Source organism: Carassius auratus, chromosome 36, assembly GCF_003368295.1.
Source record: "Carassius auratus strain Wakin chromosome 36, ASM336829v1, whole genome shotgun sequence".
NCBI lineage: Eukaryota > Metazoa > Chordata > Actinopteri > Cypriniformes > Cyprinidae > Carassius > Carassius auratus.
Genome location: NC_039278.1, coordinates 9,949,881 through 10,021,969, shown reverse-complemented (window position 1 = coordinate 10,021,969; position 72,089 = coordinate 9,949,881). Strand labels below are relative to the sequence as shown.

At 36.6% G+C, this 72,089-nt stretch overlaps 1 protein-coding gene across 2 annotated transcripts; it reads right to left on the bottom strand.

Annotated features, from left to right (window-relative positions):
* Window positions 1-43,609: 43,609 nt before the first annotated feature.
* Window positions 43,610-47,861, bottom strand: LOC113055205 (transcription factor SOX-11-like). Of its 2 annotated transcripts, none has more exons than XM_026221261.1 (2): window positions 47,607-47,861; window positions 43,610-47,276 (listed from the first exon to the last, which is right to left on the bottom strand). In XM_026221261.1, exon 2 carries the CDS (start codon window positions 47,222-47,224, stop codon window positions 46,115-46,117), a length of 1,110 nt encoding a protein of 369 aa, XP_026077046.1. In that variant the 5' UTR covers window positions 47,225-47,276; window positions 47,607-47,861; the 3' UTR covers window positions 43,610-46,114. The 2 variants fall into 2 exon arrangements, with proteins under 2 accessions (XP_026077046.1, XP_026077047.1); XM_026221262.1 differs by having other exon boundaries at window positions 47,636-47,861.
* Window positions 47,862-72,089: the final 24,228 nt, after the last annotated feature.

Here is a 72,089-nt window from a genome sequence, read left to right as displayed (position 1 = left end):
GCTATATTATGCAAATATATATACGTAGAGTTTACAGTTTGGCCTGATTCCCTGATTGGTGGAGATTTCTCTGCAGAATCATTGGTATTGTAGTTTTTCTCCAGGAATTCCACTTTTAAACACAGATTTTAACTTTGTAACTTACAGTAGGTCTGTCTATAAGATATTGTTAAAGATGAATACCCCTGTGGATAAAATTATTTTATAATTATTTTTTTTTTTTTTTACTGCGAGAACGTGAGTGTTGCACGCTGTAATAGTGAATGGGAGGGTAAAGAAGATATGATTTTTATGTTAACATTTGCTCCAATAAGCAAATAGGATGATAGCATTATCATGACTTTCTAAAACAGGAACAAATTAAGAGCTTAAATTGTGTAGAAGTCAAAGGAGTCTTGATTAATTGCATACATTTTTATTGCATAATGGAAAAAAAAAACCAATCATACCACTATTAACGTGTTAAACCGGCAACATTACATAAGGGTTTCATAGTTATGTAAAGTACAATGAGGGACACCGTTAAACCCAGATGTCAGAAAAGCCCTGCGATCAAGATGAGCTGTTTCAAAAGCATTCAGAGATCAAGATAATTGGTGTGTGGTAAATGCGGTGAGGTTTTCCTTGAAATCACAAACCCTCTTGCCAGAGGCACCTCCATGTTTCTGTTTCTTGTAGAATGCGAGACATGAACTCAACACAGGGTTGAAAAATCTAACAATGTGTTCTCTCTTTCATCAAATAGAACAGCTAGCACATGACTGTTAAGAAACTGCTCCTTTGCAGAGGACAGGCGTGGGTTATTCTCGTCGTCAGACTCTTGGATGAGTCAGCCACAGTTTCTTATTTTCTCTCCTACAAGGCATTTTAAAAGTCTATACTTTTCAATTCAATACATAACAAGTACAGAACCGCAAGATTGTTTTATGAAGCTGCTGGCCTCGTGAAAGAATGATCTTTTCATTGTGATTCCAGTGTAATACTTCCAGCTTCATATGGAATCAGATGACTTGTTTTACTCTGGATAAAACAGGCTTTCAGCCCTACAAATGCATTCATTCCTGCAAAACTGGTCTTGTTTTTATCATATTCGGCCAGTTTCACAGTTTGCCATTGCTTTAAGGCTATATTGAGTGAGACACATTGAAAATTCCATCCCACTTCCAGACACATAAGCAGCTTTTATGAGTCAGCTCCATTTCTTTCTGAATCACATGCCTTTCAAAATATACGTGATGAAACAAGGGCCCAAATGGAATGAGTAAAATATTGCTTGACATTAAAGTGGATAGAGAGAGATAGAGACGACAAAACAAGGTGAAGAAAGAAGGAAAGTTAAAAAGTTTATGCTCAGCAATCCCATCCTCAATAATTGCTATTGTCCTTCGACACTTTCTCTCGTGCTTCCCCCGCCTGTGCTTTTGCTTCCTCGTGCAGATGGAAAATATAAAAAAATAAAAATGAAAGTGCAGCCTTTTCCTCATTATGAAATGAATTGTTGACATGTTTGAAGTTTATTTTGGAGGATTTAAACATTACCACATTTACCAAATGTTCTTTAGCCAATGCCAGCTGTAGGATGACTTTTATGTTTTTCTGACTGAACTTCGGATTGAATTCCAGTCTTTGGGACCGCAAAGGTTTAGTAGAACATAGCTCATGTGATTTACTCTTCATGTCCCGGTGACCAGCATTAATGGAGAGAAAGACGCAAGACGCGGAAGGTGTGGCTCAGCAGTTACTGTCATGAAAGCCGGAAATCTTTTGTGGTGACATTACAAATTAGGGAAATTGTTCTTGCTTAGACAGCAGTCTACATTGGGAGTCCCTAAAAAATCCTGTTTGTTTTTGTAGAAAGTGGGATGTTGTATGCAAAAAATATAAATGCAGCATGTGTGTCTTTTATTGGCATATTAACTTTGGTTGTGTTCTATTAAAGTGTTTACATACTAGATTTATTGGTAACACTTTACAATAAGGTCATGCTAGTTTACATTATCAGCAAATAATTAGTTACGGTTAGTCAGTAAAAACACAACTGTTCATTGATAGTTTAAGTAAGCTTAGGTCCATCAAAAAAACAGATTTAAATTTTAATGTTAATTTTTAACTTACCTAAAATTAATAAATGCTTTAGTATTTTTCATTGTAAGTTCACGTTAACTAATGTTCAACAATATGGCACTCAAATATTATTAATAAAATGTTAATAAAAGAGCGTTAAGAGTGTTTAAATATTTTGTATGTAGAACAAATGCTAAAGTGCAGTGTCAACATGTTTCTATTCATTTGGTCTCTTTCCCATCATTAAACATGATAACCAGTGATGCTTGGAAATTAAAAGAGAAGTGTAAAAACAAGGAACGGACTTTGCAGCTTTTCCGTTTGCTTCTCACTTATTTTCTGGGTGGTTTGGTTTTTCAAATGTAGGGAAACCACGGCTTCCGCTGTGTGAATTTAAACATCTGACACTGATGCGCCCTTGAGAGGGATTTTTTTTCTGGTTGTTCATGTTCTGTTTCTGGACATATTAATTTGTACATGTAGCATTGCGAAATAAATTCTGTTGTATTGCTGAGCTAATCCACAGCTTTAATCCAAAGTTTCCATTTATTGTGTTGCTGATGTTGCTTGTGTAGCCTTATTTGGAGATTCCCCTGTGAGCTTGCATTTTATTAGTACAGTTATCTCATCTATTAGCCTTTGCTACCTACCATATGGTACAACTAAGCTTATATCAGCTGCAGACGAATGTTTGGGAAGTGACCAGATCTTATCGAAAGGAACCCAGGAGATAGAGCTGGGACAGCAGTCAGGACTCAGGATACAATTATCAGGCTTTCCAGTTCAGACAGGCCCGTCCTATAGAGCAAGGATTTCCTCTAGGGCCACACTTTCACAGGCATTAGTGGGAAACAGGAAGCAAGGCCCCAGCTAACAAAAAATGTGTTCTTAGAATGTTTCGGGATGATGTCAGTGTCATTGTAGTTTGTGCTCTGCATTTAACCCATCCGAGTGCACACGCACAGTAGTGACACAATACACACAATACAGCGGCACCTAGGGAGCAGTCGGGGTTCGGTGTCCCTGCCGGGCCTGAGACTCGAATCCATGGCTCTCTAACCATTAGGCCACGACTGCCCCATTTTGCTGGGTTTTCACAGACAGGGTCACATATACAACATGGAGTCATTGTTTATTCCTTATGCATGTCTTCTGACTTGATGTTCTCTTCAGTACTCTTTAATGATCAAACAAGTAGTAACATTTAAAATATGTTAGATGGACGTCCAATTAAACCATTCCAAAAAATATGTTCCATGAATGATGTATAAACAACATTTTTACTGAAATTTTTAAAGACCAGAAAACTTTCAACAAACATTCTATTAATATTACCAGAAGAACGTTTGTTCATAACTTTGAGAGAACTTTGCCAGAATGTTAGCTAATGTTCTTAGAGTTTTCCCTGTTAGCTGGGTATCTGCTAAATGTGACTATAAGGCATGAAGATTCTAAGATATTATAAACATTCTAACATCGTGTTTTTCTGTAAAGCTGCTTTGAAACAATGTGTACTGTGAAAAGAACTATACTCAAGAAACTGACTTAGACATTTTATTACAATTGTTTTCTCAATATTTTAAGCAAACATTCCAAAAACATTCTTCTAATGTTAATAACATCATAAAGATGCGAGAAGAAAACATTATTCTAAGAATGTTTTTTCTTTAAATTATTAGAATATTTAATTAACGTACAATTACAATGTACAGTTAACGTCATGGGGTGTTCCAAGAACGTTGTTCTAAGAACGTTTTCTCTCAACATTACAAAAATTAACTAAGTAAGATCTCTATATAAGAATATTCGATAAACATTATTCTAAGACTGTTTTATCCTAACGTTTACATATCTTTCAAAGAAGGATAGTGATGAGAACGTTGCCTGCTAGTTGAGGAGCCAGGGAGTCCTTTAACTCCTTTAGGCCTATATACATTCACTCCTCTTTCTCTCACTTTTTTTTTATCTGATATATCAGAACTAAATGTTAAAAAGTTATCGTTAACCCGAACAACTGAACCACAACCAAAGCAATATACAATTAAGTGTGACAGGCATGTAGATTCTCTCTTTCCTGGAAAAGCAGAAAATCATGCCTGAGTGCTTCTTTAATCACACCATGTACAATGAAAAAAATGTGAAGATAACTTTCAGGCTTTGCCCCTACATTTTGCTGAAATCTTAGTCAGTGATTGATAAATATTTATTTGATAATCATCATGAAAGGTTACGTGGGGACTTTCCAACTCAGAAAGTTTCAGTTTCAAAAACAGTAGTTGCTTGAAATATGTGTCTTCGTTTTAATTGCAATTGGAAACAAGCTAAAGTAACAATTTAACATGTGTGTTTGTGTGTAACTCACTTCCTCTATAGCAGCATGTCTTTGTAAGTTGTGGCACTCTTCTCTTGTTTATTCTGGTGTCTGTGGAATGTCTTCCTATCATGACATTTCAGTGTGATCCTGTCGGCCAATCGAGAGGAAGGAGGGGAAGGATGTTGTTTGTGCTTACATCTGTATGCGAGATAGACAAATGAAACACAGCACAGATATCTCAGACTAACATTGGATTATCTAACACGCATCCTAATGTCTAGGAGCATGTCAGATGTTTCTGATATCAACATGGTTTCATTCTTGATAACAAATGAAATGTATTTTTTTAATTATTATTATTATATTAGTATTATTATATTTTAATATTGTTTTATTTAATTTTATTCATTCATTTAATCAATCAATCATTTACATTAATAATTTAACAATATTTAACATAATAATTGCTTGTTAAGTATATATATATATATTTTTTTTGGATGTTGTTTGGATTATCTTTTTTTATGAAACACAAAAGGGGAAATTTATAGCTGAATATACAGGATGTATACAGCACTATAGCCAACATATATACATAAAACATATTGTGTATATATTTTATGCTTAATTGATCACAAAAATAAATGATTTTAAATCAATAAATAAAATTATTACAAAAATAAATTAACAAAAATAATACTACATTATAGGCTAATAAAAATAAAAATATATGTTGTATTTGATGTCAAGAACATTTGACATGCTCTTTTAGCACATCAGATTTCATGTTCCTTTGATTATGGATTACTTTGATATTCTATGGTGCCTTTTTTTGTCCTTTTAGGATCTTGTCGGCCCTTTGTCTCTGTCCACTTTCATTATTCGAGAAGAGAGCAGCTTAGACTTTGACTGCTAAAGTCCTCATTCTGTCTTTTATTGTGTAAAAAAGAAACAATTTAGAATGACACGAGGGCGCGTAAATGATGACAGAAATATTATTTTTGGAAGATCTATTGCTTTAAAGAGGACACAAGAGTTTTGAGAGTTTTCACATTCATAAATAATTTGTTTACTAAATGCTAGTCTATGCCCTCTGGCTAAGAAGACGCTTGTTATGATTTATGTTATTTTGCATCACCTCTCAACTCTATTATAGTATTACAGAAGTCTTTTATCATCCTTTCTCCAAATGTAACAGAAGCTCAGCAGCATCCAAAGACAGCTTGTTAGCTCAGGGTTGTGGCAGCAGGCTACATTGTATCTATCTCTGATGAAACTCTCTGTAATGCTTCACGGTGGTATTTATAATACTGAAGGTCTTACTCTCCCATTCTGTCCTTTGCCATCTCTCTTTCTTTCTAATCTTTCTGTACTGCAACTTTCTTTCTTACACTCTCTGTCACTCACTGAATGATTCTGCTTTCCCATTGCAGCTCATCAAAATTGCATGCTTGTGACATCTGAGCGGGTTCATGCTCTCAAAGACGTACTTTTTCCAGTGCCGAGCTCCAGCTGGGGAAAAAACAGCGCATGCCTTGTATGATGCAATCCAAATATCATCATATCAGATAGATTAAAATGATAGAGGCGATCAAAAAAATATTAAAGGGATATGCATTTCTTTGCCATTAGCAGGGAAGGTTATTTTCCAAAAAATGTGATGCCTTTAAAAAAGTTCACTCACAATTATATTACATTCAAAAATAATTGTTGAAATCTTCATGGAAATACCACACCGTTTTGATGGTGCAAATATGAGTGCTGTGCAGAATCCTGTTTCCAGGATATTGTCTTCCTAGTAATTTCCTCATTTCAACTAGAGTGGTTTCACAATGAGCTGTCAACACACATAAACAGAGGTGGATGTGAAGGTCTAACATGTTTATAACAAAACTGGTGCAACTGCCTCATGCAACTTTTGATCTAGAGAAAATTTACCTGACACTGACCCACAGCTGACTAAACACCTTGTACCACCATGACAAAGCAACTAATTAGGTATTATACATGACCAGTTCACCCAAAAATAACAGTTCTGTCTGTTTGCTCACCCTCATGTTGATCCAGATTCAACTTATTTGTTGTTTTTTTTGTTTTTGTTTTTTGTATGTGGAGCACAAAATCAAAATGTTTAATAATATACTAGTCGCTTTTGTATTGCAGTTACAGTACATGGGAATTGGATTCAACTTAAAAAATATGCAGATGTTCAATTTGTAGACATTCATGAATTGTGTGTTTTTTTAACAGCTTAAATTTGCATCTTTTTTTCTAAACAAAGCTATTCCAAAGCGTATATATGATATATAGTCATATGGAATACTTTTAGGACATTTTATTGTGCTTTTGCATAATTTTTAAAACCTGTAATTTTAGGATCATATTTTTATAGTGTTTATTAATATTTTTAAGTCTTTTTTTATTTGTGTTTATTTTCATTTTTTATTTTCATTTTAGTTTTTTAGTTTAAGGTACAATTATTTTATGTTTTTTTATGCCATTTTTAATACTTCTAACTTTCATTTATTTTTATTTGAGTTTTAGTAATTTTAGAATTTCTGCTTAAACTTATTTTATTTCAGACTTTTCATATGTATATATTTAATAATAAGGTCCCACTTTATATTAGGTGGCCTTAACTACTATGTACTTACATAAAAAAATAAGTTCAATGTACTTATTGTGTTCATATTGTATTGTAAAACACTTTTGCTGCTATTGAGATGGGATAGGGGTAAGGTTAGGGAGAGGGTTGGAGGTATGGGTTAGTTAAAGGGTGGGTTAAGGTGTAAAGTATGGGTCAACAGTGTAATTATAAATGTAATTACAGAAATTAAATACAGAATGTGTAATATGACACATTTGCTTTGAACTATTTTTATTGCAATATCAGTTTATTATTTTGATGGTAACCTTTAGAAAGTTTGTGATACATAACTCTGCAACTACATATCAACTAGCGGTCATTGGAGTATTAGTATGTCTGCTACTGTAAATACATGCTAACACTTTAATATGATGGTCAACCAACATATACACTTACTATAAGTGTCTTTGCAAGTACGTTAACTACCATTTTTGAGCATATTAATACTCTAATGAGAGTTAGTTGGAAAGTGGCTTACAGTCGATTGATTAAGGGGACCATCAAAATAAAATGTAATCATATAAAACATTGCATTTATTTCAGTTGCTGTATTAAGCTCACATCAGTTAATTAACATAAGCCCCACAGGAAACACTCAAATAACACTCAACATCTAACCACTCACGCGCTGTAGTAAGATACTGTGCAGATCTTAAATAATCAATGTCAAGATATGATACAGTCCATTATACTGTAAATGAAGTAGATTTAATAGGAGTTAATTGTGTGTTATAAATAAACATACTCTTAAACTTATCACCACAAATACATAAGTATTGTGATGAATTATAATCGTTGTTATGATTGTTCATGAATTGATATAACATATTATACGTTGTATAATGCATTATGCATTCATTATAATGCCTTAAGTGTATTATAAATACTATTATAAATATCTTTATTGTAATTTAGCTAAATCTGATGCTGATTGCTGAATATATTACTGACCCCAAACTTTTCAATAATAATGCAAGTCTTTAAGATAATAAGACTTTTAATTAAGTTTATTAGATATGTTTCTAGTCATATACATAATTTCACTAGAATTAGTAGTATTTATGATTAGAAAAACACTTTATTATTGTGGTATGAAAAATAAGATTTTGTTTAAATAGAAGTACAATGTAAAAACATGTATCTACACAATAAAATACATTGTACTAAATTATTAATTAAAATGTAAGTACATAGTAGTTAAGGCCACTTAATATAAAGTGGGTCCAATAATAATAATAATAATCATCATCATCATTATAATAATACATTTATTTTATATAGTCCCTTTAAAAGTTGGCCAGCTGTACATGAAAGTTTACATAAAGGAAAATACAACAATATAAGATAATACACTGTAAATTTAACAATACAATACAAACAATACAATAAAAAATAATCAAATAAAAGCATCCCTGAAAAAGAATGTTTTTAGAAAAGTTTTAAAAACAGCTAAAGAATTGTAGTTTTGGAGCATTCGTTGAAAAGGCCCTGTCACCACTGGATCGCAACCGTGTTTTGGGAACAAAGTTACAAAGCTCAAAGTTCACTTCAAAAGGAGATATTTAATTTAACAGTAATAACTTTTCAAAAACTACAATGAACGACTCGTTTGGAGTACAACGGATATATTTTCTGGGATTTGTGATATCACAAATATTGCAGAATGGGAAGAGACCTGGTTGAGCTGCAGTAGAGAAGGCGACAAGTGATATCACTATGTCAGAGACACGCTAGCTTTCCCGAGGCAGATGAACTTAACGGTGGTTACAATCATCCAGGTTTAAATCGAGCTCAAATTGATTTGTTTTTGACACAATTTTTAAACTGAAGCTAGCAGGCAGCTTTGTTAGGAGGCATGAGATTACCCGACCATATGCCGAGTGTGCCAATCACAACACACACTAGCCCAGCTAACCAATCACAGCACATTTCATATTTCAGAAGGCGGGCCTTCATTTGATACAGGAACTATTTGAGCCGTTCGTGCCAGACTGGGGAGAGAGGTGTTGTAATAATGTAAAATATGTGAAAAATATGTGGTTTCTCTAACAACCTAGTATGAGAGCCTGTTCTAGTACACCCCCAAAACAAAACCAAGACTTTGTGAAAGAGCGTAATAGGACCCCTTTAATGATTTTTGTTCTTTAGTTCTAGAGTCTTGTCTGGAATCTCTAGTTCCCATTCATTGTCATTCTGTGAAAATACAGTGACCAGGAAATTCCTAAAAACATCACCTTTTGTGTTTCACAGAAGGAACCTCATAATGGGTGAACAATTCCTTTAAAGGAATAACAATCATTTGCTCCCATCAGAGTTTGTAATATTTGATGGCAGGTTTGTGTACTGATAGTCGCCATAGTCACCTCTCAACCGAGCTTTGTTTATCCCAGCCTGATGTGTCGACATAGTTCCTGTAGGCAGTGAGAAGGTTGAGCAATCCCAGGGCCATTGCGTAACCCTGCCCTTCTCCCTCTCAGGTGCGGTCTCCCTCCCTCTCTCTTTCAGTTCGTGCCTGTAAGTCAAGCTCTTCTAGACACGCGAGACATGCGGCTAGCGGAGGTGAGGTAATGCTGTGTACATACAGTGTATCCAGTCCTCGGGGACTTGGCAGGGGAAAGGGAAGGCTTACACAACCAATGGTCTGAAGCGGTTCTGTGGATCTCAGAAGCTTCTGCTCAGGAGGTCACAGTAATGCCCTGACTGTAAACAGAGGGCAATTCTTGATTTAGGCGAATGAGTTGCTAGTCATGGAATTAGACAATCAGAGAGAAAAAGGCATAAAGGAAAGCTTGAGGCTGAGAAAAAGAACAAAGAAAAGATTAATGACATTATTATAAATAGCTATATACATGCTATTATTTGTGAAATGTAATTTTGCACCATGCTGGAATGCCCTACTTTCAAATAGCAGTGTGACATTTTAAAAAGCCAAAAGTACTAGCAAATGCCTTGCTGTACAGTATGTCAAACTAAAAAGACCTCAGAGTGCTTTGAGTGACAAAATGTGTGTGCACTAAATCCGTCTGATGACACAACAGGCAGATATCACTGTACAATATGTGATCATATGCAATTCCAGGCAATAGCACTGTCTCTCAATGCAATAAAAGCAGGCCTGTCTTTAACCATGCCGTAATGATCTGCAATCACTGTGCAACGATGACCAACAGTGAAATGCTCACGTCAATCCGCATACACTCATGTAAAGTGAGCCAACTCGGATGAATGAAGGAGGGTCAGTCATGTGGTTAACGTAACAGCAGGGAGAAAAAGCACTTTTTAAGTGATTGCATGGGAGTTACAGAATGTGAGTCATGTGAGATTGATGTTGACACTGTTAGCACCAGATGCCGACGTGAAGTCAAAATGGGTGTATTATTTACATAATATGTATAGTTGAGAAAAGCTGCTTTTAGATCATTGAATTAGTTCACAAACTCCCTGGGAATCAAACACTAATTCCTCCTTAGCACTATGCTGTAAAGAATAAACTTTAAAGTTTAATACATTTAATAAAAAATTATAATATAAACTGATTATATTTTAATATTAATTAGATATTTTCATAATATAATAATATTTTTGATAACTGCAAAGTTACTGTTTTTAATGACATGAGCTCCATTCAAAAACCTAGTGAGCCAACTACAGGGAACATAATAACCATTTTGGAATGTCCAGTTTTTTTTTTTGTTTGTTTGTTTGTTATTCTTATTACTTTAATTTGTTTACTGTTTTTTTTATAATCAAATTTTTTTTTTTTCACTGTGTACCATCTTGATTATTATAATTTTTTTAAACAAGTTTTTGGCTAAATTAGTTAATTTTGTGTTTTTTAAAGCACCTATTTTGTTGCATAGCTGCATAATGCTGCAGCTCACTAGGTTTTAGAAGAGAACAGTTGTTTACTTAGCTTTTGTAGGAAAGTGAAGCAATACCAGGAGGTAATTTAGACAGTAATTCACAGAGCACAAGGTACATAGGAAGCGCACCTCAGGCTAAAGTGGAAGTCTCTTTCTGTTTTTTATGGTCCTTTTCAGTCGCTCCTGTGGTTTACAGAATAAGGAAGTGTAAAGAAACATTCAGGGTTTCCCTTCTTCTCATGAGCAATGCCTGAACAAGGTTTAAGAGTGAAGCCTTTACAGTGATTGGTATTCCCCTATCAAGACTGACATGTCTAAATCTGGCCTGCTTAGTTTTAGTGGTTACATTCACTGGAAAAAAGTTGCATAGGAGCTTTATGTGGGCTGCTGTTTGAACCTGTCAGAAAGCATTAGTCATTCCATGAGTTGCAGTATCTTAATAGTGGATGAATAATCATAACCTTTGGTTTCTCTTTGGCTTTTTCATGATCCTAGTTGACCTCTATTGCAATTTGTGGCTATTTTATTGACTTATTTCCTGGATAATCTCTAAAATTACACTTTAACTGCAACTCTTTTGGCTCTGGTTTTGCATTCATAAGTGAGTGAGTTAAAATTCAAATCACAGACACTGTTTGCAACAGTCTCGTGCTTTGATTTATTGCCTTGTTTTGTTTTTAAGATTGTGCTTTCCTTGATGGAGATGGCAGCTTGCAATTTGTACAGAATTGCTTAAATAGTCATTCTAGAAGCAATCACGGAGACCTGGCTCTTGCTGTATGAACAATCTGTGGAGCACTAAAGGCTTCAAAATGTCATATTAGTGTAGAATGTAGCACTGCTGTGTTCAACAAACACACTCTTGATTTCAGATGAGACAGTACACACATACCGCCCTAAGGGCTTTTTCTGTCACTAGGTGTATGCTGCATACAAACATGCAAAGACACAAACACTGCCACTCCATGTGACTCAAGTTGAAACTGACATAGGATAGACTTTGTGTAGAAACACAGATTAAATCAGCTTATCTCACTTTTACATAGCTTTTTACATAGCTTTTGATTCCATACAGGGAAACACGTCAAACACCTACCAATTTACAAATCATAGCCTCAATAAAAATAAAATAGAATACTTACAATCTTTCTTTGATTTTTTTTTCTTTTTTAATCAGCAAAATATTTAAATAATCTCAAGAATCTTTTTCAACTATAAAGAACATCTCAGCTATGTATAAAACCCTCATTCATTGAAGGAGGGAATGGAGACGTTACGTCGACACTGACATTAGGGGATCTCCTCTGAGCATTATGAGAAATGACCAATTACAATTGGCGAGTGAAATTTGCATGCCAAGCCACTCCCTGTACATACAGGTATTTAAGATGGCAGCATGCATCCACTTAGAGAAGGCATCCTGGCATTCAGCACAGTTCACAGTTGTGTCATGAGGGACATAATGTCTCTGTTCTCTCCTTCAGGAAACGAGGGTTAACTGTCATGACCCCAATTTAGGGGAAGACAACAAAATTACTCCTATGTATATATGTATGTATTTGTATATGATAGGTGCCCGGGACACGGCTCACACTCTCCCCCCCTAAGCGTCGTCCTGGTTCCTCGGGCGAGTGGGGAGATGGGGGCTGGGGGAGGAAGAATACCTGACAGACCTGCGAAAACTGTCCACAGGCGGGAGAGTCCATCTGCATTGGCGGTTCCAGCTCGATGTCGCACATCAAAGTGGAAGTCCTGGAGCGCCAAGAACCACCGTGTCACCCGGGCATTGGTGTCCTTAGCCCGGGCCATCCATTGTAACGGGGTGTGATCGGTGACGAGGGTGAATTTCCGTCCCAGTAGGTAGTATTTCAGCTCCAGGACTGCCCAATTGACGGCCAGCGCCTCCTTCTCTACTGCCGCGTACCGTTGTTCTGTTGTGGACAGCTTTCGGCTGATGTAGACCACCAGGTGCTCCTCACCGTCTTGTACTTGGGATAGTACGGCTCCCAACCCGGTGTCGGATGCGTCCATCTGCAATAAGAAGGGACAGTTAATGTTGGGAGCGCGCATCACTGGCTCAGACGTGAGCACCGCTTTTATCCTTCTGAACGCTTCTTCTTCCTGGGTTCCCCACCTCACCTTCTCTGGCTGTCCCTTCTTAGTGAGGTCTATCAGGGCTGTCGCTAGGGAGGAGAAGTTAGGTATAAATAATCTGTAGTAACCAGCCAACCCTAAAAAGGCCCTTACCTGTTTCTTGAAGGAGGGCCTCGGGGCCGAGAGAATGGCTGCCACTTTTCCCTTTTGCGGACGGATCAGGCCCCAGCCCACCTGTAAACCGAGGTATTTTGCTTCAAGTAGGGCAAGGTGGTATTTCTTGGGGTTGGCGGTGAGCCCCACCTGCTGCAGTTCGAGAAGCACCCTCCGGAGCCGCTCCATATGGTCCTCCCAGGTCTCAGAGTGGATGATGACATCATCGATGTAGGCTGCTGCATAAGCTTGATGGGGTCTCAGCACGATGTCCATCATCCGTTGGAAGGTAGCCGGAGCTCCATGCAGTCCGAAGGGGAGAACCCGGTACTGCCAGTGGCCACTGGGGGTGGAGAAGGCGGTCTTCGGTTTGGCGGCTTCCGTTAATGGCACCTGCCAGTAGCCTTTGGTGAGATCGAGAGTGGATATGAACCGGGCCCTCCCCAGCCGCTTCAGCAGCTCATCGACACGGGGCATCGGGTATCCATCGATGTCATCTTCGGGCACAGCTTTTATAGTCTTCTCCTCATCCGCTTCAGTTGGGACCAATCAGCCCGCGGTGATTGCGTGCAGGTGAATCTCCTTCGTTGCCAGGGCGAATCTCCTGATAGGTGCCCGGGACACGGCTCACAATATATATACATAGAACAGGTGACAATATCAAGAAACGAGGCACAATATTTGAGGTAGATTTTATGCAAAAATAGGGATGTGCAAAGTGTGCAGATGGGTTGAAACTGTCGAGGCCCTGGCCCTGCTTTTAAAAAAAATAATTTAGTCATGCTAGCTATCTCAATTCTGAGTTTCGAGGAGTAATCCTACAGGTCAAATGTCTTCAGAATCACAAAAACTGCAAATAATTACTTATACAAGAAAATATTCTTTGAGAAGTCAGTGCAAACACATTATTGTTTGTGATGTTGTGATTATCGGGTCCTTGTGAATTGGTTTTCAGAGAGCATTTGAAATCATTCTATCACTAAATAATCTTTTCCCAAAGGGTCATTTGTCAATAAAGCAATGGTCTGCTTCCAGGAAAGATTTTCCTCCCAGTGACCTTGAAGAGCCTCCAGTAAATGCACTGATGCCTCATTGACTGCTCGGCCTATTGAGGGTAATGGATCTTTATGGATGTCTGTCCATTTAGGGTATCAGATTTCCTGTGTGGACATTACTGGTGAAATAGTGTGCTTAGCTGGAAATAAGACAAAGGATATCATCTAATGCCAAGCACATACTACAAGTTTTAAGTTGGCTCCCTGTTCACATTTAAAGATGCATTTGTTACGTCATGTTGTGCCCTTTACTAAACTAATCACTGACTAGGTGATGCAGATGCAGTTACTCTATGATTCTGAAATTCTTTCTCACACAAACATATATATTAAGGGATAGTTGATGGGTTGACTGTTCTTTCATTTTTTGTATATTATTAATACATTCATATTAATATTTATATAATAATTTGTTTTTATATAATGATTATTTAAAATACAATGATTAGAATAAACCTCTATGATTCATTCTGGAAAACAAAGACATACAGCAGTTTATTCTGCTTTGGCTTTTTTAAATATTTTCATTTGTTGAAAAAATACAGAAGAAGTAAGCAGGAGTAATAACAACTAAAATGAAAATAATGCAGTATTGACTTCCTTTTTAATATATATATATTTTATACTTATATTTTTAGTAGGACAAAAATAAAGATAACATTGTGTACTGAAATCATTATTAAAAAAATTGTGTGTGTGTATATATTTATACCTTTAAGCAAATAAAAACATCTAAATAATCCAACATATGATAAAAAGTCTGTCTTCTAAATACCTCCTATAGGCAAGAGTAAGAGCTATAAACTATAGCCTATATAAACTATATACAAACTATTCCTGTTATTTATTAACCATGTTATGTTCTGTATTCACCACAATGTAGATGATTTTATGGACTGGATTTTGTACTCACACACAGTGTGAAGGGGCCAGTGTTTACACATTCCGGTCCAGGCTATTAATAAAGAAGCTTTGTGTTTCCCATAGTGGGAACTGAGCAGTCTACACTCTCACTGTGTCATAGAAGATTGAATGTGTGCAGTACGTCAAACTTTGACCCCATGGATGTGTTGGACTTCCTAGTTCCCAGAGCTCAACAGAGACTTACCCAATCCATTTAACACCCATTGAGACTTTGTAAACATCTCACAAAAAAGTGCATAAAAAGGTAGCTGACCTGAATAATCTATCATCAGATTGCGAAGCAATGGCTGACATCAATTGCAATTCCCAATGCATTTTTAAATTCTTTGACGAAGTTCCTTTGATTGTGTTAAACATTCCAGGCATGATTTTGGGTTGTGATAATACTGCAATCACTGGGGCAATATGATGACAGGATTGCAACAACTCAGCATGTGACCTATCATTAGACAAGAGAATCATTTGGTAATGTCTGTCTGCTATATTTTCATCACAGACACATCTGTGGTGCAGTACAGAGATAGTAACTCACTGTGCTTTTCCGATCCATCACTAGCTATGTTTACATGCACCCAAATAATCAATTTATTTTCAGACTGATTACTTAGTTGGACTGAAATGCCTTCATGAAATGCCTTCAGTTGATTCAGTGTAGCTTGATGTATCTTTCATCTTTCATGCTGTGGTTTGTATGTTTACCTGCACATCATACAAAAGTGTGCATGTTTAGTTAATGCTACAAACTGATCAGTGGATGACAGAATATGTACCAAATATTTGACTAATAAAAAAAAAAAAAAAAAAAGCTCTTCTGAAATAAATTTCAGCTTAGATACAGGAAGTCATCAAAGAAAAACAGTTATTATACTTGTGGTAGCTCTGCTGATATTATCACTATGGATTTCTCTGTTTCTGAACGTGGCAATACACTGGAAAAAAATTGGTATAGAAACCATTTTTTAGTCTGAAATTTCTAGTAAATTTTACAATGCATTACAAATAAAAAACAAGTAACACAGAATTAAAGGCTATGTTAACTCATTTTTAACTAGTATGGTTACATTGTTAGTAGTATTTAACAATGTTGTAAACAGAAGTAGTAAAAAATTAGCAATTGTTTTTTTTCTTTCTGTGTTACCTGCACCAAGATATTCCCATTTATTTCAGCAAAAAATTATGTTGTGCTGTGGACTTTTTACAACCCAACGTCTCTTGTGGAAACTACATATTGTACTTCCTAATTTCTGTATTCTTGCTCATGGATAATCTGATCAATCAGTGCATTATGGGTGTTTTCGTTTTCCTACTTTTTCTTGCCACAGCTTTTTTATCTGCTTTCTCTAGCTCTGTAGCAGAGATGCACTTATTCTACACTGACGGCAAATTTGTTTAAACCCATCTCTTCAGCATTCATTTAAACCTATTAAATGTGAAATTGTGAAGTAGAAAATTTTTTTATTTTCTTGTAAAAATGTACAATGATCTTTGAAAAATCACTTTAACTGTGTACGTTTAGGGTTCATAAAAAGAACTTTCAAAATCTGAAATCGAATATTATTTGTTCTGATTGACAAAATATTAGTGCATGTAAAACATACCTGCTATTACCATTGCAGGAAGGCACCTGTTGTTCAAGACAAGATTTATTTATTTGCCTTTGCTGGCTTCATGTACCCTTCATCAGGCTATTATCTCAGTTAGTGTACACAGTACGTTCTTCACAGAGTGTTCCCTTTGAAGGACTATCTTTAGGTTGCTGTTTGTTCTGGAGATAAACACAATTTAATTTCCTTGTTCCTCTGACAAAGACAGGGAAAATGATGAAGAGCGGCTTTCACTGGAGCTATTGTTGAAAATTTGCAAATGTGAGGTGGTTGGGGGAAGATGGAGGGGTGCGATTGGGGGAAACAGGTTGGGCGGTGTCTGATGACAAGGAGATGGAGTCTTAAGTTGGTTTAGGCGGGGTGCTTTAGTCTCCATGGTGTCCCCTGTAACCTGAACATCACCTCAGTTCTGCTTCAGACCACATGCGCCCTCCGTAGTGTTCGCACAATACGTGAGTGTCCTGCATGCTCACAAAGCCATCTTTGTCATGGCCCATTGAGTCAGGATTGCCTAAGACTCTGTCCTCCCTGCTGGGGTTTGTGTCCCATGGGTTAAGACTACACAATGCCTGACTGTTCAATCATGTCACATTTCCCTGTCGCTATCATGCTGTTGTGTCCTTTTCATTTGATGTTCTTCCTCCCAAGTTCCTCTGGTGTTTGTGGATCTAGCCTTTGTCTGCACTCATTCAACTGCCTGACATTATCCATAATGCATGATTTATTAAGTTTTAAACTTTCAGTTTTAACAAACGTGACTGTATTCTCCTGTTCAGTGTCCTAGGGCTGTATTAAGCATTCATCCTGCAATTTTGAGAGGCAAAACAACATTATTATATGCTTGCTTCAATGTATATAGCATTTGGGGAATAACTGGTGGGTGAGGTCATGATTTGTATTTCCTTCTTCAGTGTGGGACCATGCCAGAAGTGTTAAGTCTCTCACTGAGAAACAATCAGCAAACTATTTGTGGTCAACCGAAACACAACCCCTTGGCCTGCTGGAGAAATTTCCACATGCACAAACATTATTGTGTAATGTGCTCATACTGCAGCTTTGTAGACAGGCTCTCATTTATTCCATAGAAAATAAACAGCACTTATAAAGAGCTGCAGGTAATGAAACCTAATCTGTAATCATGTGATTTAATACTAATTTCTAAAATACTAATTTCTAAACATGTTTATGGAATGCACATAGTGGAAAGGTCACTTGTTTCACTCTAAGATTACTAAATGATTTTGTATTGTAATTTTTTTACATTGAAAATGTATGCATATGTACAGTGTGTGTGTGTGTGTGTGTGTGTGTGTGTGTGTGTAGTGCTTTTGTGCAAGTTAATTTTGATATTTTTAAACAACCTTTGCATTTCTGACTCCAGTTCCTCCTTCACTGTAACTTGATGGGATGTGTGTGTGTGTGTGTGTGTGTGTGTGTGTGTGTGTGTGTGTGTGTGTGTGTGTGTGTGTGTGTGTGTGTGTGTGTGTGTGTGTGTGTTATCCCCTCCCATGGGTAAATTGCAAATCATGTTGCTTAGAAAAATTATTACACATCACTCCTCATAATTTGAAGTGTCTTTCATGTCTGGGGCATAAATGGTGAACGATGATTTATGCCTTTCTTAGTGTTGGGGTTAGTTTTGATTCTTAAGCATGAGCAATAGTAATGCTTACTTTAGCATGCACGGCTAATAATTACAAAACAATATTTTAGTAAAAATGGTTCAAATACACTGAAAGAAGTGCATATGCCTTGTAATTAGACTAAAGAAAATTTTTTACCTGTTCCAATTTAAATAATTTACTTTTCTGTCTTGTCATTGAGCTAACATAAATTTAATAAAATTTATACTGTTGTTACTTAAGGTATTGATCTCAGACATTTACTACAATTAAATCCAATTATTTTTCTCAAAATCTCTCACAACAGGAAAAACAGGCATTTTGGAGAAGGTGATAAATAGAAATGCATTAATGTATTGGCGTATAATCGCTTAAAATCACTTTAATGAGCTTCTGTCTAAAAATTAATTCATGTTAATTTAGCTGTTTGATTCTATTATTTTAAAATGTTAATTTGTGAAATGAACATTATTTGGACATATTTGTTTCTTTCTACAGATGGACAGAAGCTTTAAGAGTTAGCTAAGTCAAAACCCATAAGACTTTGGCTCATCTTTGAAAAACAAATTAAGATATTTTTAATGAAACCTGAGTGATGTCCATCCATTGAAAGTTCAGATAACCAAAACTTTCATAATATTTTTAAACCAAAGAGTAATGTTGAAAAATGTAATGAACTCTATAAAGACTTTATTATGTTGACCTTGCATTTTAATGTATATTTCAAATTTGTTCAAATGTTGGAAGTTGTCTTTTTTTTTTTTTTAAAGTTAATCTGAAATATTAGTGGCTTTTTCAATGACACATGGACATTACATTTATTGGATAAAAGTTATATTCTGGAATGTTATGCTTTTATTAAGCCATGCAGTTTTAAAGCAGTTTTTCTATTAAATGTTGTAAGTCCTCCCTCAAATTTCTATGCAATGCTAATTATGTCAATATGTTTTCTCCAAACAATAATTCAGTGACATTTAACACAGTAAAATCACATTCTGAAGGGGAAGAAATTACTTAATATGTAACATTTAGATTTGTATTTATCTGGATATGTGATTAAAAAATTAAATTAAAAAAGTTATTCCAAATATAAATTTAATGATAATTTGTGATATAATCATTTGGTTGAAAGTTAATTTTTAGTTTTAATTGATTATTAAAATGAAAAAGTGTTTGTTTTGTTTTTTTTCAGTTGAGAAAAAGTAAACCAATTGTAACAAGTGGAAGCAATTTTTATTATTTGATCCAACTTTTAAAAAAATTCAGTGCCAGTTTAGATTTAATATTGTGTGTTATACCTCGGGACCCCCTTGATATGAGGTGACTGGTGAGTCAGCATAATGCATGTGTGTGTGTGAGGGCTGGTGTGAGACAGGATGCCTTCAGCTGGGAGGGCCGTTTGTTGCTCATGGAAAATAGTCTTGGAAGGTGTGTATTCAAGGCAATGTCCAGATGTTATTTTTTATGAATTTATTAATTAATAAATCTTTTTTTTTTCATGTTCATATGAAAGGGCTAGTGGACATACATGTTTCCATATGTTCTTTTTGCTGCATATGTGCATTCCACAGGTGCTTTTGATCTTGTGAATGTGAATAGATGTGTATTTATACTGTACCTCTGCAGAGCCTGCTGATTGCTCAACATCCTCTCAGGTCATGTGAAATGTGAGCAGAACAGAGCACAGGATGTACAGCTCTGGCCCTCAGTGTGAAGTCAGAGCACACACTCACTCACTCACTCCCTCACTCCCTCACTCGCTCATTTTTGTTTCCACCATCCCTCCCACTCTCTCCTCGCTTCTGCCTGCGCCACTGCACTGCTACACATAATATAATGGGCCTATTATTGTGCCTTTTTGTGAAGTGTGACTTCAGCACATTCAGCCCTGACACAGAGAGTGTTTGTGTTGGGACATCATTTTAAAATTGTTTCTGTACACACCTGTATGAGGAAGAGAGTGATAAAGAAGGTATTTCCTGTTATGCAGTACCTGCTTTACACAAAGGTGACCTACTCATCGGTCCAGCCACAAAATTAAGTTCATCTTGATATTTTTTTAAATTACCTTTGAGTGATCTCTGAAAGTCAATATATATATATATATATATATATATATATATATATATATATATATATATGTCTGTGTGTGTGTGTGACTGTGTTGTTTTTAAAAAATAAAAAAAATCACTTTAAAATACTTCTTAATTTAATATTTTATCCAATATATTAATATGTCTATCATGAGGAAGTATTATGACAAATGACCATGTGGGCTTTGAAGTAGTCAATGCCCTGATGCAGCAGTTTACTGCGGAGTAGAAGAGTAATCTCAGACCAGCGGAAACAAACTCATCGTGATTACAGGGTGATGATACACTGAGTTCCATAGATACACAATAGCCTCCCTCCTTTACCCTAGAGAGACTCAACCCTCATCCACAGGACCTTTTTTGCTTATTAGTGAGCTACTTCCTGACAGGAGCGGTCGGGCTTCAGCAGGATGCAGGATGTGGTGGGGCCGTGGTAAATGGTGTGTGTTCATTGTTGTGTGTGTGTGTGTGTGTGTGTGTGTGTGTGTGTGTGTGTTTGTGTGTTATTATAAGAAGCAGCTCTGAGGCTTCTCTGTTCACATGGGAAGTCAGTGGGGAAAATGAGCATCCACAGTTCAACTCAATACTGACCCCTTCAAATGAATCACTGTCATGTCCCTCTCATTACAATAGTCATCAGCAGATCCTCAGGATCGGGGGTATGTGCAGAGCAAACACTTTCTAGTGCCCCCCCCCCCCCCCCAAAAAAGCAGTTATATTAATAAAAAAGCACCTTATATTTTATAAAATATATAAAAGCCTTTAAATGTGTCCTGTTAATCCTGAATTTTAATGGATTTTATGGTGGGCATGTAACCCACATCACCTACAACCTTTTGCATTAAATTATTTGTTTATGAAAATATGTTGGGGATTGACATGCAGGTCAAGATTTTAGTTCAGCTTCTTTGTTATCATGCATTTACTGCCATCTTGTGGTTGAAAAGATGGTCTTCCGTCCCTGCAGTAGCCAATGGACACGTATACAATAGAGATTTTTATTTATTTTCTTGTCAAATCATATATATATATTTTTTTTAATTAAAGTTTAAAGTAAAAGTTGAAAAATTATAATGGCTTAAATCTCAATGCAGTTGGAAAGTTATTGTTCTTTATTAATTTATTATTTTAAATCGTTTAATTAATCATTTTTTAATGGTCTGTAAGACCCTTGGTAGCATATGCTTTTAGGTTTAATATGGTAGCCTATTTGACAATTTCACAAACTATTGATTAATACTTTGCAAACTATATTTTATATCCAAGTCTATATGACACAAACACCCCGCAGCCATTAATGCTATTTAAAAGCATCAAATATCTAAACTTTTCCATTGTCAATCCTTCACCCTTCCCAAACATATAATGTCCAATTTATCAGGACATTTATTTGATAAGATTAAGTATTAAGTATTTTAAATATACATGGACTTTTAATTGCCAATATTATTTCTTAGATTACTGCGTTATTTAGTGATTAGTTAAATGTAGATAATATTGTAGGCTTTAATCTGTTGTTGTTTGAATCCTCAAGAAAAAAATTTACACAGTCCCAACGTAAAATGTACCGGCGCTATATTCTTAGCTCTTCTCGTATCACTCCGCCTCCACGTGAAATTGGCGCCGCTTGGAACTGTTGTTACCGACTGTTAAAATTTATTTTTTTAATAAATTAATTTTATGGTGAGCAGCATAAACATTTTGATGAATGACTACAGTTTTAAGAGTCCCCATTTAAAGCAAGAAAACTAAAATATTGGTCTTAACCGACGACAAACAGCAAGAAAAGAGAGGAATGGAGGAAGACATGTTATATTGTAGTTGACTGCAAGGTACATTGTCTTTTTTTAAATATATATGTCCTTTTATAAATCGTATAAAAATAAAAATTATTTACAAACCAGCTATGCATATATTACAGTCCTCATGATGGCACTATTCCCACAGCAGTCTGGGATGTCTGGCATCCATCCGCACATATGCTCCTCATACTCTATCTACGTTTGCATCTGCAGTCCACAGGCACGAATCAAATAGAATTAAACAGAATCTATACAAGTTCAGGTAAGGATCACAAATATAAGCTACTTGTATATAATGACCAGTCATGCAGTTCAATACACGGTGTAACTCGACAGAAAGCCACAAGTTAACTTGACAATATGAAACCATCAGTGAAATGACATGTTCACTGGTGAGGGAACCAGTGGAGTTTTCTGAGGGGTCACTGATGAGGACATAGCATGGTTCATCTAAGGAAAGATGTCACCGATTAGATTGTTGCTGAGATCTCAATTCTGGTCACTAATAGCTGTTTAATGACTGCCTTGATTGGATTTACAATTGGATTTTGCCTGCTGTTCCAAGGGTAATGGATGAAGTAATTGATGTCTCTGCAAAGACAACTGATAAGTTCACCTGTAGTTCACTAATGGCTGCACCAAGTGGTAAATGAACGAATAAATAAGCCCTGTTGAGGTTGTCTGTGAAATCCCCAAAGAAGTTTTAATAGCTCAGTCGTGCAGTAATCACGATTGTCAATGATATAACGAGGGTGCTTCGGATGCTTTTTGGCAGCAAAGTGGAGTCTATCAATGACTTTCACCTCTGAAATTTCCTCTTGAGTTGTTTGTGGGGTCATCACAAATAAGATTGGTGATATAGCCAAGACTCATTGATGTTGTCTAAACTTAAGTTATCATTTTAATGCAATTTCTGCTGACCAATTGGGGCATTAGTTAATTTTTACTTACTAAAAAAAAGTTTTTACAGACCCTACCACAAGAGCATGATAAATTAAACTTTTAACTGTGTATTTATATAGAAATAATATTTACTATAATAGTATTTTATAATAATCCACTGCACTGCTGGTGCAATCCACTGACTAGTGTAAAAGAAAGCTAAAAGAGAGCTTTTGAGCCTTCCTGCATGGATCACCCTTTCAAATGGCAACTAATAACCTTACCACAAGACCATTGTGTTTTACTTTATAAAATCCATTTGGATCATGCATACTTTTTAAGTATATTACAATGCATGGCATTTTGCTTTTTTGTAGCAGATGTTTTAGTGTTAATATCTATCACCAGACTGTGTATCAGATGACTTACTGAAGCTTTGGTGAGTTTGTGTTGGCTTTAATAGCTCATTTTGTTGGATTCAACTCTCAACTGTCTTTCCAGACCAGTATTCATTTAGTCGAGTGCCTCAGACGTGAAGTAATGGCTTTAAATAATGGAGCATGCTTTTCAGCAGCAGCATGGGAGGCAGAGCAGCTCAGGCACAGGCTCATTAAAGCTTAAACTGTATCTGAAATCCACTTGGGCTTCAGGGATGTGTTGGAGTGATCAAACCCAGCCGGTCCCCAAACAGCCCTGCTGGAAAACTCGCAGTGAAACCTCAAACACTGGGGTGACAAAAGCTTGGGATTTTGAATATTAAGAAGTCAAATGCTTTGCATATGTGCACCCTTTGCCTAGTTGTACATCCTCACATTCATAAACTTCCCTTTATGAACACAAGCTGAACTGTCTCCTCATATTTTTAAAGGGGGGGTGAAATGCTCGTTTTCACTCAATATCCTGTTAATCTTGAGTACCTATAGAGTAGTACTGCATCCTTCATAACTCCAAAAAGTCTTTAGTTTTATTATATTCATAAGAGAAAGATAGTCTGTACCGATTTTTCCCGGAAAAACACGACCGACTGGAGGCATGACGTGTGGGCTGAGCTAAAGAATCACGAGCGCGAGTAGGCTTTTGTGTTGAGAGCGTTTGGAAGCTGTGACACCGTGAGGAAAAAACCAAAAACAAACCATGGCTAACAGTCAGATTCAGCCGTTTATTTATGATCCAGAATCAGATCCCGAGGCTGAAACTGAACGAGAGCAGCAGCAGCAACGACTCGCTCCGAGCGGGGCTCGAACCCGGGTCTCCGGCATGGGAGGGGACGCACTAACATGGAGGCAGAGATATTTTAAGCAGTTTTACTCACCGCCTGCGGTTCCAACACACGATCGTGGCCCTTTTTCGTTGGGATTGCATCATCCTTAAAAAATAAACGATACGCAAATCCGTCGTCAAACTAGGCCATGTTTGTAAAACAAGCATCTTCGAAATGCAGGGAACAAACACAAACACTTGCACAACTCCGTTGATGCTCTGTAAAAATAAACTCCATCCACTTGTCCCTTAATGTTGTTTTTTTTTGTAATCTGTGCAGGGTTGTCTTGCCCTGGCAACCAAAAATACACTTCTTTTGTGACATTTCGCGACGCTCTCGCTCTGATCAGTGAATGCCTCTGCTCTCAGTGCTCTGCTATACGGGAACGCGCGCTCTTCCGGCAGAAGTGCCCTTAGCACCCATGTAAGGAAATTCCGCTCCATCTAACGTCACACAGAGACATACTCGAAAAAAACTTTCCGAAACTTGTGACAAACCGGAAAGAGTATTTTGGGAACAGAAATACTCCTTCAAACGTACAACTTAATTTTTGAAACTTTGTCCATGTTTAGCATGGGAATCCAACTCTTTAACAGTGTAAAAAACTCAGTATGCATGAAATAGCATTTCACCCCCCCTTTAATAATTTAACACACATCCAAAGTTTATATTCTTGTGTGTTTTGTTATGACATAAGGTTATTGATAAAGTTATTTCTATTTTCTGATGAATGTAAGAGATACTGAAGTTAGTTTTCACACATTTTACTCGAATGAAACTCATTGGAATAAAGTAATTTTCTGTATAGGCTTATAATTGTGATTCTCAACTGGGGGCCAGGGTCCACTAAGACTTTCAAGAGAGCCTTAAGATGATTTAAAATGGCAAATCAATAGGGCTGTGAATCTTTGGGTAGGCAGCAATTCGATTCGATTCAATTCAATTCAATTCAATTCAATCATGATTCATAGGTTTTCGAATTGGAATTCATAGGTTTTCGATTTAATTCAAGAACGATTTTTGCAAATGTAGAACGATTCAATTTGATTATAACGATTCGATTCTGCAGTCTTTATGTGCATTCACAGGATTATTTAAATGCTTCCCGTTAATTCTTTAAATGCTTAGTCAGGGGAAAAATTACACAGCAGCATTTATGGTTAGAGAACAAAGATGCTAGTTTAATGATGCTATGGCATGACATGGCATACGTAAAAAATGCATGTAAGCCAAGATTTAGAGCTTTAAAAGTATTATGTATAAGCTAACATTTTATCAGGGGCATAGCCATCATTTCTGAAGTGACAGAAATGTCAAATACAATCATCCTTATCCTTAATCCAGTAAATCACAAAGAAGTCATTGAGCCTTCAAATGTTGTTTTATTTACAACTTTAAAACGTCATTTTTTTACATTGTAGGCCTATAATGTTTATTTCGACATTTGTGCTTTGGCCAGTGTCTATTTAATTAGCAAAAACAGTACAGAGTATTTTGCGGTTTTTGAGTTTGAGTGTCAGATGTTGGGGTTGTGTGTGGTGGATGGCGCTGTATCAGTCAAACTGTGACAGACTCGATCCAGACTTGCTCCATCTAGCACATCAGACTGACACAGACATCAGCTCCAATCTGACGCTTCACTGGTAGTGAACAATGCAAACAAAGAATGAGAGAATACATTCTTATTCATTTCAAAGCAGTCTACATGGCACTGGCAGAAAGGAGAGAAAAAAAAGTTCAAATTAAATGTAATTGCACTAGTATTAATAAAATAGAATATACTAAATATTCACCACAATTTGACATGGGAATGCCATCTTTAAATATTGGCTTTTGATTTCTTTCTTTTTTTTATCTTGCCTTATGCACATGCTTCCAAGCTAAGCTTTTTATGCAGGAGAATGGGAGGAGATCTCTGTGAAGCCTTCCAGCTTGCATGTCTGGTTGTCATGGTAACATTCAGTGACCTTGTCCAATTCCTTCTGTCAGTATGCACATTTGGGAGATGGGGGAAGCCTAATCAGGGTGTATATGGGCGAGCGCGGCTCTGAGACGGCCTAGTCTGTCTGATGTCTGGTGACACTAGATAAAGCCCCAAGGAATATTTAGACACATGACAGCACTTGCGCACACACAAACACAAGCACACATGCATGCAGAATGAATGCTAGAAACAGCACTCGGTTTGACAGGAACGCTGATTTATATGAATGATTATTTCAGTATATTTGAACTTTTTTTATTTGTTTGTGTTTCTTTCTTTAAAAAAAAATATTAACAGTAACGTGCTTATGAGTGTTTTTTTGTAATAGTCTTTAAACATATGCTTACAGCCTCATTTTTATCAACAGAGCTGCTTGATGCTGATGTAATATGTGTTTGAATTATATACAGCCTGTGTTGGATAGGGATTTTAATCTTAAATTTAGATTAATCTGTGGGTACTGCACTGTAAAAAGTGCAATTGTTACCTTTTTTACTCAATTTAACTCTTAATATACTATACTATTCACTAGTGTAGCTTAATATTGTTAGGTTGAGATAATTCAGGAGTATTTTTTTAAAGGTTTTTTTGTAACATTATTAAAATCTTTGATGTTACTTTTGATGAAAATGTTAATTCCATGGAAATGTAAGGATCATCATTAGACTGACATACTATATGGTTTTATCAAATTTTGATGATAGTTACAAAGTAGTTCTCAAAAGGTAATTTGACACATTAAAGTATAACATTTCCCTGTGACCACATTCCAAAATTCATTATACATTATTTCCACTGATGAATTGCGTGTGAGCACATCTAATGGTAAAAGCTCACCACATGAGAGCATGGACAGCATGTTAAGATGTGACAAGAAACAACTTGAGCAAACACCTAATGCCTAAACATAATTCATAACACATCACATGATGTGAAAGTGATGTGCAGTCCAGCAGTTCATTTGTCAGTGTGACCTTGCTTCACTTCCATCAAAGTTCTGGAAAGGTACCATGCCTCCCCTGGTGGCGCTTAGCAATTATGATAACATAAAATAAATATCTGGAGATAACTCAAAACCCATGTCCATTATCACCAAATTTGGCGCCTTCATTACCAAGACCAAGAAATTTGTTCCACATAAGAGAACCCATTTATGCATTCAATAGTTGTGTCAGGCAAAATTACCTTGGCATGAGGTAAGAAGAGGATGGTCTGTAGACGAACAAAGGCAAGCCAGAGAAGTCAAACTGTTAGTTAATTAGTTAAGCAGTTTCACATTAACCTTTGACGTTACCTGTGTTAATGCTGATGAGGGTTCATGTGCCCTCAGTGCAGATGATGGACAAACATTGGTGGTATACGTGTAATATCACTTATTCAAGGACACTCTCATTATTATGATATAAAGAGTCATAACTCTTTGTTAATGAGGCTGTGTTTAATGATTGTGTTATTTAATTATTGCCTCCAAGCTGCTGTCTTAGAAATCATGTTGTTTTCCTTGTACCTCAATGAATCTTTTATCTCTAGGCTTAATTAAGAAATGTGATATACAACAGCTTTTATACTGTACATTGTACAACATGAAAACTATACGGTATTTGAAAACATTGGCCTGAGGCCACAATTTACCCTTAAATTGGTCCTAAATTTCACTCTTCGGGTCCAAGAATTTAAGCATGTATTCTACTTGTAGAATGGATTTTTTTGTTTCTTAGGTGTTGCAGTGTGGTTGCTAGGGTGTTCTTGATAACTACTTACTGGCCTAAAAGCCTGTGCAAAACAAGACAGATAATTATAACTATAACATTAACAATAAGTGTCAAAACCAACACAATGTAATGTTCTATTTCCTCTTACATGCTAGTTCTATCAAGTTTGGGTTAAATCCCCAAGTATGAGCAATAGCAATAGAGATGCTTGCCTTAGAAAGCACTGCTAATAACCAATGTCATAGCAGAAGTATAGTACTCTTTACAGGCAGCCATTCCATTCCACTTACGAAGTACAGTATATACTGAGTGCACATTGTATCACCCCATGCTTTTTATCCCTTTATCTCCTCAACTGAAGTTAGCATTCTGACCTTTAGAGGATGCTGTTGTCATTAGGACAAGGCCTATTTGTGCCCAAACTCTCATTCTCATTATTTCTCTTCATTTCACTGGATCCCTTCACCTGCATGGAGTGGTTTTCCATTAGTGAGGAGCATAAGCAGTTCGAAAAGAGAGGGATTGAGCACATATTTATAATGCCACACCAAATGGTTCCCTGACACAGGGAAGCGTGACTGTGAAAATGGATTATTGTACAAAATCCAGCCAAATACTGTCAAGAGTGTGCTGCACTGATGCTGACGTTCAACAACTTATAATCACAACATGAACTGGACCTTTTTTTTTCACTGCCAGGCAGTCAGCTTCATTTTTCTGAGTTGTAATTTTTCTGAGTTGTAAAAGTAAGCATTTGCTGAATAACTGCCTTTTTTTGGTCCTTTCTTCGGGATATACTTTTTAGGAGCAAGATATCTTTTACTAAAGGATTTTAAAGGAACTAATTAAAAGTAAATGGAAATTCTGAATTGATCTGGCTGACCGATCCTAAGTGTGGTTTGATTAAAGCTGTCTTCTACATCCAATCAGATAAATCAATGTTGTTTGATCGATTGTGTTTCCTAAGCGGACTTTAAAGCAGTGCCATAACTGCTAAAGGGTTAGTCCACAAAAATAAATAAATAAATAAATAGTTTCCTCATTTACTCACCCACATGTTGTTTCAAAGCTGTATGACTTGGAAAAAAAATAACTGTTTGTGTTCAAAGAATTGAAGTTAATGGGGACTTTACAAGAAAAAAAAACATTTGTGTGTGTTCTTCAGAAGGAAGTCAGTCATTTGGATTGGATTTGGAACAAGTAAATGATTAAAGATACAAAATTGTATGAGTTTTTTTTTTTTTTTTTAGCTTAAAAGATGATATTTTGAAGAATGCTGGTAACCAAGCAGTTAATTGTAGCCAATTACTTCCATAGTATGGAAAAAGAATACTATGGACCTCAATGGCTGCTGTTAACTGTTTGGTTACCAGCATTCTTCAAAATATCATCTTTTGCATTTCGTAGCTGTTTAGAACAAGTCAGTAAATGGTGACCAGATTTTTGGAAGAGCTATCCCTTTAAGGGTGCCACAATTTTGAATACATTGGTACATTTTTGCAGAAATCTGTGCCAAATGGTAACATATAATGGAGCTTTATATTTAGAAACCGAGTTGCATTTTAATCCCCTTCAGTAGTGGACAGCACAAAAAAAAAAAATAGTGTAAATTGTAAAACTAGAGATCTGTGACCTGACTGATATCTGCATTTGGCCTCTTGCTGTTATCCAGATCATCCCCACATGCTCCTAACCATGAACACATTGCAAGGTGAGGTCTTTTTAAACAACTAGATTCGGTAATTCATTACCTGTCATGACAACACCTCTCAACTACAACCCTCCCCCTGTGATTGATTAAAGGGGGATTTCAAGGGGAATGACTTGGCAACTGTGCTCAACTCTCCTAATTGTAGGTTTGTCTTCTATTCCCCCATCCATGTGTATTTTAAATGCAAGTTTGTTTGCCCTTTGAATCAACCTTCACAGTGTGCCTTTGTACATTTTAGCATATGTCTTGCATTTATCTTTTTACAGATCATCTAAAACTGACTGTCCGAAATGATCTGACGACCTTGTGCATTCAATGTGAGTCTCAAAAGAGTTCATTCTGCAGCTGTTCAGATTTCAGTGCAGTGTTATAGGAAATAGACGCCCATTAGTTGTTAGCTGTTTTTATTTTTTATAAATAAATAAAACAGGCAGTAAATGAAGGGTGGGCTCTGTAGAGGAAGCTCATTTCATGGCTCAGTGTGTGTGTGTGTGTGTGTGTGCTGGATAATATGTAGTGCTGGGATTTAAGGGGTGTGATTGGAGCAGATTGCCTGTAGGCTCCCCATTGTGTTGCTGCAGCTGCTAAACAGGAGAGGAGAGAAGAGAGGAGATTTAACCTCGTCGTAAGAGGAGGACAGAGGCCAACTGTACACCCTCCCTCTCCTCTACACACTCAAGCAGGACACGCAGCTGAAACACACATACACTTACTTGTATATTTATGATCACACCACAAAAACAAGCAAGAACATTTTACTTTATATTGCAGTGTACATGTAACATATATTAAAGGTCAAACAAGTGCTGCTTGTTAACAAAAATACTGCTACTACTGTTCTTTTTAGGTCAGTGATTTTTTTTAAATAATCAATATTTTCAGTAAGGATGCCATAGATTCATCAGAAGTGTGGTAAAAAAAAAAGTACCACAAGAAAAAGGAAGAAAATCTGCAAATTAGAATGATTTCTGAGGGATCAAGTGACAAGTAAAAAACGAATAGCTGCTGAAACAACTGCTGAAAAAATTTAATGTTAAAAATTATTTCACCATAATACTGTTTTGCTGTATTTTTCAGCAAAAAATGCAGCCTTAGTGAGCATAGAGACTTGCTAGAGATATGCTATTACTTCTTCTAAGTGAAGAGACTGAAGAACAGATAACAGATAAAAATTACTTGAGTCTAAGTACCAGAATATCAAAACAACCTGTTTTGGTTTTCAGGCCCCCAGAAAGCCATTGTTGTGTAAATGAACAGCCAAAATGCATAGTTTTCGGTTTTTAGTTGAAAATGGTCTTTCTTAAATTTTAGATAATTAACTGTAGCAATTAAAATTCTGTTATTATTTATGCATCCTTATGGCGTTCCAAAGAAATTTTACTTTTTTTAAACTTAAAAAAAATAAAATAAAATAAAAATAGATAGATAGATAGATAGATTTGCATTTAATGTAATGATATATATATATATATATATATATATATATATATATATATATATATATATATATATATATAAAAAAAATTAATAAAATAAAGAAAAATCCTGGGACACAACATTCCTTAAGTATGAAGTATTCATGTAACCCCTGTTTGCTTGACTATAGGAGTTAATCTCCAACAACAAGTCATGTTGTTGGAGATTAAAAAAATTCACCCCCTCATAGTTTTCTCGGGAGGTTGCCGCTCGATAATAATCCATATAATTAGTCAATGGGGTACATTTGAATCATTTGTCAAAATATGAAAAATGTATCACAGAAGAAGGAAAGCCATATAGAGTCAAATACAGGTTTGGAACGAAATGAGGGGCAGTAAATTGGGCGGACTATACTATAAAGTGACCAAACATTTCAATCTAAATAGATAAGAGTGTTTTATTTTCCATAATCCAAAGGTTTTTCTCCACATCAGATTTGCAGTCTGTTGAGAGCACCATCATTGAGTGAAATGGCATTCTAATGCAGACTGGATCTTCTTCTGTATCAGAAAGACAGGCCAGGGATTCAGTGGCACATTCACACACATTTAGCGCAGAGCAAATTGTGCATGAAATTGGTTCAGAAAACATGAACTGGAACGATCCCATCTTCAGTGCCTTTTTGCTAAGTCTGCAAAAACCATGTTGGTAGGATAATTACAAAGTATTAACGCACTAGTGTTGCATGATGGGTGAGTCAGCTACCGATTGGCTCTCACCATAAATATCCATTGCTGTGTTACTAAAACATGACAAATGTTGGTTGTAAAGTTCAAATCATATGTGGCAGTTCAAAAAGCTTGCCAGGGCTTTTGTGGAAACTATTAGTGCACATTTATTGTATGGTCTTTCTTTAGATAGCATAATAAATGACTTGAGCATGTTCACCTAAGGGAGCGGTGATGCAGTGCAGATACTGTATCTAGTAATTAAACAGAACAGCATGGCTATTACCAGATAAAAGAGCAGAAACATTTTTTTATGTTATGCAAGCCTTTTTTGCTCCAGACAAGATTTTTTAGCTGTTCCTTGCTTCGAAAGATTTGTTCCTGGTTTTAAGGTGCACACTTGCAATTAGTATATTTCAATTCACTTCTTAGGCCTCGTTTCGCTCAGCAGCTCTGTGACTGAAAACCTTAATCCCTGGCTCCAATTGCATCTTTATTTTTTCCTTCACCCTCATTCCTGGGCTCAAGGTTACAGTGTCACTTGTGGAGGTGTCCTTTCAGACATAAGGCTGATATGCTGGAATCTAAATTATACGAGGGCTAATCTTGTTCCTAAATGCACATTAAAAGCTATGAACTTGTTTCATTACTAAGACGTTTTATTTTTGTATTATTATTTATTCAGACTTATTTATATCACACCCTATGTTTTTTGGTTTGTTTGTTTGTTTCAAATTAGAGTACGCTTTCAGCAAATATTAATTTTTTGGGAGAATATCTTAGAAAATATCTGTACAAAATTATTGTGATTTTAACAGGAAAAACCTGTTAACTATTAACAGTAAGTTTCCATACCCCATGAATAAATGTAATTACATTTAATGTAATTTGACAGTAAAATACTGATAAGAAATACAGTTTTTGGAAGTGAAAGTAATTGTAAAATTTACAGTGACAAACCGTAAATTGACACTCCCAGAATTCCCTGCATGACACTTCGGGTTTGATGTTTTTTGTTGTTGAAATAACTATATATAAGTATAGCCCTCTGCAACTTGTTGAAAAGCTGTTTGTGATGAGCTTTGGTTCATCATGTGAATTTATGAGGTTATTAGTAGCCTACATTACAGTGGTTCAATATGTTGGTTTATTAACATTACATCAGTTCATGAAATAAGGTATTTTATTGTTAATTTAATTTACGCCTGTAAAAACTAAAATGTTGCTATCATATTTTTTTATGGTGAAGTTCTGGTAATCACATCTGCTGGTATTTTACCGTAAATGTCACAGATTATTATTATTATTTTTTTTTTTCAGTGTAGAGGAAATTCATATAGATGAACAACAAGCAGAAGGGATGTGGTTTGAAAAAAAGATGACCTTTGGCAGTGCCTGGTCTAAAAAGAAACGAGCCATCATTAATTCTTGCAAGACGATTTGTGATGTTTAAGTAAAAAAAAAAAAAAAAAAAAAAGAGATTGAATCTGTCTGATGGACACATCTGTCTAATAAAAATTGTATTTGAGTGAAATGTTATAATATATAAGTGTTATATAAATATAATCAATTTAATATTGTATTTTTTTTCTTTTTAATTTATATATTTTAAATATAAGAGATCTTATTGTACTACTCTGTTATTTCTATTTGACTTTAATATAAAGGTCATTAATACCTACACTGCTGCAAAGCAACCAGGCACAGTATTACTAGAGGCTTTCTGAAACCACGTAAACAACTATATGAATTATTCTGATGTCATATTGCTTTGAAGTAAGTACTTTAACATCCTCCTTTAACTAGAGAACAAATGATCCACTAGTGCAAGTAATCTTAAACATAAATGCAGGCTTACGCAAAATACCATATGTAGTCTCTGAAATTGCATTTATATCACATACCACATTTGATCAGAAGGGGAAGCAGGAGTGCTGCTTAAAAAAAAACAGCTTCTTACACCAACCCAATACCTATAGTATATATTTTCCAATTAATAAAAAAAAAAAATACACATCCAGGGTAATGCCATGTGGGTGAAGTCTAAAACAGGGATCCATGTTGCAAGTAGTTGTTGTAAAGATTTAATGTTGTGGATGTATTGAGGTTAATCTGTCTCTCACACTAAACCTATGGTGGCCTGCTGTGAGATCAAAACACCCAGAGAAGATGAGAGATGAGGCAACCCCTTTATGTAACCCTATACTTTCTTACATAAACTCAAACCCCTCTGTATTCCTTTATCAACACTTAAAAGCCCTCTTTCTGTGCTAAATAAACCCCCTTCTGTCATTAAAACTAGTGGAGTATGTTCAGCAGACACCTAAAACTCAAGCATCCTTTTTACAGAGGCTTAAACCAGATTTAGGGAAATCCAGAGCCTGCATTTTAACTTAAACCTATTGTGAAAGGAGATAAACCCAACAAAGTACACACAGGATTAGCAATCCACTGAGAGCTGTTGAGAAAAAAAACACTGAACTGATGGGTAAATGGACTTGGAGTGCTAGATATCCAACATACTTATAACTAGGTCTGTGTAATGACTGCTAATACAGGTTTCACCATGTCAATACAAAATGTAAAATAGTTGTTGCTGTGTCAGTAACTGTTTCTCTGTGGGGGAAAAAAGTCTTATTTTAAAAGTCATCATAACTTTAATTTGGGGCAAAGTAATTGCTAACCACAGAGAGAGTGTGTCTGTGTTTATCAAGAAAGGAAAAAATTTTTTAGCTACCATGTGCTTTAGTTAGGCTTGTGTGAACAAAAGATAAGCTGTGGCATACAAACCACCCAGAGTAAGACTTGTATCTTCGGCAGCACCAGCCACCCAGGTGGAGAGGATATGTGTGTGGGTTGCATGCGTTTGAGCGATCAAAACGTACTCTGTCTTTGGTGGCAAGGAGTGTTGAAAGCCTGCTGATTCCCCAGACTTCACCTTGCCAAACTGACTTCACAGTCTCTGTCCTTGCCAAACGTACCTCAACATTTTCTTAGCACATTTGTTGTCCTGCCATAAACAGTTATATGCATTGAGGGATTAGCAGAGGTTAAATTTGTTTTGCTGAGTGCTCTGGAGAATTTGCACCAAAGCTCCACTTTCTGCCCTCGTGTGTCATGGACAAAACAGTAATCACATGAACATGCACTCTAGGGACTTTTAATGTGACTTATTGGTTTTGAAGGATGATAGCAGAACATTTAGCCACTTCCTCATTTATCACGATATGGTTTAGCCTGTGTGTTAGCATAAGTGTATGTTTGTTGGTATTTCAGCATTTGTAATATGTAAGACTATTTATCTGGTGGTGAGCCTCTGACTAAAAAAAATGCCCTATGCAGTGACAAGGTCAGAGATGGAGACGAATAACTGGGTTAGTGCCAGAAGCATGTTGCCAGATTGCATGTGCCCATCCTGTTGATGCAAGGCGCGAGTAGACAGGGAATGCTAATGTAAGAGTAACCACCCTGTCTGTCTGCATTTCCAATGAACTGTGAAGCATCTGGAGTCTTTAAAGGGGTCATATCTCATATATCTTATCTCAGATAGTATATATTTATTTCTTTGGAGATCGACCTAAAGTGTTTCCCAAAATGGGTGTAATCCTGTGTAATAATTTTGTACTCTCTTTCTGACTCTTATGGCCCTATTTTAACAATCTAAACATATGGTCTAAAGCGCATGGCCCAGGTGCACTCAGAGTGTGTCTGAATCCACTTTTGCTAGTTTAACGACAGGAAAGCGGTCGGCGTTCCCAGGCGCATAGTCTAAAGAGGTTTCCCCTATTCTATTAATAAGTAATGGGTGTTTTTTAGGCGTAACGTGCAATAAACCAATCAGAGTCTCATCTCCGATCCCTTTTAAAAGCCAGTTGCCCTCACTCCAACTAATTTTTTTATTAAAAATGTTTTTTTGTGCTGCTGCGCATCCTTGTGTGTGTAATAAGCAAAGTTTATGAGCGCTGTGCATTTTACTAACACGCACTTTTAATTACAAAGAAAAAAATTTAGCTGGTCTAAGACGCAGTCTATTTTCAGTTCCTCAAAAGAGCAATGCGCCAATAATGCACTTGAACACACCTCTTTTTTAGACCAGCACACCCATGGGCGCAAATTAGAGCTTAAATCAGGCCCAACAAATCAAGCCCGACCCTACCCGAGCCTGAGCACGTTGTGTCCGAGCCCGGCCCGACATGTTCACTGTAATTATGAGCCCGAGCCGGATTTAAACCCGACCATTTTTAAAATGTTTAATATGTATATATTTTTTTTTTTACCGCCGGTGTCGCTGTGCTAGATCATTTAGGCTTTGGGGGAGCTGCACAGTTATATATATAAATATATATATATATATATATATATATATATATATATATATATATATATATATATATATATATGTATATGTGTGTGTGTGTGTGCCGCATTTAATGCACGAGACAAAGCCAACACATTTGTTGTCACTCCCCACGACTAGTTTAAATTGTTTCCATACCTAACTGTAATAAAAAAGAAATGTGAATTCTCATGTAGTGAACAGCACATGACAGGGCCCCTCTCTGACCACAACAATGGACAAAGTTCAGCTAAATTTTGATTGGATCTTTGTGGGCTAACATAAGCAAACTCTCTGAAGTTATCAGATAAAGATACTAGGACAACAGCCAGACACCTCTTAGAGGCCAAGAAGAAGTCCTCTAGTACTCAGCCTTGGACAGGACGTGGTCAATATGGTCAAAATGCAGTTTCTGCTCTTCACTCACCTAGAGACTGATTCCTAAGGTGACATTTTGTTATTTTTCCATCATGTTTAGACTTAATGCATTCATAACATTGCCAAACAAATTGCCATTCTCGTGGTTTGGTAAGTTCATAATGCATCAGTAAAACTTTAGTGACACACTTCTAAATGTGTGTTTGGACTAGGCAAATAAGTTCCACAGGAAGAAAGAAGGGTGGGCCACACTGTATCAGCTGCACTGATGGGAACAGACAATCACAGCACGGAAATGGAGAAGAGTCAAATTGTAATCTCCTCCTCCCTGAAAAAGGATAAAAGGTTCCTTCCACTCCGTGTTCTGAGTCTCAGTCCTGCGAGGGAAGTTCTGAGTCTCCTGTCCAGAGAGACAATAGCAGATACACCGTTCTGAGTCTTCGCCCTGCGTGGTATGAGATAAGAACAGATCAACAAAGTTCTGAGTCTCAGTTCTGTATGAGGAGAAACAGTAACAGACACAACCCATTCTGAGCCTGCAGTCCATTTGTTATCAGTCTCTGGCATGTCCAGTGAGACAGTGACAGACACCAAGATCTAAGTCTCAAGCTTTTGAGAAAGCAACAAGAAACAACCTTCAGTGTTCAGAGTCTACATCCAGAGAGTCAACAACAGATGCAGCACTTCCTGAGTCTCCATCCTCAAGAGACAAAGCAGATTCACCAAGTTCTGAATCTCTAGCCCAGAGAAACAGAAGACATACATACATTTGCAACAAGTTTAAGCTCCAACAAGCAAACCTTGACTTCAAGGTACTTTCATCTGCGTGTTTCAGACTAAGGACCTTCTGCATCTACTCCAGAGCCATGTCTGTGTTCTAGATTTGAGAACCCTTTGGTGCTCCAGAACACGGATCGCTGAATATGTAAAAGGATAAAAGGTATGGCCATTGCCATTGACTTCCACCGTAGGAAAAAAATTAAAATACTATGGAAGTCAATGGCAACCATCAACTGTATGATTTAATTATTTGTATGAGGCATGATAAGGTTCTTCACCTTATTCGTTTCAGTTTATCTTTTCATAAGATATCATAACTCTGCCATAGCGACACCCCAATGAATCGCTTGCATTTTATGCATCTTATGCACTTTATTCCTTTTTCATTTATGGTTTTCATTTAGTAGTTGTTGATTATTGTTGTGTATCTTTTGTTAATAAAATTAATTTTATTACACTTGTGTCTTCCTTGTGTTTGTAATACAGTAAGAGGTTCTACAAGTTAGATATTCCACAAATCTTTCTTGTCTGATATACTCATAACTGCACCTAAAGGGACATGTGATCCAAAAATCATAGTTATCGATGCAAATACGTGCACTAGTTGCCTCCCTAGGTTGGCGAAAGCAAATTTGCTACACTCATCAAATGACCCATTTAAACATGTAATTTATCTATTTTTTTGCCTCCCCAGTATATGAAAACTAGCAGTTTGTTACATTATAAAAGAGTAAGTTGTCATGATAGTATATATACAATATGTGTTTCTACCTTTTTAAACCAAGGCATCCTCTAAAGATGTAAGAATGAAAACGTCAGAAGTTCCCTCTCTGTCCCTTCCTTACATTTTCTAGTCCTTTTTTTTCCAGTTACATATACTTCTGTCTCTGTCAGATCTTTCTTGCTTCCCCTTCATATACAGTAGTCACATCACATAACTGCCTCACCTTATTTCTCGGATGTTGATCTGTCTTGTTAATGCAAACCTTAACTTGAGGAGACAGGTCACAGGCATCCCTAACACACAACACCAAAACAGTCTGCACAATGACTGACTGCATTTACTTGCACAGCAATATCCCTGTATTAATCTGAATATATTCATATTCTGATATTTAGATAATGAAGTTCATTACCCTTTAAAAGTTTGGAGTCAGTAAGATTTAATTTTTTTTTTTTAAAGAAAGTTTTATTCAGTAAGGGTGCATTAAATTGATCAAAAGTAACAGTAAAACATTTATGTTACAAAAAAGATTTCTGTTACATTCTGTTCTTTTGAACTTTCAAAGAATCCTGGAAAAAAATGAGGTTTCAATAAAAATATTAAGTAAAACATGGCATCTGTTATTTAATATTAAATATTACCTTTTTTCAACGACTGCATTTTTAAACATTGAAATAGAAAACATTTCATAACATTACTGTTCTTACTGTATTTTTTATCTAATAAATGCAGCTTTGGTGAGTATAAGAAAAGTCATTCAAAAAACAAAAAAATAAACAAACCCCAAACTTTTACATCACGCAAACACATAAAACTGATTATAATCATCTAAATGGGCTTGTATTACAGTTTCTAGATATATGAATAAGACCAGGCATTTCATAATTTTGATTCATGTAATCACCTTATTCAAGTACAGACTATAATTGAACAATCGTTTATTTTTGCTATTCCCAAATTATAGTAATTATGGGTTAATCAACATTTGAGTAAATATATTTTGGAAGGAATAGAAGATGCAAAGAAAGTACTATAAATCAAAATACAGATGGGTGAAAGCACTGTAAGAATCTCTTGACCTACATTTTGCTGCTTTTTTAGGCTTGTTGTCAAGGACATGAATGAGGATTAATGAATCAAAATGACTTCAATTACTGTGCACAATTGCCAAAAATGCAGCAATTCCTGAAGAGAATAGCAGAAAAGAATGCACTTAATTTATTCAGAATAGAGTACATTGAGCTTAATTTATTTAGAATATACTAATAATGTGTATAGAAATATTTCAGTAGATTTATAACGTAATGTATTTTTCTGAGTAAAGGTTTAGCTAGAATATAGATCTAAATTGGAAAGTCATGTGCATGTAAACATGGAAAGTGTGTTAGCGTGGGCATACTTGTGAACATATCTTTATGTGTATATTTTCTTTCTGTGTGTGTTTGTGGTTGTCTGTATGTATAAATGTGTGAGAGGCCAAGTATCTCCACACCCCCTCGAAATCTCTCATTACAGTTTCCTCCTGGCACTGTGGGGCCCTCTCTCTGTGCCACACCGTTCGCTGTCCAACTGTCTGAAGACATGGCTGGAGGGGACAAGCAGTCCAGATCTGTCCATCTGCATGTCCCCATGGCCCCCTCAAATCCCTACTTAAGATGAGACATATGACGACCTTCTGTGGAGTGCTGATTTCAGACCAATTTACTTACATTTTCATCTCAGGTTTGTTATGCTTCATTTGTACCCATCATTTTTGTCCTTTAATGAGAAAATGTGTTGGACATACTCCTGTTTTTAGACCCAAAGACATGTTAAGTAGTGCAGAACACTTCTGGTCTGCTAAATCCGTGCATGTTGATGCTGACTCACCCAAGTAGGCTGTTGTCCAACAGCCAAGGCAGAAGCAGGTCAGAGAAACAGCATAATGCAGCACATCACAGAAAAAACTGTATCTTTGCACCCATCCATGTCTGAAAGATCACAAAACCAAATCAGCCAAGTCTAACATGCCTTATTTTACCTCTCAGTTTCGCTCGCCTGCCCCAATCATAAAGTCATTCTGATCTTTAGTTTGCACTATGGACGACAACAGACTGATGCTGCAGTTTAGTATAGGGCTAATTCTCATCCCATCTGCAAGCCTGTGTAAGAGAGTGCTAGATAAATCAGAGAGAACAGAACAGCAAATTTCACTCTCTGACCCTCGGAAAAGTGGCTCAAATGCGAACCATTATTGGCACATTCACTCATACTGACCACTTGAAAGTGGGATGCAGTGAAATATAAGAGTCCTGTTATTCATATTTGCTTAGCCAAGCACCTAGGGAAATTCAATAAGTTGTTCCACAGATGAGGCTTGGCTTTTACTGGTCACAGGGTTTGTGGGCACCTATCACAGAGTCACGCAGTTGAACTAGTCTGCCGATACAAGGAGCTGGACAGGGGATTTAAATAAATGGTATGCTCTCTCAGCAGGCCTTAAAATTAAAGTGAGACATTGTGGGCCAACCTGACATGTTGTATTTTGAAAATAATGGCCTCGTGCATGCCATTTTGCTCAATTTGTTCAAAGTGCTTTTTTTTTTTTTTTTTTTTTTTTTACTGGACACTGGGTTTGAATTGCTGTATACTATTGGAAGGACACCTCAAATCCTGTGTGAAAGCCATTGCCTGTAATCCGGCTAATCCTCTCAGGTTTGGTGTTACTCACAGGAAGGTATCTTATTGGTGATGGGGAATCAAGGCCAGGGCATCTACTGTAGCAAACATGCCCCAGGAGAAAATGTGCAGAGTTGATTTAAGCTGTCTAAAGCTGTGAATCTGTTCAACTTTTAGCTTCTCTGCATGTTATACAGTATTTGCATTTTTATTTGCTCACTTAGTAGAAGGGTAGTGGTTAGATAAGAGGAAGATCCCATCTTGAAATCTGCCCTTGGCACTTCTTATTACCTTCACTGAGCCCTTGGGAAAGGTACTTATTAACATTTGCTCTGGGGGCCAACTGTGCTCAAACTTCCTCAATTTTGTGTTAAGATAAAGATATGCAAAGCAAAGGGGCAAGGTTGGCAGCTGGCTGTAATAGGTGAAATTTAACCTTAATAAATGGGGGAGGGTGCACAATATATTGGTACCATATTTGTTATTGACCCATTAGAGATTATTTATGGAATTGTTATATGGCCCTCATTCAAATGGTTTTCAATATCTCTGTAGAACTGAATTTGATAAAATGAGCATGGTTCCTTAATGAATAATGTGCGATGTGAGTCTTTTTGAATTACAACAATAATAGTTATTAATTCACACACACTTCATTTTATTACTGGCCATGTTCTGTCTAGTTTTGGCTAGAAATTGTTGTTGTGTTTGTTGGCAGTGCTAAAGCATTTTCATATGTCACATGGGGTGTTTGCCTGTAACGTGCTGTCACTTTCATGCCTGTGCGCTTTGACCACAAGAACATCTGCATCCTTTCTGAAACTCACGTCAGAGACAGAGTGGGAGAAACCCGCAGCGTTAAACAGACACACATGACAGGTCTATGTCAAATGCATGTTAGAAAACTTGTATCTACCTATGGACAGCTTGCGTATACCACAATCCACACTAATTTAATTAATCAAAGTAGCTTTATTTGCATGTATGTAATTGTGCTGACATGCATGCATTTAATTTCCTTTGTAAGCTTGTTAAACACACACTCACACAGACAGAAAGAAAGTTTATATGTCGACCAAAGCAGTTTATTAACGAGGGTGTCATTGTACTGATAAGTCCATTAAAACAACAAACTGCACTGCTACCATCGTTATGTACACAAAAGTACTTCCATTTCTATTTGTGCTCAGTACCTGCTATGACATATATAGATACTATAGCACACTACGGACACAAAAATACACATGAATTAAGCCATTATAATTGTTCAAAACTCTATTGAACTAACATGTAGAAGTCTCCTGTATATTGAAAGGTTTTGTGCATTTCATTGCAGTGCATTGAGGAGAATGACTGAAAATGTATCCCAAACTATAACACTCAAGCCTACCGAGAGTTGTCTTGATGTATCAGTTCCTACCAGTTTCTAACCGTGTAATCAAGTACAGCATGACATTGATAGACCTGGATGACAGCTGGATAATACTGGATAACAATGACTGAAACATCCAGACCGCTAGATTTCAAACAACATAATAATCTGTAGATTAAACGTGTGACCATTCAGAAGTCATTCAGAATTTTGATTGCATAAGGAATAATAGTAATAATAAACTTAGTGGAAATAAAAAACCTTATATTATTTTGTTTGAAAAAACTATCAGAGAACTAACTATGAAAAATGTAAAACAATGTATTTGAGGCAACATGGTCATAGTTTGACCACTAATTGATTCTGAAGAATGCTTTAGCTGATGACTCTTAATGTGGGGAAATTGCTACGCTATCTCACGGCCAATTCGTACTTATTTTACGAGGTGGCTTATTCGTTCGAATTTGTACGACCTCACTCGTATGATTTTATACGATTTGTCTAAACCCCAGTGACGGTTAGGTTTAGGGGCGGGGTTAGGTGTAGGTCATTCGTACAAATTCATACGAATTGTGCAACTCGTAAAATACGTACGATTTGGCAACAATCGTATGAATTTGTATGAGTCTGGTCGTACAAATTCGTACGAATAAGCCACCTTGTGAAAAATGTACGAATTGCCGTGAGATCGGGAAATTGGGAAACAGCATAAGATTTCTCCCTAACATTACAGTCTGTAACGCTGAAACAGAACCATGCTGAGATTATAAATGAGATCTGGGTCTATAAACAGTTTTGCTTTGGCAAATCTCAGGTCAGGAGCTTGGTTTTGTTGCAGTACAAACCACTGTGTTGGTTTCTGAAGTCTGCTGTGATAGATCAGCTTTAGTGCTATAAAAATTGTTCAGTTCTGAAAGGGAAGACTGGTTCATGTTCTGTAATAAGACTCTTTTGGAAGCAATCTCTGATTTTGGCAGCATGTTTCCGACAGACATGGAAATGAGGAAGTGCTTGCTTTGCATATGACAGGTTTAGCAAAGCTGAGTCTGGCCTGTGTGATGATATTAGCATTGTCCTTGGTTTTCTATCCCACAGAAAGCTGTTCATTAATTGCCAGCCCAGAAGTGGGAGGTGCCGACCAGATGGGTATTTTTACACTGCTTCAGTTATATACAGCTTTCTGCATTTATCACTTTGACACTAATTTGCCTGAGCCCATCTGCAATATGTCATTCCTATTTTCTGGCGCTTCTAGTAAATTATCAAATAAATAAATGACTGTCAGAATGAAAAGTCTATGAAATAAAAATAAAACAAACAATAACAAAATGAGAAAAAAAAATTATATATATACTCGCAAATTGTAAACGTAAACGTTTAAATAGATGTTTTATTTACAGTTGAAAAATGCACCCAAAACTATTGTGCAATTTTTTTAATATTTAATATTTAAAAAGGTACAACTTTGCAGATTGACCTTTGATGCTACATACAGTTCAGATGCAGATGCACATACAGTTTGCAGATCATCTACAATGACATACAATGGCCAAACGGAGTGCATCTTAGTAATGGCTGAATCAAAGCAGATCCACAGTAGGCTGATGTTTTAGTCCTGAGTCTGTTTAATTGACTGCTGGTGTTTGGTACTGTATTGGTTCAGTGAGTGACCTGATACATTTCAAGAGTGTATGGAGACATTTTTGATTGCCATACGTCTTAATGCAAAGACTCGTTCCTGTGTGTGAATTTCAGGTTTGGTGAGCCATTTCACAATTTCAGTAGTGGAGAATCTGCTAAAATAGTGGACGTATTGTAATCATCTCCCTAATGATCGTTGAAGGCCCAAGCATTTTGTTTACCTATTCACAACTCCTTATTTATAACACATGCAAACTTGAGTTTGGATTTTCGCAATACAAATTACCTTTTTTGTATTACGAAATTAATGCCATCCAATGCCTCACTTATAGTGAAACAAATGTTTCCAATAACTTGGGTTATTGCTACAGTTTCTACAATTTTGAGTATTTAAAATGCCAACATTTCAGTCTTAAAGCACTAAATCTTTCTGCGCTATACATATATATTGAGGCAATGAAAATCCTCATATTTTTGTGTTTTATGAATGAAGGCCTCGCATCACAAACCATGTCATCTTTCCTATTGGCCCTCATGTTTAACACCATTTCCCTTTTCACTTGAAATGTAGATACCTGAATTACATGTGTAGTTTGACCACTGAATGTGGCATTGTTCTTAAGATTTAGCAAACTATTAAAAATTATACTGATCGTACATAACTAGTTCAGCCAAATCTCTCCTACAATAAGAAACACAACTATATGGAGACTGTTTAAACCAAGAGCAAATGCACAGTAAGTTCCTTTCATTTTGTGTTCTTTCGCTTTGCACTGCACGCTGCTGCATCTTCACAGTTTATGTAAGATATGGATTCGTTGTCCCTTTTCTGACAACTGGTGGTGGGAGGTAAATAATGCCAGTCTCCCGGGTGCCAACTGAACTGAAATTAATAAGAGCATGTGGGTTTTCAGGTATACGGTATATCCAGTATACTGGGCAATCTGTCACTTCAGTTGGCTTTGGATAGTTACTCCAAGAGAGAAAGAGACGCTCATACACAGATCATCACAGATGAATTACCTACAGGAGGCACTAGGACCCAGACAAACGATCCCTGAGAGAGTCAATGGGGGCCAGCTGGCAGACACAGATTTCTTACCCTGATCGGGGCAGCTGCAGCCAGACTGCAGACATGACATGCATTTTAGCAAATCGGTGTGGGAGCCCCGCCTCGCACACCTCCCCACCCCGGCAGACGCTCAGTAAGCACAGAGTCTGACCCCTGCATAAAAGCTGCTGGCTGCATGGACAGATGCACAGTTCCCTGAAAGAATCAATCCCAACCCCCAAACCCTAACCTCAACCCCCTTTTGTCCACAGTCCAAACAGTTCAGGCACACACTGACACACACACACCTGCATGCGGGGCAGATGCAGAGCTGCTTTTAAATCACATGTGTCTTAACGTCTGTGGCAACAGCAAGGTGATGAAAGTGCTATTACCTAATTAAAAAATAAGATATGAACTATGTGTCTGCAGTGATTTCCTCTGCAAAGTTACTGATGCTTTACCTTTAAGTGCTGGAGGTTATAATAAATGATTTTGCTCATCCTTTCCTTTTCATCATTTTTGTTTCCGAATATGAATGCACCAAATCTGTCAGCATACCTCTATATTGAAACTTCTGGGAAAATCACATTTGAATGAATCATGATTAAGAGCTAATTTTATGAGCAGTGATGAAAATTACAGTGCTGTATAATAAAGGGCTTGTTCACCCAAAAAAAAAGAAAAAAAAAGAAAATGGTCATCATATCCTCACACTAATGGCATTCTGGCTTCTGTAGACCACAAAAGAAGATATTTTGAAGAATGAAAGTCAGTGGTTTACATGGACAAAAACAGCTGACACATTCAAAGTATCTTCTTTTGTATTTTGTGAAGAAAGTAATTTGTGTAGATGAGTAAATGATGACAGAATTTTTTTTTTTAGGTGAATTTTTCCCTTTAAATTGATAAAATCCTTGCCTCTAACTGCTGCCCATCAGGCACTTAGCGATTAGTTTAAGACATTTATCTAGACAGCTGGTAAAATGATTTTCATGTGTCTAAGCACTATATCCAAACAAAATCGGAATGTCTTACTGTCCTGAACAGCTCTGCATAGCCCTGTGTGTCTGTTAGCTAAACTAACAAGATGTGACATGCTTGGAAAGGAAAGCAGTAGCACTTATGGAATTCAGTGAGAAAATAAACACATGGAAAAAGGAATTGTCCAAGTACAACATGGACAAAATATTTTCAAATTGGCAGCTATGCAGGCCTGCCCACATTACAAAGGGCTCGACTTTAGTAAGTGAACACTAGGTCTGAGATGCTGGGCACAAGCAAGTCCCCAGAAATCATTTCATTCACCTCTGGAGTGCAGTAATCTGGGAAGTCAAAATGGGATCCTGAGTTAGCATGAAATGCTTCAAAGTCCTTGTCCAGAGCGGAGCTGTCCATAGGCATACTGTTAGAAATGATATGCAAGAGTTCCTCGTCTAATTCCTCATCCGAACAAGCTGATGACACCAAAGAGGAGGAGCTGGTTGAGGTTGGAGTGGAGGATCTTCCAGATGTCAACCCTCGTGGCTCACTCGTTGTGCACTCCGGAAGTGCCTGGCACTCTTTGTCCGAGGAGAGACTCTGGATGCTGCTGGTTTGAGAGATGGCCACTTTCACTCTGAGCTCAGGAACTGGTTGCTGGTCCTCGGAGGGAACGGTAGCCTGCTGGTGAAGGACAAAGTTACTTGACTGGTTGTGATCATCTTGCAGAGTCACTGGACTGTCTATGTTTACATCCATCATGTCGTCATCACTCATGCTCTCACTGTAGCTCTTATATTTATTGCCATTAGAGTTCATTTTAGGCTTGGTAGAAGCAGGTTTGATCTTTAGCCCTTTGCAGGACAGCCCGATAGATCTTCCTGAATGGGACCTGCTGGATTTCATAGGCAACTTCTCTCCAAGTTTCACTGGAGTGGAACACTTGCTCTTCTTCCTGGGCCGGTACTTGTAGTCTGGATAGTCAGCCATGTGCTTTAGACGCAACCTTTCAGCCTCTTTGATGAAGGGTATCTTCTCGTAATCAGGCAGTAGTTTCCAGCGCTTTCCAAGGCGCTTTGAAATCTCAGCATTGTGCATGTCAGGCCACTGCTCCATGATCTTCCGTCTCTCAATCTGGGACCAGACCATAAAAGCGTTCATTGGTCTCTTGATGTGCCCAGTTGGAGTTTTGCACCAGTTGGGGTCTTTGTTAGAAGGAACATGTCCATACACCTCAGTATCATCCTCTGCCGCCAGTCCCACGAAGACCTCTCTGGTAGAATTGCCATCCATGACCGACGAGTATTTGTGGGTCCTTTGCTGAACCATGATGCAGTGCTGAGATCTATTCAGTAAGTTCCCTAGAGTCATCCATAATGAGACACTCTAAGATGCAGCAATTTATGAATTCCTGCTCTTTATCCTGAAATAAATCAAGACATTTCTTCAGTGACCTCTTTTATCTGTTAAATACAAACTTACATTTTTCCAATACAACTGTTTCCAAATGTAAATTCCTTTTAAATGGATAATAACATAAGTTTTTAAATGTAGCCATCTAAATATGTGATCGACAGATAGATAGATAGATAGATAGATAGATAGATAGATGCACATACACAACTTTTTAAATATGACTAAAATATTCATATATATATATTCATATATATATATATATATATATATATATATATATATATATATATATATATATATATATATATATATATATATATAACAGTTTAGTACTTACAATACAAAGGAAGAAAGCTTCTTGCTTACTATGCACAATCAATTGCTTTCATCACATAAGCATCTCCTCAGCTGTAGCAGTTGTGGTGGAAGTAAAAAAAAAGCACTCCAACGTCTGCCTGCTGTTTATTCACGGTCCTGCATGCGAACCCTCTCTCTCAGATGCTCTCTATCCTCTCAGTCACTCTTCCTATCCTCGTCTGCCGTTTCTCCTCCCGGCTCCCTCTTTGTAGGGATGCCCCCCCTCGTCTGCTGTTTTATAAACCCACACTGTAAACAGCTCAACCTTACAGACACAGTCTCCTCCCCTTCCACCCACCACTCTCAGTCGTGGTGCGTGTGTTTGTGTGCATGTGGGTGTGTTAGTGTCAAGGATAGGGGGGTGAAAGTTTCCATGCAGTGAGGCACAGCTACAGTGCATCGGATGGAAAGAGAGAGAGAGAAAGATGCTAACTGAGGAGGTGTTAAATGCTACAAGCCAAATCTTAAATTAGGAGAAGGCTTCAAGGCAGTCTGGCACATGTAACATGTATTCATGAATTTATGTGATGTAGTTCTACATTTTCAGAACTAGCACACTAGGCATGTGTTCAATTTTGGAATTTGTATTTGTGCATTTTCAATTTAAAAGAATGAATAAAAAAAATGAAATTCTTTTTTGAGCTTGTGTATGTAATCTAAATGTAATCTATTTAAAATTCTGTAAATACATCTTTTTCACGTATTTTTTTTTTTGGGGGGGGGGGTATTTTTACATTATTATTAGTAATTTTTTTATTTTTAGCAAAATATATAGTTAAGAAATGTAATCTTTTTTGTGATATTAAATATACTGTGTAGCAGCCAGTATATTGTATATTTAATTATGCCTGCTTATTTCCCTATTTTATTTTTTCCTTTATTATATATATATAGTTTATTATACATTTTATTTATTTATTTTATTTTATTTTATTTATATATGGAGTTTTCCTTTGGCACTCTTTTTCTTTAGTCTATCAAAATAGAATTGAAAATAAAATATCCATTTTAAATTGTGCCGCCATTTATTTGTCATTAAATAGTTAGTGTCTTAAGAATTGTAATACAGTTTCATGCCTAATTGGACCTGTTCATGTAACAGTAGATTATAGCATGTTACACTGTAGGACATGACAAGGAAACCACCCTTTTTTATTTCAAGATTTTTTTTAATAAACATGTACAATGGATTAGATACTTGTGATGGACTGATGGCTGAATTGGCATGGACAAAGAGAGAAATTAGCTGCAATCTATATTTTTCTTAATCTTGTACATTGATGCAGTGAGCACTATCTTTTTCTGGCTTCACACATCAATTTCTTCTGTAAAGTAAAATGTTAATGAAAGAGCATGGGGAATACAGAACATCTAATATGCTTGCCTTCATAATATTAACATTAAATGAGAAGATATGAAAGAATCTGCAACTATCCTGGCATGACATCATTACATCTTGATGAAACTGATGATTAGAATGAGCGATCATCATCTAAATAGATACAGCCACTAATTCTTCAGTGAAATATGTCAGCCGATCCATATGGTCAGCGTCACTGCATCAATACAACATTGCATCGATACACACTGAAGTGCCCCAAAACAGTTAATTAAAGCAGACTGTCACTAAAGTGCCAATAATGGTAATATACATTTAGTAATCAATGAAGGGCAGTCGTCAGAACATGAGGGCTGAAGTGCAAGCTTGCATTTCTCCGGCTATTAACATATAATGGGCAACTGTCCAAAATCTTGTCTGCCCAATTATAGATTTGCATATAGTCATGCATCATTTGACTCATGTAATTCTGATAAAGGTGTCCAGGCCAGGTTTTCTTGTTCTCTGAATCAGCAAAAAATCTAGCCCGATTACAGATAAGTTTGCTATTGTATCATGTTCATAGTGAGCATCTCTCTACTGAGACCTCTTAACAGCATCAATATGTCCTCCAGCGCTTAACGTAATAATCTGGGCCACGTCATGCTTGTCAGACATATTTGTTTGACAAATAAAACGTATATTAGCCTGACCCCCGAGAGCAGGGGCTGGGGTGTTAAACGAAAAAGATAACAACACTATCACCCATCGACCTAGTTCAGGCCCCGGCCAAATCCCTGGCCAGACCTAGACACATCATCTAATTACAAAACGGGCAGAAAAGGGAGGATTGGACCCCCTGAGCAGGATGGGTGTCTGTCTGGCTGATAAGAACAGGGCTTCCCCCTCTTCTGCACCCATCCTGTGTGAGCAGGGAGCGTTGGAGCGGGACACAGATAGATCATCTTTCAGGGATTAGTGGGCAGAGGGAGGAGGGCACTGCCTGATCTCACTGCTGCTCTAGTTTCGGAATAAGTGGGAGCAGTGATACCACTGCAGTGCTGAATGAACATGGAAGACATGCTGGACCACCTTATAACTCGCTTTTACATTCTTTGTTTTCGAGAAGGTCATTTTGCCCAATTTATCAGCCATGCTGACAGGTGATGTGTGAAATGGTTGAGTAGAGACAATAACATGCTTGTCTCTCACATGTGTATTTCTTGAAGAACTTGACAATTTTGTATTGCACCTCAGAATCATGATATCATTTGTTAAAGATATTCTGTATATGTTACAGTATATGCTGTATATTGCCAAATTATAACTTAATTCCATAAGTTAAAAAGTTTGAAAGAAGGCTCACCAAGGCCGCATTAATTTGGAAAAAAAGTGAAATGTTATAATAAAAAATTGGTTGTGTTATTAAATAAACTTTATTTTTATGTTTTAAACAAACTTTATTTTGGTTTTGGTGTTTCAGGAAAAAACATTTTAGTGTTATATTTCTTTTGATTGCTCAGGTGATTATTTATTATGAATGTTTTTTTAATGACATAAATGGCACTTCTACAACTCTAATATGGGCTTTTTTAGAGTATTTTGTGTATTTAATGTCCAGTCTTTATAGATGATCACTACTGACACAAGTGTCCTTCTCCATGGTCCTGCAGAGGGGTGTGTGTTTTTTTTGTCTGTGTTTGTTTTGGGTCTTGAGAGATTAAGTATTGCAACCTTGCTTACACTGGAAGGCACGCATCTGAGATTTTAGCCTGTCTAACCCTTTTCCTTTTCCTGTGCTGGTAACCTTTGGCCTTTGTCAGACAGAAGCAAGAGAAATGAACGTGAACTCCTACTCTCCCAGACGACAACCCCTAACCCATTTAAGACTGTTCCCCTGCTCCCCTGGGCCATTCATTTCTGAGAATAGAAACTCAGTCTGAACTCAAATAGAGATGACAGATTAGTGCGGAGTGTATAAATCTAATCTCCCCAGAGGAGAAAAGATGAATATTCCTGATTGCCCCAAAACCCAAATCAAATCAAATCACACTGTTATATCATACAACCAAACACATACATCAGTTCCTCATCTAGTTTTGGTTGGTTTACTATGTAGAGAGTGATTAAACAGTCGTAATCTGTGATGCGTTCAGATAGTTCTTAAGTCTTGTACCTTTCTAAGCTGCTTTGATAACTCTCTTTATGAAATAGCTGTTGTTGATGTAGTTCCATTATGGTGTAACAATGTTGTGTTTACATCACCAGATGGTGAATAAAAACATTAATCGACAGCTCGTAGCTTTGGAAACTCAGTAAGATTTGTTCAGTCTACAGACATATGTTGTTGTTAAGATATCGGTGATGGAGATGATCACTGCTGCTTTGAATTTTATAAGAATTAGCCACCCACTCAACATAAAAGATCAACAGGAAGAGCCTTGCTCTACTACTGCTCCCCTTGTTCTGTCCAATCACAGGCCAGGATTCTGAGGGTCAAGCATCTCCTCAGGGGTCAGTGACTAAAGTGGGGCGATAGATAAATAAAGGGGACCCGGACCGTGTATATTGGCAGTGACAGGTCAGGGCCTTAAAAGGTTGCATCTGAGCACTTTAGAGAATCAAGTCTCCCCCATGAACTTTCAAACATCGCAGCCCAACCTTACCGTTTCCTTATTCATGAGAGAGGGGGTTTCTTAGTAGTCTACTAGTGTTATTCTTAAGGTCTATTATAAGAAACACATGCAAACAACTAATATGCACAAATAGCAAAACTGTGTAACTCCACAGATAGCTGAATAAAAGTAGAGTGTACAAGTATTTACTTTTGAATGCATTAATGTAATCAGATTAGATTTTATAAGAGCTAGTTACTTTTTTATTATAATATTTTGTGTGTGTGTGTGTGTGTGTGTGTGTGTGTGTGTGTGTGTGTGTGTGTGTGCGTGCTCCAAGCTTATAATTCTTCAGTAGACATGGGTTTAATGATGTGTTAGAGCTTAGTTTAGAGCTGATGTTTAGTCAGCAAAATAGTCAGACAGCTATATGAGCATGGTCATTTTATTAACCAAGAAGAAAATGGAGTTCAATAGCAGCTGAATATTAATATGTAGAGTTTACATAGTGTCCCTTAACAAATCAAAAGCCTGGCTTTGACATTGTCAGACGAGGGCAAACAATAGAAACAGGGTTTGAAGTGAAGGGCAGGACAGGGTACATGTTGTTCTGCTATGATGTAAACTCCATAACTCTATCATTTATGAGCATAACACTCACATTTTTTATCCTCCTCTGTCTGGGCCCCAGGCACTGAACCTCCACATTTTCTGGCACCTCTTGGCTTCAGAGACATGGACATCTTTTGTGCTTACATTTTTAGTCCCATTTTCTTCTTTTGATAGATTTTCAAGACAAATATAATTTTCTCAGGGAGTAAACATAATGGAAACAAGTTAATCAAAGCAGCAGACAGGATTTGAAGATTATTATTGACTGATGTCACTCACCGATTCACTTGACTAGCACAGAGAAAAATGTTTATCATGGCCAATACATTTTCTTTGGAGCTCAACTCCATGACATCTCTCTGTTCATAGCCAATGAAAATAATCTGTATAATTTCAGCAGGAAATTTGTTTTTCCTTAGGAACGATCTGTTCCAGATGAGCAACATACTGCGGGATACAAGCTGTACTTTTATTGAATTAGACTTTGTGAAAGACTATAATCTTTCATTGTTTCTGTGGCAGCATCCTAAAGCATCTCTCCTTTCTTAATGGGCTCTTCATCATTATTTTAATCACTACTGTAGTAAAATGCAATTCCCAAGGTTATAAGCAGAGAGCAAATGAGGTTGCATCTTTTTCCAAGCCTTATCAATAAATCGGCCTGGTCCCTGGCAGACAATCTTAGACGAAGGATAAGAGAGTCTCTTACGCCTCAAAAGACACATACGTTCTAGTAAATGTACAGAAAAAAGTTTTCTTGTTGGACTATCACATGCAGTAATAAGTCTAAAGAAGGTTACAGATTAAATTTGTGAATTATTTTTGCTTTAGTTTTTCATTGCGTTGGTATTATGATAAGAGCTTATCCGCTACATGACTTTGTCACGTTTACAGACTTGCACAGTTTTACAATCACGTTATAGTTCAAGTTTTGCTTAACTTTGTGCAAATGCAGGCTGTAATATTAGGTTTGTGTGTATATAATGAGTGTTCGGCTCAAGTAGGTAATGCCTGGAATTATTAAAAAAATCATATTGTTCCTAAAGTTTAATACATGATATGCATTGTTAAAATCTTGCAGATTTTTTTTCTTCATATTTTCATCAACAGTATGTTTAAATTCATTTAAAAATTGTATTTCATTGTTCCACTGAAATAAGGCATTTCTAGAATGTAAAGAAAAAAGCAGAAAGATGTAACAATATACTTTATTAAATTTCTTGAAACAATAATATTCTTTCTAGATTTCAGTTAGTCACTGCACTGATAATATCTTGCACATTTATTTTTCTTGTCATTTTCAGCAAAGTTTTTATAAAATGTTACTGACATGCACATTTTCATTGGTTTTTATTTTTATTTATTTATTTATTTATTTATTTATTTATTTATTTATTTATTTTTATGGAATTGGGTGAACCATTAATGGACATTTTCATAGTAATTAAATTTTCCATAAATTCTAGTGACTTATGCCCAGCTTATACAGCATGGCAATAAACTGCACTGGACAGTTCTTTCTGAGTTATATTTTAGTTTGTTGTGCTATCATGTTGTCTCCTCTGTTTAGCTAGATTTGTCGATGTCATCCAGCCTTCCCATCAGCTACGATGATGCAGTGAATACTGGAGGTAAAAATCTTCCTGCCTATACTAATTACCTCCTGCCTGAAACGTTAGAGGTCCCTCTCTGCCCTGTGGGACCCTCTGCTCCTGTACTGCCTCACGCTCTTGATCTCTCTCCAAAAAGCCAAGTGAGCCACCCCACAGTTCCCAGCCTGTACCCTTACTGCTGATGTGTGACATCTGCTTCTTTACGGGAATGTTTCATTTGACTCTTCCATGCCACAGCCTCTGGCGCAGCTTGTAAATGCTTAGCGTTGAATTATGGGATAGCATTTGGAAAGCTGCGATCAGAAAGCTGCTTTTTCTCTTGTCTTTCAGTTTGTATTCTGCTGAACTGTATCTATTTTAATGCATAGGCAGTGCTATAGTGTACAACTTTTTAAGAACTTAACAGTAAAAATGAATGAATCTGATGTCATAGTTTAATCATTACAATTTTGTGTGTCACACATAAGGAGAGTCGCATACTTATTTTTACAGAGAATTCTGCACCTATTTTTGTTTTCTTCACAAACAACATCATGATCAATGACTCAATGAGTTTTAAGACTTTCTTCATGAATCCAATGAACAATACAGAATATTTGATTTTTTAATTTCCCTATTTTATTTCTTTCAAAAAATATTGAAACATTTATTTCAATATATATATACTATGTACATATGGCAGTAATTTACGGGAAAATCAATTAAACACATAAACCTGACTATGAACACTATTAAATTTTATTATTATATGTTGCAATCAAACAAATCCTGTTTTTTGCAGGAAGGAGTTGAGCAGACACAACTTTTTCGAAGATTTTAGACATAAACTGAGAATTTGACATGGGTTTTAATTTACCAGTTCACTAGGATCTAGTTAATAAGAGGCTTAATAACAACCAGCTTGAATGGTTTTGGGATGTGGCCTATGGATAACGATGAGTTAATAATATTGAGAAGTGGTTCTACTGCTACAGGTTTTGTTTTGGTTATTTTCAATGAGTTTGTGGATGTGCTCGGCCCTGACAGATCTTAGAGCCTGTCTATAGCTGGACATTCTGTTTTTCCATGCAGTTCTAAAAACGTTCAAATTAGTTTTTTTTAATTTGTGCTCAAGACTACGAGTTTCTTTCTTGATAGAATGGGTATTGCTGTTGTACCATAGCACACGTTTTTCTCTAACCTTTTTTTGTGTGTTTGTGTGTGTGGGGGGGGGGTGGTATTCAACAACATGCAACATTTTCTTTTTTTTTATAATGAAAAGGATGAAATTAGTTTATTTATGGGGTTATACAGTACATTAAATCCATTAAAAAAAATGTGCTATATATTTAAACAATAATCTAAATTAAACATGCACAGTGCCTAGTTCCTTCCTCTCATTTATTCTGGACAGGTGCCTTTCATTTTTCAGTTCCTCTGGGTTCATCTGTATCTTAGCACATTAAAATCCAGAACCATCCTCCAGCCTTGATAGCCCTGACAGCAAAATCTCCCCCGTCTCCCCCATCAGACACCATTGCATGGTAAATGGCAGTCGCGGGGGGAAAGAGAGGCAATTTACAGCCGTTTAAATGCAAGACACAGTCCTGGCTCTGGGGCTTTTCTTACACTGACTTCTCCGAAAGGAGCCATAGACCTGGAGCAGACAGACAGCATGCATGGACTGGGCTATAAGTAAGTAGAAAGATGTAAAGGAGAAAACCTCTGACTGAGAGTGATGAGCAAAGAGAAGCACAAGTGATCACCTTATTTAAACCTGTGGGAACATAGAGAGAGGACTGGGATTTGGGAGATCCTGTAGGCTGTAAATCACATGGAGAACTCTGACGATGGTAGTTCAGTATGTGTTGCTACACATTTAGTTGTGGGACCTAGTGAGGTAAATTTTGCACCAAGCAAATTATGGTTTTCAAAGATGTTTCTTTACTCTATCTTACATTGCACAGATATACAGTCCCATCCCTAAACCTATGCCGTAACAATGTAAAAAGTTTTAGCATGTTTTCAAAAAAAATAATTATATTTTATTATATAATAAATAAATAAAACTTTTTCAGTCTTTCTGCTTCAAATATTTAATGAATTCAGTGTTTATCTTGCTGATTCTTTGTAATTATCTGTAAAATTTTCTAGCACTTGAATCCAGAAGTATTAAGTTATCTGGGTCATTTTCGTCTATTTTTATAAATATTGACTCTCTATACTCTTTTCACATGCTGTTTTTGCAAACATTGGGTGATTTGCTTAACCGATTCACTTTATGAATGAGTCAGTGAATCGGCTGATTCAAAAACACAGATTCATTCATGACAGCAAGTCATTCAACTGATTTGTCCAAAAACACTGATTTACTCGGGAATAGCCCTCTTGCTTGTGTGTGATTACTTAACTCACCAGTTAGAATTTGGGAGAAAGTCTTCAAATTCTCACATTTTGTGGTATGGAATGAAACTATTTCATAACTCTTAAATATTCTGAGCATCTTGTGAGTGTTCAGATTCTACAACATTTTAGAGAGCTTTTTTTTTTTTTGATATCATAAACCTGGACTCCCACACTGAAAGCAAACACACCAGGCCATCTGTGTGTTTCATCATTAAGAACCACAGCTCAGAACAGCTGATGCAAGATGGGAAGAAACACTTATATCCGCCAGCCTTCTCTTAACCTACTCAATTTAATTACAGGTGTACAGGAATTATTAGATGAGTGGTCTATTGAACAGTGATTTATTAGGCCCTCAGACATGGAAAACCCAATTAATGTAAATACAATATAAGTGTCAGACAGAGTGGTATGAAATCCTTTCAAATCGTCTGCGATCATGAAATTAATTTGACTTGCCTTGACATGTGTATCTCTAAATACCTGCAGTATACACCCTAATCTCAATGGCTATCTTCAGGGAACTGCATTTTAATTTCATGGGTATAATGCTAATTTGCAGGGGAATGAAGGGGGCAGGCGACTGGGAGAGGAGGCAAGAATAGATACAAAATGGCCATGTCTAATCCTTCATGCCTTTTTCTGATGGCCAAGTTTAGGCACTGTTCCTCTTCATGCATATTTTTACAACCATTATTAAAATAGTGTATTATCATTGCTTCCATGCTGTGCAGGCTTAGGATTTTTACACTGTAGATTCATGCTTGGCACTTTGTTATGATCATCAATTTCTGTTAATATGATGCGCAATGTTGGGCCAAGAAACAAAATGATGAAAGTGTGGACCAATGTCTAGAGCACATATTTACTCACAGTTATCTTGAAACACATGCATACAAACAGAATGGCAAGGGATTATCTAGCAGCGTTTGTCCCGTTAAAAAACAGACCGCCTTTCTGCATCTCCTGGAATCAGCTCATTTAAGCTCATTAATGAGATCAAAACCGTCAAGCAACAAACTAAAGTGGACAGTTCTGACAACTGACAGCCGTGACATCTTCAGAGCTGGCTGGCATGCGCTGGGATGGCTCTTTGATGCCTCCATTGTAAACATCTGTTTGGTCTCGTGGGAGACTATGTTCAGTGTGGGTACCCCTCCAGAGGAATTAGCCATTCCCGCTATTGTTTTCTTGGAAACCGAGCATACATTATTTATCAGTGCTTATATTGAAAGCATTTGATGTACCACCCAATTTTAATGATGGAAAAGTACAAAATGTAGCTTGGTGTGAATTAAAACTTCAAGCGATAGTTCATCCAAAATTTTTAATTCTTTCATAATTTACCCTCATGCCGTTCCAAACTTATAAGGCTGAAAGTAAATGTGGATATAATATATTTGGAACTATGTTGGGAACCAAACAACATTCAATCCCATTGAGTTCAGCTGTTAAGACAAAGACAACTGAGACATTTCTCTAAAGCCCCTTTCACACTGAGATTATGGATAATACATGGGTAATGTGTCAAGGCAAATGTTCCCAGATTAGTTTTCCAAGACTGCCAGTGATTTACTGGAATATGCGCGTGCGTTCACACAAAACCCGTAAATGTCCTGTAATGACACGTGACATCAGGATGTGACGTGTAATGTACGAGTCGAAAACACCAGGCACATTAACTTTCACTTAAGCTGGCGAACAATCTCAGCTTTAGCGCGTATAGTGAGGAACTACCCGATCTCTGCTTCATTACAGTTTGCACATATTTTTTTGTTGCGAACGTTGATCTACCTTTACCGCAAACACCTGGTAAAAGAGTCGCATTATAACGTGCGTCATCACTACGACACACCCTTTACGGCACTGGTTTTGGCATTTGTTCACACAGAGCTCATTCTGGAACTGAACCTGGCAATGTTATAAGGGGCCCCAACCCGGGATCGAACCCGGAATCAATCCCAGGACGTGTTTGCGTTCACAAAGAAGTTCAATTTTGTTCAATTTTCCGGGACAAATGTGCAGTGTGAATGGGGCTTAAGTATCTTATTTTATTTTCCACAGAGTAAATAAAGGGTGTACTACTTACACTAGGCGATCTGAACCATGCCCGAGCACGTTTGACCCCCAAAGTCTGGTTTGTTTAACCAGTTTGATTGCTGTAATGTGTATATACAGATGAGCGTTATTTCACCAAGTACAACATGTTCCTGGATCAACATCCTTGTTGATCCTGGAACAAAATTCCAATCAACCAATCAGAATTGAGGGATAACTTAATAACTGTTTTAGGATTACGATCAGGGTTAGGTGCTTCTACACTGTTGTTAATCACCTATCATTTCACACTGATTTTAGGAATAAATTATGGGTAGGGTTAGGTTTTGGGGTAGGAATTGGGTCAAGTCTATATTTTTGAACAGTAATGTTGATCCAGGAACATGTCTTGGCAAAATCACAGTGACCGCATATACAGTACATACATACATACATCTATATCTGTGACATGATTACAACATTTTCAATCCTGGGCGAAGCAGAGAAAGCATGGAGTTTCTATGACTCCTGTTTTTGCTGTTTTGCTATCTATATAGTTATATTTTAAGTGAAGGTTGAAAGCATCATTAAAGCAATGCATTGTCCTTGGGAGAGCTCTGAAAGGTTTCTGTGCCAAGACACAGCATGCATCGTGGGAGAACATGTAGAGGAAGCTGATCACTAGTAAGCTATTTGTTTTCCTTGACTGTAGAGATAGGCCATTAAATCTGCCCTGTGTTCGGGTACTTCTGCAGTTTGGGCTTTCATTTTAGGGTTTTGAGATGATCAAAGAGCCATAGCATCCTCTTTCTTTCAGTTTAATTTCACCCTTTCACCCATTTTCTTCTGCAGAACTCCAGCTGTTTAGTGATACATTGTCCAAATCAGTACCGAAAACACATGCCTGCTGCAGGGTCTGCAAAAACACCAAGCAGCTTAGTCCACACACACACACACAAACACACAGATTTATACAGTTTAAAAAAGAGTGCACTGCAATGACTTCATGTTGTTCAAAACTTGTTCCAAAAACTTCTCTTTTGTGGAATACACTATATTTTGAATATAATGTCCTTATATTGAAAGTATAATTTTGTTTTGGACCCATTGACTTTTATTGTATGGGCAAAAACTTTTTTATATATATATATATATTTTTTGTTTGGGTTTTGGGTATACAGGTTTGGGTGTGAGGGTCATAGTCAAGTAAATGATGATACAATGTTCATTTTTGGGTGAACTATCCCTTTAAATGTCGTCCTTGGGATAGTCTAGATGAGAATGTAATAAAAGACAGTAAGAAGCAAAACAAGAACTGCTTTTTCATGTTTAACACCAGAACAACAGGAAATTATATTATTGCATGGCTGCACATAATCATTCAAAAGGCATGCTGGTTCAAAGCATCCTAAAGTGTCACATTTAAAATATTCAAATTATGCACTGAACTCCCTGATGACATTTACAATCAGTTTAAAATCAGTTTTGCCTGATTCGCTCTGACCTTTAACCCCAACCTTACATCAGCTGGCAGTTTGAACTGTTAATTGATTGCTTGATTGATTCTTTTTGATGTTCCTCGTGCATCGTGAAATGATTTATTTGATTTCATCAGGTCAAACTAAAACGAGGACATTTCACCCTGAGTGAGCTCTTCCTGTGCATTTCTTCTCATGTGTTTGTTATGTGATCCCGCAGCTGGAGGCGTGTGGCATTGCGTCAGAGACTTTTTATAAGTGGTAGGGTCTCGCTGTCGCTGTGTGTGTGGTGACCTATGAAATGCCAGCGTCAGGGCGCACAGATGAAGCACAACTGGAGCTCATGCTGAGTGAGGAGAACGCACTGATGTGAAGTTTAAGCTTGTGGTATGGCCAACTGGAATCACATCTTTTCTTGACCACAAGATATCACACAAAGAGTAAATGTATAAACACACCAACAGACATAAGGTAGGCCCAGATAGTGTTTAAACACTTAAGTCACAGTCTGTCTGAATGTCATTGCAATAGATAAAAAATATCATACCATGTGACACTTCCAACCAAATAATACTTTTCTTAGAACTAACTTACTTTGACCAACTGGTTATAAAGCGATTTTCAATGGATATATGAACACAGGTCTCCTCAAGTGTCCCAGAAGAGTAACCACAGATGTTCATTTTAGATGAAATTTAAATTTAGAACTTAAATGAAATTTAGAAATGTTGGCCTTGGAAACGAAACAAAAAAAAGTTTGTTGAAGTACTAAAATAAAATAATAAAAATTAAAAAATTAAAATTGAACCAAAGATAATTAGATATATAAAAAATAATAATACTCTTAAAGGCCCAACATAATTAAAATAAAACTGAAACAAAAAATTGTAATATTAGATAAAAAAAAATTCACTTAAATAAAAATTTAAAATGTTGACATTTTTAAATTACTACTAAATTAAACTACTAAACTAATTTGTAAAATTCCTACAAAATAATAAATTAAATAAAAAATAAATTAGACAATAAGAGAATTATAAAAAATTACAAAAGCACAACAACATTACTAAAACTTGAAAACTAAAAATTGTAATTGAAAAAATATATACTAATAAAACACTATATAACACTACAATAACACTGCCCTAAAATGTCTATATAATTTTTATCTTCTTTTGAAAAACTTATTGTTTTGAAATATAAAATGTGCTATAATATTTTTTTTTTTTTTTCTGATGCAATAATTTTCATTCATTTTACATGTGGTTTAAGAGGCCAAATATTTTTTGAGCCCACTCTATATTTACAAGTGCAACAAAGAGTATTGCATCATTGGTAATTGCCACATTCCCATTGTAAGGACTATAAACCTATCATAAAGTGACATAACCACAGCAGTGCAATTCCCATGCTGACAGAGCACACCTGCAGTCAGATTTCTACACACTTGCTCTTTCAAGAGGGACCTTTATTCTTTGCAGTGTCATGGCCCTTTTTATTGACTGCAGAATAAATCTATAGCATCTTAAACATCAGTAATCATGTTTCTAGTTTAGATCTGACACCTTATGCTTTATCCACACTCTCTAAGCAAGACCAGTTATAAAAGTAAAAAAATCACATTGATCATATTGAACAACTAATTAGAATATTGAGTCACAATGATTGCGGTCCTGCCCTTTTCCCCCGAAAATATGTGTACAGGTTGACATTATAAATATTGTCTTAACATTAAAAGATTTGGTTTATTTGGATGCAAAAGGGGATTAGCCACGGTGGAGGATTGCCTCTAGAATTAATGAGCTGGAAAATAGGACCTCACCCAAAAAACCTTTCTTGATCTAGTGGAAAATATGTCCTTGCTGTCTTTGACGTTTCCGTTAAGGTAAGGCCAAAACTGTAGGTGGTAGAATGAGATGCAAGAGGGCAGTAACGCTGGGCAGACAGACTATACTCTTGAGGGGATGAAAAGAATCATGAAAGTGCATGCATACAGGCCGATATTTATTTATCTGGTCACATTTATGTTTGAATATGTAGAACACGAATATATATACCATGTTTATATGGCAGTCCAGACTACGATTAAAATTAAACCACTGAGTCTGCAGTTTATCAAAGCCTCACAGTCATAAGCTATAAAGAAATCAGTTTCATTGATCCAATGCAGTATTTTTTTTTCTTTTTTCGTTTGGCTTTTCTTGAAAAAACTAGTTTAGTTTATAAGCAGGTAAGCCAAAGTAGGTCAGTTTTACTGAACCAAACAGTAATTGTTGTTTCTGACTCTCATCAGTGTCACATTGCTTCTGAGACACCCATTGGGAGCAGTGATGCCGGAGACATGGGTCTGCTGAAATCGCTGAACAGCAGGGTGCATCTAAGACAAGGCATTAAATCCTCTGATTGTATACTTTTTTGTGTATTTTGAGTCCTTTTCATGTAGCCAAGCACTAAAATTCAACATACAAACAATAGACAACCATTTTATGCCATTTTACCAACTTGATCTCATGAGAATACGTGTGTATTTTTACGTTAATTGTGGTTCTACCACACATACATTTACTTACGTTTTCATGCACATAAAAACGTACAATTCTGACGTATTTATAGCAGTAAAACGTACAAATAGTTGCGTGTTAGCAGCGAAAAAAACTTAAATAATCTAACGTAAAGTGTGAATGTATATGAATTCCCATGTATTCATATTAAAATCGTGGCTTTAATGATTTAAATCTGTTGTATTTAATTGTCATATCAATACATGTTTTTATTGAAAGCAGTTTACTCATCTACTTAATAGGAAATAACATTTCTGTGCAATACAACCATAGATACACAAAAGCACAGCATAAAATTAAAAATCACGTCCATTTTATTTGTTTGCTGTACTCCATATCTTTAGAATCCAGATGTTTGCAAGGAACATATCCAAATTCAGCCCTTTATCAATCGATCTTCATCTTCATTCTCAGCAACAGCGACTGTCACAGTCAAAGTCCGCGCTCGTTATGATTCGAATTTGAAAATAGCACCAGAGCTCCACGACTTGGTTTACGGCACTGATATCGCACGCTCATTGGTTTCTCACCTAATTCGTCACAGATTGCGACATGTCGTCTTTTGAAACATTTGAAATCAGTTCTGTTACTTCGCCAGTGCGCCTTCATGGAGAGAAGACAGATACATAATTTCACGGATTAATAAATTAAATTCTGCTCTGTACCCTATAAAAACGATTACCTCCAGAGAGGACTGCGACTGGAACTCATTATCATTTGAACTACTTTTGGTACCACTTTTGATATTTTCGCAAAAAATAAATGATTAACCTTACGTTTATAAAAAAAATTATAAAAAGGGAAAATATACATAAATACTAAAATAATTAACCAGATACTCATTGAAAAGCAGCTTCATGAGCAAATTTCTATGGATAACTGACTGGTCAGAGAACACGTTCTATCTGTACGTATTTGAGGTTGTTTTTACGTAAATTTAGATCCGTATCGAACCTGTAATTACGTCCAGATAATACGTAAACGACACATACGTATTGGACAGTTTTAATTTACGTCTAAATATGTACGTTTTGATTGTGAGATCAGGCTGATTTTACTTATACTTGGCTTGTGAGTTCTCATTGGCCGCAGGCTGTTGTGTTGTCTTGTGTGAACACACGGATCATGAATTTTCATTGGCCGCACGTACTTGTCATGTTTTGTGTGAGCACTGGGCTTTTTGTTGTTTTTATGTGCCATGTGCTCTCGTGTCTATTGTGTAACCTCGTCCATCTGGTTAACTCATTGTTGCTTCAGTTGTTCCACCTGTCTTTCCTCGTTACCCTCCTTGTTTGCTTCCCTATTTATTCTCTAGTGTTTTTTGCATTGTGCCAGTTCTTCATCTATATGTTCGCAATTGTCTGTCCATATTGCTAAGTTTTCCCCCATGGGGGATTTTTGTTTGATTTTGTTTTATGTTATTATTTAATTTAAAAAAAAACCTTGCTTTTCTGCATTTGAGTCCTTGCAATCCTTAACTCCAAACCTGTGTTAATTTAGTATCATTTATGTAACATTATATTATTGATTAATATTTTGAATTAATTATTATTAATAGTATTAATATAATATTAATGATGATTCATTCATATTTATTTATTGTATTTTATATTTTCAGTTTTCATTTGAATTTTACTTTAGGTTTTAATCATTCTGATACAATATGCACATTTGTCATAATTTAATATTTCTTTTTTTTGTTTTCAATGTCATATATTTATTTAATATATGTTATAATATTTATTTTGTTTTATAGTTTAATATTTATTTATTTGTCCTTTTTTATTTTCAGCTCTACTTCAAATAATGAAAATTTATTTTATCATTTTGTTAACAAAAATGGAGACAAACCAAATGTAACTTTACTAATATAATGAATAAATAGCTATTTGCTTTTGGTAACACTGTCCAATGATGTCAGCCTAAAAAGCAGCAGAAAAGGTTGTCTCACATCTCAGCAAGAGTAAGTAAAAAAAATTAGTTTTAATCTATTTTGATTAAATAATACAACGTTTTATCTTTGGTATAACAATCACAATGCATCATTTGCAATTAGACCTGCAACATGCATTAGGAAAGTCCATTGGGTCAACTTTAATTTCATGTTGACCTTTAAAGTTACAATCCCCTGTTTGGCAAATTCAGTTTGTTATAATCCTTGATTTGTCAATGGCCTTAGCAGACGACTATGACATCACCACAGAAACAATATGCTAATCCATAAAACCTTTAATCTCATTCAAAAGATTGTGAACGAAATATTCAGTTGTACATAAAAGAAAACCGGTGCCTCTGTCTGGCCTCCATTGTTTTTCTTTCATTTTTTGAGTGGTTTGTGCATAGAATCCCTTCAAACCCAAATGGACTACATTTGTAGGAGCATTAAAGGGCTAAACCTCATCCATCTTAAGGATTAGGGCAATATGTAGTTAGGCTCAGATCGAATAATCAGTCATGTTAAGGCAAAATCCAGGCACAGTGCCCCTAGCTGGACCTGACAGATTGCCCCAATGATTTGGATTGATGGAGTTGGCCGGTGATCTCTGGACCAAATGGCCAGAACTAGGGGGTTTGCTTAATGGGATTTTCACTAGGATTCACCTGGGGCCTGTACCAAGGACAAAGCAGTTTTGGGGGACCAAAATATAGTCCTTCTGCCAACATTGAGGCAACATTGAACTGTCAGCTCACTTTCAGCAGAAATGCTAAATAGTCTGCAGAGTTCAATGGGACTTAGAAGCTTGAATATAAGCACATTTTTAACAAACAGGTTAGTTAGCGTTTCCCTCCACTGATATATAAGCACATATATGACATCTGTTTGTAAGGGTTAAATGTGAACTGTCTCTACACATCCCATAATCTCTTGTGATGCACCGTGCTGCGCCTGCTGGGTGTGATTAATGATTGTAGTTCAGATACCACAACACACAGCTATACAGTGAAGTGTCAATTAGACATATATTCATAAGATTAATGTGTTAATTAGCAAAAAGAAACACAAGGAGCTTGTTAACCCCACAACAAACACTTTTAGTTTTTTGAGAGACTGCACACTTCTTACTGCCAGTCCCAGGTGTCTTACTGCCAGACATGCTAGCATGTACGCTAGCGTGATAATTGACATTAAACACAGTAAATCTGTCATTGTAGAGCAGCTTCTGTGGGCTGGGTGTCTAATAAGCTTTGATTGTTCATCCAAATGGCAGAAAGGAACAGCTTCAGCCAATTAAAGATCCCAAATGCAAAAGTTAATCATGTAAACAGTGTTACATGGGCAGCGTTGTTGTGGCCTCTGTGCTTGTAGAATCAGTTGATCACTTTGACATCAGTATGTCTGTTCAATATATTGATTTGCTGTTAGTCAAGTTGACTGGTTTGCGTTTTGCATTTTTACTTACTTGCTTAGTGTTTTTTCACTTGGGGGATTTTACACATAATAAAAAGCAGAGGAACGCCTCACAGTTAATGAAATATCTTTTAAATGCAATCATTTTAGCACATTCAACCTTTTATTGTCATTGTATTATTTGTATTATTTTGTGTCTCGAGTACATTGATCAGTACTTTGGTATTGTACTCAAAGTAAATTACTTATTAATTCAAAAATCAAATAAGAATATGGATTATCAAATCCATAATGTCTTATTTAATGCCACAGACTTTATGTGGTATATGGTCCATTCTTACATACACTACTGTTGCAGTAAATCTATTTCAAGTCATCAAAGAATCCTGAAAAATAAAATTAATCAAATATTAAGCAGCATGTTAATAGAAATGATAATTGAGTTGAGTTTGCACTTTGCCCATTACTGTCTCTCACTTGTTTAGCAGATGCTCCCTCACTCCATCACTTCTCTTTACAGCAGTACATCCAGTGCCAGCACCTTCTCTTCTTTTTCCAAACAGATTCTTTCCCTTCTTCCCTCCTACCCTTCATGCCACCCCGTATTTTATTCTCCTTCATCTCATCTTGCCATAGCCCCTCTGAATAGCGGCCTGCTTCAAATCCCATGCCATTCACTTATCCCTGAATAAATATTGCTGCCATGCAGCATAGTAATTACAATGCATTTACATGTAAAATGCCCAGTGTACCAGAACTGGGAAATGGTGGCTCACGTCTGTAAGCCGTGATAGTCCAGCTAATCAAAAAAAGATGAATGTCAGATTGATTGCATACTGAGGCAGAGCCCATGATCCCGGGCTGTTTTATCCATACATTGAGAGAGCGATATGGAGGAACAGAGAGCACAGGGGCACAGAGCAAACAGCCCGCTGGATCAAATTTGTTTATTAGCATTTAGAGCTATTATTACAGAACAAATATTTATATAGTAAAATCTTATTGTGCTAAAATAGGTTATCAATGAAATTTAAGATGTATTAAAGAAAATTAAATTACAAAATATATTTTGAGGTCTTGAGGTTTTAAAGAGCCACACAGATGGGAAATCAAAAATTACCTGTATCAAGTGTATGATGTAGCTGTCCATCAGTGTAAACAATGTGCAAAGTAATTAAACCAAAAAGTACACGATTTATAAAGTTATTGGCTTCTAAAGTAAGGAGTCGACGCTGAAACGAGTCGTTATAGATTTCAAATCTTTTGCCCATCTCTATGTACGTCACTAGGAACACTTTGCATAATAATCTCCGCCTACCGTCTTGAGAGAAACGGAACTCTGACCTGCCCCACCCCCACACACAGACGCTCTGGTTGGTGTGAGAGCATCATGTCGAGGAGACAGTGTGTTTTTAATTGTAAAGGCAAGTTTGTTTTATTTTCACTGCCAAAGAATGAAGATCAGAAGAACCAATGGCTAAAATTCATGTACAACAAATCCCTTTTGTTGTGTTCACAACATTTCACTGATGACTGCTTTTCTAATCTCGGTGAGTTCAAGGCGGGATTTTCAAAGCATTTGGCCATAAAAGAGGGTTCATTACCAACTTTATTTGGACCAACAAGCATCTCCGAATCACAACCTGTAAGTATGATTATATAGTTATGTGTTTGTTTTCTCCCGAGCGTCTTATCAGTATGTGTGCTGTCTGCAGCCTTTGTCTGCGCTGATCTTCATTTACAAACACGTCATTAAAATGAAGTGTAACAAGTGCTGCTAACAGATATTCTGTGATAAAGTAATCCATATGAAAACAATGCGATGTCCGTTTTTCACGTCTCCCTTCATTATATCTAATGTGACCACACCCCCGCGTTGAACGCGCTATTCAGATTCAAACTGAAGTGCACGGCTTGAATACACACACACAGAAGAAAAAGCAGCGCGACTGTTCAAGTTTTTTATTTTACTGTTTGCTTCACGGTGAGAGGAATAAGACACAATTCACCCCAAAAAGATGCTAACGCATAGTTTACTGTGGAGGTGTGTGCGGAACAACCAATCAAAACTGACTATGTCAGTTGACCAATCAGAACACAGTATGCTACCTAAAGGTGGGGTTTAAGGAAACAGCTTTTGAACAGCTTCGCACGAACCGTTTGGGGATCTCTGAGAATTGAGGTAATTGTAAAATTATATTTTGACAAAATGACAATGTTTTTTAACCTTGGATGGATTTAAACCTGTTGTACAGGACTTATAAACAGTGATAGGAAGTTTAGAATTTTCATCTTACTGGCTCTTTAAATATTATAATAAATAAACAAATACAATCTGATGTTTCTAGGTCAATAATATAGGGTTTTAGATGTTGAAATATTTTAAATCTTAACCATCAGAAATCTCTCACAGTTTAATACCATGTAAAGGGCAATGGGGTGCTAAACTCTGACTTTAGCTGCCCTGAATCTTTTTTTATTTTTTATTAAATAAAAATAGTTAAATAGTGCTAGTGTATAATATAACAAAGGAATTGAAGTAGCTGCCTCTTCCTGTCGGATGAAGATAGAAACAGTGCTAAAGTGCTTTTTAATTCACACCATTTTGGGGAAATGGGGAGACAGCCAAGATGTTGTCAGCCATCTGCAGTCTGTAGTATGTGAAGCTGAATGCAAAATAATCAAGTTGAGGAGAGATGCTGGGGTAAGCACTTTTTCAGGCTCATCTAAATCTTCTGTCAACCTCCGGAGATCAAACTCAAGCAGCTCAGTTTGACTTTGAAACACTTCCGTACTATTCAGACATCGCATGAATAATCAGTCTCCATCTCCGATGCCTTGAATAGGTTCTCTGAAAAAAAAAGCTATCTTTAAGAATTTCTTTATTTAGTATAGTTCAAGCTCAAATGAGATTTTATTTTGTTCAGTTTCACCCCTATAAAATAATAAGGCCTGCTCTAATACCTCTCAGGAAAACAAATAAATTAAATTAAAACTTGTGTAGCCTCTGCTTTAATGAGAGAGAACAAAGCTCATGATTTTTTTCCCCAATAGTCCATTTATCTCCTAAAATCAGCCTAAATTTTACACCCCACAGCATTCGTTCTTGGCACATTACATTCATCTGGTTTGCCTGAATAATTCATGAGATATCAGGGGAGGCAAACCTCATAGCTTGATGGATCACAGTATGACATGTGATGGCATATTGTCAATTTCTGGCAGAATCAAAAATATTTTGGAAGATTTTTTTTCCACCAATGAATGTGTAATTGGGTAATAATTTGATTGTAAATATTAATTTATAAATCATTAAAACATAAAAAATTATATATAAGAAATTTTGTATGTACTTCTGGTCTAATTGTTGTTTAAACTTTAAACTTTAAATACTGTATAAATGAAAGCTGGGACGTTTTCTGATTGCTTTTGACTAATTTGTTCTGCACCAGGAAACATACACTCATTATCTCTGTGTCTTCTTGAGTAAGTGAAGATGTGTTTGTTGTGGTTTGCCCTTTTTAATTCCAAAATTCTAAGAGAGTGAGTCTGTGTGGGAGGAGATGTGTGTGCGCTCAAAGATCTGTTTGCATATGTGTGAAAATCAAGGGTGTACTCAGTGTTTAAAACCTCAGTGAGTCATACTTATGAAAAAGCTTGTGAATTCTCCCACTCATCACCACTATTCACTCACTCTCTTCCTTCTCCTTCTCTCACTGTTGCCATAGAGTCCTGGTCAACACCCTCTCCCAGTCTGAGAAAAGACTTGTGAAGCATCAGTTACTCAGACTCGTGGACTATAGCGACCAGTCAGCCAGAAACAGAGACATGAGAGAACAGACAGAATCAAGATGGCAGGACTCCAAGTCTCAGCCTCCTCCTACTTAAAAAAGGGCACTGCCCCTTCCCCTTCTCCGTCTGCTCCCCGCTCCTTCCCCCTCCATTTCCCTGCAGCCAAAGGTTGGGAGACGAAGGGGGGATTTGGAAAGGAATTGGGGCAGATAGATTGTGAAAACCATGACAGCTGGAGCAGACCCTGGGAGGTTCCATCTTGTTAATATATGCAGTGTTTCACTCACCTAATTGTTCCCATTTCACTCTGATCAGCAAAATAGCTGTTAAAATATTGAATGCAGTGTGAAGCTTCTGCTGCCTTTATTGAGCAAGTGCTGTCTTTAAAGGTGAGCTGCTAACCACAAATTTACTCCCCAGAGTTGGGTATGCACATGTGGTGTGCCATCACATTGTGTTGAACTCCCCCAGCCCACACGGCACATTTCTTAAAAAACAATATGCACCAGGGTCAGAAGTACACTGAAGTATATATGTTGAGTAAAAGAAACCCCAAACTAAATATATATTTTACTGCGTATGTTAACTAAACCAATGTAAACTAATCTTAGGTTGCAATGGTATGAGGTTCATTGTGTTAACCTCACTGTGAAGTTGCCTGAGGTCCAGAAGTCAAAAGATTCATGACCTTAAACTGGTGCTTGCACAGTAAACTTCAACCCATACAAGCATGTGAGTTCAAAGATCAAAACTGATGTGGCAAGAAAGAACAGACCTGAACAGTATTAGTTTAGTTAACCGAAAAAAGCCATATTAAAGGTCAGCTTTAAAGGTCAGTTCAAAGCATCAGTGTGCTGGTCATCACTTCTTTTTTACTCCTAAATTGAGTTGAATGTCTAGGTGAGTGGAACTGGCCTAGTAAAGTGAAACTGGGATTGGAGAAAGGTGAAGGACATTTCCAATCTCTCCAGGTCCTGGTGTTTGTCCATATAAACGCTGCTGTGCAGGACAGAGGGTCAGGGAATCAGTGACCAGGTTGGGGGTAAGAGGGCAATCGAGGCCAGCAATGCATTACAGAGTCCTAGACCACAGGCACATGTGCCCGAACCACTGCAGACATCTCAGTCTACTGCAGATTTCATTAACCCTGCTTTCTTGTGTCCTTTTGGCAGATATATGATGGACAATGGACGCAGAACCAACTCTGAAAGTTCAAGCTCACACAGGTATAGTTCTTCACATTAATTCCATTAACTTCCACTTGTGTGACAACCAGAAACTTTCTAATTTGTTTCAAATTTCAAACAAAATATCCATTGTTTTGCCATTTGAAATCTAACAAAATTATTTTTTAAAGTAACTGATTAAAAAGAGTGTTTAAATAAGCACACTCTTTTAAGGAAATTAATACGTTTATTCAGTAATGATGCATTCAATTTAAAAAAAGTGACATTAAAGTCATATATAATGTTAATTGCTTTTGTACATTCCCTCAATGTGCTAAAACATGCACACGATTACTATTGCGTTCCCTCGATTTACTGTTGTATTCCCTCGATTTGCTAAATCATGCGCACGATTTCGCTAATCGAACGAACAAATTAGGAAATCATGCACACAATTTATAAATCAAGTGAACGAAATAGTAAATCGAGGGAATGCAATGATAATTGTGTGCACGTTTTATTACATTGAGGGAACGAATTAGTAAATCGTGCACACTATTTAGCCTAATATTTTTTCCTGCATGTCATGTGTGGGGCTCCGTACAACAGTGATAATAATGATACATATTTCTTCAGACAATTCAGCTTTGCCATTACATTTTTTATAAATATATTAAAACAGAAAGCATTTTTAAATGGCAATAAAACTTCACATTGTTACTGTTTTTACTCTATTTTTGGTCAAATAAATGCAGCTTTGGTGGGCATAAGAGACGCTCAAACCCATAAAACTCTTGAACAGTAGCTGTCATTGCTCTAATATACCAAGATGTTTACTAAAGGAATAATAGATTTCAAATGGTAATGCATTTCATCATCTCTTATACTCGTTTCTTTTAAGTTTGCAAAGAGCACTAAATCAACGGATATGGTTTAACATGCTAAAAATATGCTGCTATCTAAAGACATTGTCATAGAAACCCACCTGTTTCCCAAAATGTGTGTGAGCTAGAGAGAAATAACTCACAGTACCACAGGTGCCAGACACTGTCTGCAATTGATTTCCTGTGTCACTGGCACGATTTCAAGAATTTAAGAGGTAAAACAAAGTTACTTTACAGCAGACATCTATAATGTAATGAGCAGTGGATTCTTACTTAGTATTAGGGGCACATTCAGTCATAACTAAGTTTGCTTTATCTAACTCTTAAAAGCACTTCCAGTCCACTATTGATTCAGATGTATTTTGTTTTCTTTTAATCATCATAGCTGGTGTGATGCTGGCCTTCTTCAGAGTAATGAATTATTTAAAAACAGCATCAAGCCCCCATTTGATGATAAATTATTCATGGGTGCATGAAGAATTCACATTTGATCAATTGTGACTCATATTGTCAGCTGAAAGCATTTAAAAGGACACTTTAGAGATAAATATGATGAAATACATTTCCATGTCTCCAGATACAGTAGACTGTGCCACACTTAAAATTATTTTTGTAAAGGTTTTTAAAAAGCATGTTATCTATCAGTCTATCTA

Excerpts from the sequence above, each read along its gene's own strand:
- LOC113055205 (XM_026221261.1), bottom strand. The coding sequence starts at position 47,224 with ATGACTCTAGGGAACTTACTGAATAGATCTCAGCACTGCATCATGGTT.